The sequence below is a fragment of the Magnolia sinica genome, chromosome 19, assembly GCF_029962835.1.
Source record: "Magnolia sinica isolate HGM2019 chromosome 19, MsV1, whole genome shotgun sequence".
NCBI classification, from domain to species: domain Eukaryota; kingdom Viridiplantae; phylum Streptophyta; class Magnoliopsida; order Magnoliales; family Magnoliaceae; genus Magnolia; species Magnolia sinica.
The window spans coordinates 5,766,491-5,838,579 of record NC_080591.1 but is presented as its reverse complement, the minus strand read 5'-3'; the positions used below and the strand labels follow the sequence as shown (position 1 = coordinate 5,838,579).

Genomic DNA, 72,089 nt, shown 5'->3' with positions numbered 1-72,089 from the left:
CACAGATGGGACAATCTACAATCTGAGCATGAGGGCAATATAAGACTAATGATAAAGGACAAGGCTGGGGTAATAGTTCACCACCAGTTCCTAAAATCTGTCATCTCATCCACCATAAGGGTCCATCAAGAGCATCCACATCATAGATGGAACATAGCCCGACAGTCAGGCTAATCTAACTATCCTATCCAGCCATTCTACAGTGGCTATCAAATGAAGGGCACAAATAGATTAGTCAGTATCCAAATTCAGTGCGAGAAATCAGATGGTTAATATTGTCAAATTGGTGAGAAATTTGGGCTGTGTGCTCCAGTCCACCCACAGTGGGGCCCATGATTTATGACGTTGCAATTGCCGTCTATGCATTCCACATGTACAATGGATGAGACACCACAACTTGTAAATAAAAAAAAAAAAGTCAGTAACATCCGTCCCAATGGTGTAAATAGTCGAATGCAAGTGAGAAAATCTGAGCAAGGGTGTTTAGAGAATAGATGGTACAATTACAAATAAAAGGTAACACATTTAAGGTTGTGTTTGGATGCACAACTTAATTGAATTGCAAACGTAGTTCAATCAAGAAGAAACAAATAAATTGAATTGGCCTTCATAGTATTCATAGTGCGGAAGTAACCCATAAATTTCATTTGCATCAATTGAGATTCAGAGCTTCGTCTTACAAAAGCGACTACAATTTGGTCAGTTCCACTTTATTGAATTGGTTTGCAGTTCAATTCAATTGTGCATCCAAACGCAGCCTAAACAGATGGTCTCAAACTTGCATGTAATCCATTGGAATAGGGTATTTTGGGAATAAATAGTTTAAATTCTTAAGCAATAACCCAAGCATGCAACATGACTAGGGTCACTATATATATATATATATATATATATATATATATATATATATATAGAGAGAGAGAGAGAGAGAGAGAGAGAGAGAGAGAGAGAGAGAGAGAACAAGCTCGCGGGTCTCGAAATCTAACAGGTTTTAGATTTCTTGTTTGTAAAACATACCTGAGCACCAAACAAGGAGACGCAGATCAATCCCATCCATGAATGCAAGCTGTAGAAGTTGCCCACAATCCCTTTCTTTCCATGAAACTTTGTCCATACACCGAAAATGCCAAATGCAAGTGCCATCCCTTGCAGGCACAGATGCACTGATTTCTTCATACTCCTTGATCCCGGAAGCCATCTATGCACTAGAATAGCTGACACATAAAACCAACAAAATCATTGTCAAAACAGCAAAAAGAGAACAAAAGCTCTTATCTTCCTACTCAAGTAGGGTTAGGAATGGCTGTGTTTGAGTCAGGTCAAGGACAGCCCGAGCGAGACCCTACCGAGGACACATTATGCCCCAAACCCCACAGATGACCCATTACGCTGTGCCTAGACCTAACCCATTTAAAATTCATCAAGCCCAAGCCTGACCAGACCCAACCCAATTAATTGTAATTTAGTTGGGTTCAACCAACCCAACCCAACCTGGAACTACCCAACTCAAGTTAAGAGCAGAATATGGGGCTAAAAGTATGCCCAACCCATAAGAACTATCAACAAGCAGGCCTTGGGTTGGCTCACACCCGGAATTTGAACTGGTCGGGCTGGGTCTACCAGGCTGGGCCCATTCAAAATAATAATTTTGCCTCACCTAGGCCCAACTCATTGCCAGACTTAGCAACCCATCCCAATTAGCGGATACAAACAAACATGCATGCATACATACATATGTACATGCATATGTACAACATATGTATATAAACACTTATACTGGGTTTTGGGCCAGGTACAGTCATCTAACCTACATGGGCAGATTGATTGGTAGTGTTCCACTCATTTACTTGAATGAGCCACATGTTCTAGCCAAAGTCCAACCCTCTACCCATTTAGGTTAGACCAAAATCACCTCAAAATTGGGTTGGACCCGCTGTATTCAATAATCTTAAATCATTACCGTTACTTGCAATACGAACCATAATGGTCGTTACAGCCTCTTTTTTTTAAAACTATAATGGCCTTGTAACAAGCCATTACGACCCTGTCTAAGGCCTCCTTTTTCCAAAACGGCTGCTACAACCACATAATGTCTAACAGTACCCACCTTTACCATTATGTAACGGCCTTTACCAAGGCATTTTGTAACGTGACCGTGACTGTAGCAGCCACCTTTGTTACCATTACTATATGGGCCGCAACTATCGTTACAATCTTCTTTTTATTTTTCTTTAGAAAATAAAAATAAAAAACTTGTATCCCTGTAACAGACCATTATGAGGCCATTCTGGGTCAGTTTTTTTTTCCGTAACAGCCATTATGACCCCATAACACGTAACAGATGCCACCGTTACTGTTACATAACGATTGTTACAGCACACCATGGTAACCATTTTTGAATGCCATGGTTGGACCAGTTCAACCGCAAGCCAACCCAACCCACTGCCACCCCTATACTCAACCATACAAGTAAAACGGAAACATGGGTTATCTCCGATTTATCATGTAGAATCATCCTATAAAAGCATTCCTCCTTTTGAGAAATAAGAACACAACCTAGGTCTCCTCTTTTCATCACATACAATACAAGCAACCATTCATATCAAAAACCACTTTTCCCTTCCTAATCAACAGAATATGACGGAAAGAGAACAGGGGTCTTCTCTATTTATCAGATACAAGCTGCTATTAGCATAAAATCGATCCTTTGCTTCCTATTGGAAGAAACAAGAAGAAAAAGAACAGAATCTCCTCCTCTCAAATCACAAAATACACAAGCAACCACACCCATATCACTCAACACAATAGGCGAAAAAAGATTGCTGGTTTCTCAATTCTTATTTTTTATTTTTTTATTTTATTTTTTTATTTTTTTACACACACTCACGCCACACGCGCACACACCCCACACACGCACACCGTGGGATTTCACCACCATGGGTACTCGAACCCTTGACCCGGTGTTGAAACTCCAAGGTGTCGATAACATACAAGCAGTCATTTGTACAATCATCATTCCCTTTCCCCTCCTAGCTAGATGAAACCGGGAAAATTGGAGAGCATAAATCTTCTCCTTTCCACACATGAAAGCAGCCATCTATATCATCTCACTCATTATTCTTCCTTGGGGGGTGTTTGGCTTTCCAATTACAATGGTAATTAGCTGGAAATGGGTAATGATTACTTACCACTGTAATTGTGTGATGACATTTCTTACATTTGACGGCAATGGTTACATTCTATAATGGTAATTTTATAATGTAAAAATTATAGGGGAACTACTACAAAAATGGTAATTTTATAATGTAAAAATTATAGGGACCACACGATAGGTTTCCATATCTAGCTTAATAACCGTGTATAGGGACCACAGTTCAAACGTCCCGCCCCGTACCTATTTGCAATGATCACAACTATAGTGAGGCCCACTGAATCACTTTATCTGAATAATCCAACGGTCAGATCTAAACCGGTGATCACATGTGGCCCGCCTAATAAGAGTCTTACATTCTCCCACTTGGGCTACACTAGTCTCCAAAAGAAAACAAAACATTTTATTTTATTTGTGAAAAATAATTTTGTAAAATGCATTTGCTTTTGAAAGTTCCTAATGGGCGTCCTACTGAATTTCAAAACAACACTATTGGATAATTATGAGCAACTATTGTTAGATCCGGTCCATCGAGACCACTAATACTGGATTATGATAGTCAACACAACATTTATACTTTTAGAAGTGTGACAAATCACGATCACGAATACCAATAGCCTTAACGACATGAATCAATGATATAGGGTGTGGTATGCAGATTACGCATCTAACGCGATCACACGTGCCTATCTTCAACTGGTCCTACTGTACGTCTCCAAGACACAAAACAAAATCTTGATTACTCAAAATTGAATGTGCACACTAAAGGAGAAGCAAGATATAAACTGAGTAATAGAATCATCAATGCATATAAAAGAAATCTCTAAAATGTATGTACATAATCGAATCAAAACTGAAAACTCCAACTACTCAAATACAACCTTGGGATTTGCAACTCCCATAGAAGTCACATGTTCCTTAAAGATGTCACAGCCATGGATAGAGGTCGGTTCCGACAGATTAGGTACGCCTTTAAGATTTAAATATTCATTATTGATGCATAGACGATCCGTTAATTTTGCAATATAGAAATAACAACTTTTAGCCATGGTTGCCAGCAGTGACCAAGGTACGAATATTCTCCTTTATCCATCTCTTTCACTGGAACTGAATGGAGTGCCACCGCCATTAGCTGTTGCCTCGAAACTTCTCTACCTTCTCTCTTCATCCGAACTAGCAGCGATGAGATTTTTTTTGTGACTATCGTTGCCGAAGATGAGGCTGGAAAACCGACCTCCATGCTTCCTTGTCCCTCAAGACGAAATCCAGCCACACAAGTATAGTGTGGGTCCCACCCTGATGGTCATGTGATCAATCCAAACCGATCATTGCATTGCCAGATGGAATTATGCCATACATAGCCCACAATTCCAACAAACCAAACATGCCCTTTAGGAATTAACTCACACACTAGCGTGGATCATGTCACGCCCCAAACTCGAAAACCGGGCTCACAAATATGAAATCAAGATGGGAATGGTATCCCCACCACAAACTCAATGTCTAGATGACCTCTAACATGAAGGATATCAAATAAACATCATGGTAGGTCTATGGAGAATGGCCCCATCATGGAATTCATATATGTATCATGGTGGGCCATTAGCCGCACCTTAGGTCCAAAATGGGATCCCTACCATTAACCGATAGGCCCCACTTGTCCCATGCATCAAAACCAACAATCTAACCCTATAAACACCCACCTTCAGCTCTCCTTCTTGGCTCCCTGGAATCCTTAGCTCCTGGGCTTTCTTTTTAATGGTGGATGATGAAAGTTGGACAGTTGGATGGTGAGATTTGGGGTAGGAAAATGGGTCTAGCTTGGTTCTTCTTTTTTCTCCTTAGAGTTTCTTCTCTAGGGGATGGAGTGAGAAATGAGAGAGAATGGGATGACATGGAATGAAATGAGAGAGGAGGGACGAGTTGTGTAAGAGGAATGACATGGAAGGTATGGCTTAAGTTGACTTTTGGGATGAGAGAGGCATGGGTTGCTTGTCTTGGTGGGAAGAATGGCATGGGTTATCATGGGTATGATTAACTATTTGATGGGAGAGGCATGGGTAGATACTCTCCCAAACTGGAATCTTTCGGGATTCGCAACGAGCGGTGTTTGTCGGGATTATACGCAGGCCCACAACTCTTAGCCTAGGCATCGCATTGGTGCGCAAGACGGGCGTTGGAACCGCGGTGACGGTACGGTCGTAAGGGTACAAGTTTCGAGTTGAGTTAACTCAGATCTTCGGGATGCGATGCGACTTAAGGTAGCACACATTTGCTATCTACAAGTCATAAGTCGCCGGAATTCGACGGGGAGAATTGCGGGAGTTTGTGTAACAGTATAATACTATGATACGGGTCTTACAGCTCTCCCTTCCTAATAAAAATTGTTCTCGAAATTTACACTATAAAATAACTAGACAAAACTCATAAAAGAAGAGAAATCATAGCATCATATATAATCAGAGACAATAAAAAATACAATCAAACATTAAAAAGATGGAGATAGCACTTGCGAATCTTAGCCTCTCGATCCCAAGACGCCTCATCTACACTATAATAACCCCACTGAACCTTCACAAGGGAATGACTTTAGTCCAAAAACCTACTCCTTCGATTTAAGGATACGAACCGGCTACTCAATATAAAAAGCATCCTCACGACCCTCTAAAGGCTGTGAATCTATCACAGGAACGATGTCTTACCCACACTTTCACAACATAGAAACATGGAAAACGTTGTGGACGCCAGACAACTGAGGTGGCAAGGCAAGCCGATAGGCCACAGCGCCAATGCGCCTAATGATCTCGAAAGGTCCAATGAATCTCGAAGCAAGTTTACCCTTCACTCCAAACGAACCACACCCTTCATGAGTGAGACCTTGAGATACGCATGGTCCCCTATGGCAAACTCTAAGGGACACCATGAGGAGACAGTATTTTTGGGCCGGGACGAAGCACCAGATTGTCAGTTTTATGGCCGAGTGTGACACATGTCAGCGTGTCAAGGCCGATCATCAGAGACCTCCAGGTCCATTGCAGCCATTGAGCATCCCATTGTGGAAGTGGGAGCACGTATCCACAGATTTTATCATGGATTTGTCGATGACTCAGTGCAGTCATGACGCCGTCTGGGTTGTCGTTGATCGTCTGACGAAGTTGGCGCATTTTCTCGCGATTCGTGCGACCTGGCCATTGGACTGTCTGGCTATATTATTCATTGATGAGATTGTGAGACTGCACGGTGTTCCAGTTTCGATCGTTTCTGACCGAGACCCGAGGTTCATGTTTCAGTTTTGGAAGAGCTTTTAGAAGGCGATGGGGTCTGCCTTGCAGTTCAGCATTGCGTATCATCCGCAGACCGAGATGGTCAACCAGATCCTTGAGGATATACTTCGGGCTTGCGTGATTGACTTCTCGGGTAGCTGAAATGGGCATCTATATTTAGTTGAGTTCGCGTATAATAACAGCCATCAGGCGACCAATGGCATGGCTCCCTTCGACGCATTGTATGGCAGACCGTGTAGATCTCCGAGTTGTTGGACCGAGGTTGGAGAACATTGTCTCCTAGGTCCCAAGCTTGTGCAGCGGACATCAGAGTCTATCGATATCATTAGGCAGAGGATGCGCACAGCTCAGAGTCGGAAGAAGAGTTTTGCAGATCGTCAGCGTCGTCCCTTGAAGTTTGTCGTTGGGGATCATATATATCTCAAAGTCCCACCCATGAAGGGTGTGGTTCGTTTTGGAGGGAAAGGTAAGCTTGCCCTAAGATTCATTGTATCTTTCGAGATCACTGGGCACGTTGGCGCCGTGACCTATCGGCTTGCCTTGCCACCTCAGTTGTCTAACGTTCACAACATTTTCCATGTTTCTATGTTGCGAAAGTGTGAGTCAAACATCGTTCTTGTGATAGATTAGCAGCCTTTTGAGGTTCGTAAGGACGCTTCTTATATTGAGCAGACAGTTCGTATCCTTGATCGGAAGGAGCAAGTCCTCCGGACCAAGGTCATTCCTTTGGTGAAGGTTCAATGGGGTCATCATAGTGTAGATGAGGCGTTTTGGGAGCGAGAGGCTGAGATTCGCGAGCATTATCCTCATCTCTTTAATGTTTGATTGTATTTTGTATTATCTCTAATTATATATGATGCTATGATTTCTCTTCCTTTATAAGTTTTGTCTAGTTGCATGATAGTGTAAATTTCAAGGACGAATTTATTAGGAGGAGAGAGCTGTAAGACCCGTATCCTAGTACCATACCATTCCACCAACTCACGCGATCCTCCCCGTCGAATCTTGGCGACCCATGACCTGTAAATAGCAAATGCGCGCGACCTTAAGTCGCATCTCGAAAATCTGAGTCGACTCAACTCAAAACTTATATCCTTGCGACCGCTGTCGCCACAATTCCAACGCCGCGTCTTGAGCACCAATGCGATGCCTAGGCTAGGAGTTGTGGGCCTGCGTATAATCCCGACAAAGACCGCGCGTTACGAATCCTGAAATATTTTAGTTTTTACACAACCCATCCCTCCTCTCTCATTTCATTCCATCCCATCACATTCTCTCTCATTTCTCACTCCATCCCCTAGCAACCAAGAGAAGAAACTCTAAGGAGAGAAAAGAACCCAAGCTAGACCCATTTTCCTACCCCAAATCTCACCATCCAACCTTCCAACTTTCATCATCCACCATTAAAAAGAAAGCCTATGAGCTAAGGATTCCAAGGAGCCAAGAAGGAGAGCTAAAGTGGGTGTTTATAGGGTTAGATCGTTAGTTTTGATGCATGGGACAAGTGGGGCCTACCGGTTAATGATAGGGATCCCATTTTGGACCCAAGGTGCAGCCAATGGCCCACCATGATACATATATGAATTTCATGATGGGGTCATTCTTCATGAACCCCACCATGATGTTTATTTGATATCATTCATGTTAGAGGTCATCTAGACTTTGAGTTTGTGATGGGGATGTTATCCCCACCTTGATTTCATATTTGTGAGCCCGGTTTCCGACTTTGGGGCGTGACAGATCATCCACCATACACCCCGTCCAAAACATCAAAACTGTAAATCCCACTTTCCCATTCACTATGAGGCATGACCTAAATGGACTCTCAAAGGGAAAGGGTCGTGAAATAAATTCAACAAGCTAATGGCCATGATTGGATAATTCAAAGCCTCTATCAGTGTATTTTTGGGTTGTCCCATCAAAAGTGGGGCCCACAATAGGATGGAGCATGTATACAGTATATACCACATGTACAATCGATGCATGCATGAGAACGATCCACCACAATCTGCCGGCATATCACACAATGCCTCTATGGACCCAAGTAAATTTAAAAGGTCAAAAAAAAAAAAAAAAACAAAACAAAACAAAACCAAAGAGGTGCGTAGAGATGGAACCTAGGTACTTCTCCTTTAGTAACAAATCCCATCAAAATCACTCATTTTTGTTCCTACTCAACAAAACAGGAAGAAAGAGGAGATGAATTCTTCTCCTTCCATCATTTGCCAGTTGCAGCAAACCATTCACATAAAAATCACTCATTTTCGTTCCCACTCAACAAAAAAGGAAAAAGCAGAACATGGGTTTTTCACCCCCACCCTTTTTTTCTTCCAACCAAACTAAAACAACCAAAAACAGAACATGGGTTTTCCTCCTTTCACCATATACAGACATGAACTCCATCCATTCACATCAAAACTACACCTTCTCTAGAAAACCCAGAAATGGACATGTATTTCCTCCCTTCTCATCAAATGCAAACATGAGCTTTGGTAGTTCAAATCAAAACCAGTAACTTCTGCAAAATGTTTTTAAAAAAATTGGGATTTGGGCTTTGCTCCTACCTTCCCCACTGACTAGTATGAACCCAATCACCATCAAAAGAGGATGCAAAACCTGCAAAATAAAAATAAATAAATAAACAGATGAAAAATGCATGGGTCTTTTTTTTTTTTTTAATGTGGGTAGAAAGATGGATAGAAAGATGGAATTTTTCAGGAAGAGAAACAAAGCTTACAGAGTAGATGAGATCTTCATGTGAAGAGGAATGAGGCAGGAAGCTTGTTTGGAAGGCAAGGGCCCAAATGAGGACTAGGATTGCTACTATAAGAGCTGAGATTCTTGCAAATACAAGAAGTGGAGATGATGAAGAGACAGAGGCCATGGATTTGAAATGCTTGAAATGCAAACCAGTAGCAGCCAGTAGATCTGCTACTGCTACTGATTTTTGAAGGCTCCTTTTCCCTTTCCTTTGTTGTCTTCTCTTTCATTTTTATGTATCTTTTTTTTCTCTCTTTTTCTTTTCTTTTTTTTTTTTTTACGTTGGAATCAACGGTTGTTTTTATTGCAGCGTGTGATGAATGATATTCAGAACTTATAAGTTACCCAGAAATTACATTACATGGCATACAAATAATTCAAATTAACTGTCCAATTTATTTATTCAGTTTCAGATGTATCATAAACCAATAAATTACTCTTATTTGATTAACTTACTATCAGATTTTTTAACATTTATTGGACGGTTAAAAATGACAAACATCTACTGGTTTATTTCCACAAACAAGTGGCCACAAATCAGAAAATAGGATCGTGAAACCAAACTTATTTTTGGAATGTAACTCGGGTACAGTGATATCGACAGTTTATTGGGTTTAATTCGAGTTAATATAATTCATATCTACGTATTAAAATGCCTGATTATCAAGTTCTATGTAGCCGGAGTATTATCCAAGAAGATGAAAGTTTCATACTCCAGTATAGTGTGATGGATGATACACAGGCACTGAGACATTGTATATTTGACACATAATTAATTTAAATTGAATTGGTAAATTTATGGGTCCTATTTTAGATTTATCACAGACCAAAAATTACACCTCTTTTATTATATATCCATCTGATTTTTAGATATTTTATTGGACGGTTCAAATTCAAAATATCTGACCGTTTCATATTTCGGCAAACAACTGTCGCTATTCATATGTTGGAATTTGGATCTTTTTTTCAACCAATCTGGTTTTGTGTTATTATTTATTTACAACGGTTTATGCAATGTAGGTTATAAATTTGAGTTACTTTATTCGAGATGTAGAATTTAGGAGTGACTGCGTGTCAAGCATCATACACTGCCAGAGTATCAAATAACTCCCCTTGAAAAGTGGAAACGGATTGGCTACTCCCCCTGACACCAGCCCCGGAGCTGGTGGTCGGTGCTCTGTGGGCCCCATCATGATGTATATGTTTCATCCATTCAGTTCATCCATTTTTAAATATCATTTTATGTTTTTACCTCAAAAATGAGAGGGATATAAGTCTCAAGTGGATCACACCACAGAAAAACAATAGTGATTGGATATCCATCATTTAAATCCTCCTAAGGCCCTCTGTACTGTTTATTTGACATCCAATCCGTTGATTAGGTCATAAAGATCCAGATGAAGGGATAAAACAAAGATCAACTTGATCCAATACTTTTATGGCTACCAAAAAGTTTTTAACCGTCGAAGTTCATTTAACACAGTTTCCTGTAATGTGTTCCACTTGAGACTGGGATATACCTCATTTTTTGTGTATTAGCATAAATTGGTCTAGAAAAATAGATGGACGGAATGGATGAGGGCCCACAGAGCACCGACCACCAGCTCCGGGGCTGGTGTCAGTGGGAGTAGCCAATCCGTTTCCAAAGTGGAAAAGTACTTTCTTTTGTATTTAGGAGGGGGAGCGGTTGCCTGGTGTACCACACACCAACTATATTACTGGTGTATTGACGTCAGCAAGTTCTGTGGGTCCCATAATGAGGTATGTGTTCTATCCAAACCGTCCATCCATTTTTCGAGCTCATATTAATCTTGATACAAAAAATTAGACAGATATAAATATCAAATGGAACACACTGTAAAAAGCAGCGGGGTATTGAACGTCTACCATTGAAACCCTTCTGGGGGTCACAGAAGTTTCGGATCAATATGAAAAAAAATTTCCTATTCATCCATGTATTTCTTACCTTATTAACAGATTGGATGGAAAATAAACCTTATGCTGGGCCCTACGAATTTTTTAACGGTGAAAATCATTATTCTATCTGATTTTTTGGTGTGGTCCATTTGAGCTTTGGATATAATTAATTTTTTGTCTAATGCTCTAAAATGATCTCAAAAAATGTATGAACAGTGTGGATATAATAAATACATCATTTTGGGGCCCATGTAACTTTGATCTCCTTTGAACCGTTCGTACAACTCGAAACTCGAGGAGCGTCGGCGCTCCTCTTCGCACAACACGTATCTAAACCAGCTACGAGGGATTCGATGCGCTTTGCAAAATGTACACGTACTTCTACAGCCAGGTCCACGTGTGGGATATCCATCCGTCACTATCGGTGGGGCCCACGTAAATATATAGGAAAGGTGCCACCATGTGCACGTTTGCACACACATGCCACGTGGATAGGTAGTGCTCAAAGATGCGTGTGGGCTTCGCGATAAATTCTATTTTAAATAAAGTGACGGTGAATCATTCTCCCAGCAATAGAAATGGGACGGCGTGCTGGATAACTCAGTACGCTATAAGTGCACTCTGTGGGGCCCATCATGAGTTATGTGTCTTATCCAACCCGTCCATCCGTTCTAACAGCTTATTTTAGCGTAGGAGCCCAAAATTGAAGCATATCCTTGCAATAGATTCTCATGTACGGATATAGAGAAGGAACATCGATGGATCATATATCTACCAAATCAAAGCGATCAAGCAATCCTAGCCATCCATCGATAGCTATCCAATTGACGGTTACAAGTATAATAATTAGTAGTCCAAATTCCTTGGACAGAATAAAATGAGTGTAACTTTTGTGCCATTCACAATTAGGTCAGAGATTTTGACGGTCTGGATTGCCTTCCCAAACATACGAGAACCGCTCCGCTACAATCAACGACACCGCAAGTTATGGTACCGTACCGTATTTTAAGGCAAATGCCACCTCACCTGTGTAGGAAATCCACGTGGCTCAGTGGTAGACTCACGTATGAATCATTTTATCTTAATTTAGTCCGCTTATATTCCACGTGTGAATCTTAAGTAATTTCTAAGTACCAGCGTATCATCCAATACGCTCCGCCAGAGTATCAAAGTTTGTCTTGTATGCAGAAAGAGAAAAGTTCTGGTACTCAAGCCACGAAACGGATTGGCTACGCCCCCTGCACCAGCCAATGGCTGGTTGACGGTGCTCTGTAGGCCAACATCATGTATGTGTTTCATCCATAACGTCCACCTATTCTTACGGATCATTTTACGGTATAAAACAAAAAACGAGGTACATCTCAATCTCAATTGGATCACATTACAATAAACATTGTTGAATGAGCGTCAACCATTAAAAACATTTAGGGAGCCATAAAAGTTTTGGATCAAGCTGATTTTTGTTTTTTCCCTTCATCTGGGTCTGTATGACCTAATCAATAAATTAGATGTCAAATAAATAGTACAGTGGGCCTTAGGAGTATTTTAATGGTGGATATCCAATCACTATTGTTTTCATGTGGTGTGGTCCACCTGAGATTTATATACCTCTAATTTTTTGTATCAAGCCCTAAAATGATCTTTAAAAATGGATGAACGGAATGGATGAAACACATACATCATGGTAGGGCCCACAGAGCATCGACCATCAGCCACGGGGCTGGTGTCAGGGGGAGTAGCCAATCCGTTTCCTTTCAAAGCAGAGTGTGATGATTCGCACGCATCCAATTCTTTTTATATGTGGCATACGTGTGCCTTGAATCAAACCATCCATAACGTTTAACGTACTTTGGATGGATCATAATCGATGGCACGGGTGATCATAACTAGACCATTAGTAGACATCTAGTGGACAGAAAATACCCAACGGTCCGAATTTCACAAACAAGTACTATGCATAAAGGAACAGGATTTTCTCTTCAATCTGATTTTTAGAGCTCTGGCCCATATATATAGTGCTGACCTCACTATTTATATAGCTTGGATTCAGGTACCATTTGTGCTGAGTATACTACGATGAAGTGCAGTTGTACGGATCCCATACTCCACCAGAACACAAATGGGAAATGATATTTCTGCCCTCCAGAAGCGGATTGCGTGGTGTGCCACACACCACCCACCTCGGTGATGTGTTGACGTCACGGAGTTCTGTGGGCCCCACCATGATGTATCTATTATATCCACACCGTTCATCCATTTTCGGAGATCATTTGAAGTCATGGGCCCAAAATGAGGCAGATCCAAAGCTCCAGTGGATCACACCATACAAAGCAGTTTTGGCAATAATATCCACAGTCGAAACCTTCCTAGGGCCCGCCATAATGTTTATTTTCCATCCAACCTGTTCAAAAGGTCACAAAGCCCTCGATGAAGACAAAACACAAATATCAGCTTGATCCAAAACTTCTGTGGCTCCAAGAAGTTTTCAATGGTAGACGTTCAATCCCCACTTATTTCTGTGGTGTGGTCCACTTGAGTTTTGGGTCTGCCTAATTTTTGGACCCATACCATAAAATGATCTCCAAAAATGGATGGACGGTGTCGATATAACATATACATCATGGTGGGGGGCCACATAACTTGGTGACGTCAACACACCACCAAGGTCGGCGGCGTGTGGCGCACCAGGCAATCCGCTTCCGATATTTCCTGTCCTCCAGGGGCTGAAAATAACCACTTCAGGGGTGAAATTTTCATTTTCCCAACCCAAATTGGTTTGGGTAGGCCCACCAAGTACTAAGCAATTACTCTCTGTTTTCACTTCCCAGATTTCTTTTAGCCTGATATCACTTAACTTTGTCTTTTTATTCTTGAAAACCTATGGCTATCATTGCCTATCAGAGCTATGCTTTGGTGGGCCATCCCTTGTTCCCACACCAGCAACATTTTATATACACCACCCCCAATAATTCAGATTAGAATATAACAAGTGAAGGTGACCCATGAAAGGTATTATTGTAACAATAGGAATAAGACATTGTAATCATTCACATCCAATTTCGGAGTTGCAGCCGACAGTTCCACAGAATTATACCCAATTCCAACCATGAATTGAATAATGAAAGAGCATGAAAATACAAATCTACGTAGAACTAACATGCGTTTGGATGCAATGCATATTTGAGGCCAAAATTGCATTTAGCGGTACATCCGAACAGGCCGAACTTAACTTGTAAACAACAAGGAAATAAGGAATGGGGTCATCTGATACCATGAAAGAAGGCTTTTTCCACTGTAAATATCCTAACTCAAAAATCAGGCCACACATATATCAAATGGATACCTTTGGAAAAGCTCGCTTTTCGTTTCCTTGCTGTTAACCTTCTCTTTTCACTGTGTTGTTTCTGCTCATCAGAGCCGTAGTCTTGAAAGGATATAGGCTCATTGCTGTAAGCATAGAAAGGAAAAAAGGAGAGCAAATAAAAAGAGAATGCAGGAAGGAAAAAAAACAAGCCCAAGAGAAGAATATACTACACTCTCTCTCTCTCTCTCTCTCTCTCTCAATGAGAAAATTATATTCAGATTAGAATCTGTGAGATCAGATACGAACTCGATACAGCCTAATTAACTTATGTAATCAACAACAGAATTACACAGATTCTGGCCTGGTCAGCTCCTCAAGTGGGCCCACCAACATTGTAATTCTAATAATATTACATGTTTTCTACAATCTACATAGACTGTGCATGCTATTTTCTCCCTCATTTCTGCTTCCGGTCGAATGCAGAGGTAGCATTATCGAATGCAGGCATAGTGGAGTCAATCAACCTATCAAAATCAATCTCTTTAGATCGGAACTTGAACTTGTAGCCACTTTGGGCCCACGCCCGGATGCACAGGATGGGCTGTGCACAGCCATGAGGGAGACAGATCCGTCGCTTGTCTATGTCATCACCTTTGGCAGAGAACAGCTCGTCCGGGGCCACCGATGTCGCCTGGACAGCCAAGTAATCCCGTGCCATAAGAGAGAGCTTTGGGTAACGAGTGCTGTTGGCTTTCCACCAATCTAGAACGTCCGTGGCTATGGGCACTGGGGGCTCCGATAGGTACTGTGTCAGCTCGTCAGTGGAGGAGGCGGTCATGCTCATCCGGCGCCGCTTCCGAGCAATCTCCTCAGCAAAAGAGACGCTGCTTCCTTCTTCGGTGTCCTGAGAACTATAGCCATTAGGAATGCCTGGGAACGAGTACCACCTCATGAAATGGTGCCGAGCACCCTCGAGATACCTCTCTGCGTTGAGATCCTCTGGGAGGAGCTCCCCTTTGATCCTTGGATCAAGGATTGCGGCCATGTAAGAGGAGAGATTATAGACCTGGCTGCTGTAAGTCTGGGCTTTCTCCGCCATGTCATTGGCCGCGACCTTGAGCGCTTCAGGATTGGCGCGAGAACTGCTGCAGTTACCGATCATTTCATTGATATGGTCCATGAAGAAAAGTGCCAGGCCAAGCGTGGGAGATTTGCTTGTGCAGAGGTTGGTTGTGGTCTTGTGGAACGACTCCAAAAATGAATGCAAGCTAATCAAATAATTTTTCTCTGGAGCAGTCAGGAATGTGCTCCGATTTGCTGGGTTCCCCTCGTGCTTCTTGAAGGCAGTATCTAACGCAGCATAGGCCTGCATGATAGATGCCATCGCAGGAAGTTCATGATCAGACAATTGCAAACGACACAAACTTCACTTGACTGGGCATCACGAAAACATATTGAGTAGCTCCATCTCATGGATCATGACATGAGTATGATAGTTTAAGGATGTAGGCGGAAAAGGAAAGAGAATAAAAAAAATGTTTTGGTTTTGTACCACCATGAATGTATAGCAGCTGCAAATGATAGTATAAGGATGCCAAACAAACACACGCTATGCAAACCTGGCGAGTGTGTGGGACATCTGACTCCATGCATAAGATGGACACAGATATGCAGTTGTCCTGAAGCAAAAATCAGGCCAGGCCACTCATCAGGTGGACCACTCCTTTAAGAAAATGGCTTAACAGAACATGATAATGGTCCACATTCAAATTACATGTGCCACCTACCTGATGAGGAGACCAGCCTGATTCATGCACCAGGTCAACTGCAAGGTGGTGCCTATGTTATGCACAGCTCAGATACCTAACATATGCCAGGTTGGCCCTTGTGTCATCTGTAAAGGTGTGTGGGTCTAGAAAACCCAGACATAGGATACAGTGGGTCTTAGGTTGTTCTAGTATAAAGTTCCCAATGGCAATAAGAACTCTTTACATCAAATAGAAGAATCACGTAAGTAATACCTTCCGAACTACGTCGAGCATCGTGTATTTTCCACTCCAGCGCATTGATGCATCAAGAGGAATCTTCCAAGAACCCTCTTGATAAGCAGCTGCCATTTGCCTGAAATCCTGTGCAATCTCCAATGATGCATTCATCTCGAGCACAAATTCCTGGACCTTCGATATGATCTGTTTTGCTGTTCCCAAGCCATCCTCAATTATCAGATTCAGTGTGCGAGCGGCACAAGGGATGTAAAAGAAGTGTGACTCATGGGAGCCGGGCAGCTTCCGACCATCCAAATCCTTTTTCAACATGCGGCAGGCATTGATGGTGCTCTGACTATTATCATGAGTACATGAGAGGATTCTACTATCGTCGAAATTAAACATCTTGAGGACCTTCAACAGGGCGTGATGGATCTCATGGTCCCCGTAGTGGTAAGGTATGTGAGATATATCAAGGAGAAGCTTGTGTAAGGTCCAGTTCTCATCAATCCAGTGGACTGTAATGCTCATATAGCAGATTTGCTCGTAGTTGCTCCAGAAATCAAGGGTGATAGAGATTTTGGACGATTTCACCTGGAGCACGGATGCCCTTGTATCCTCTCGCATGCTTCTGTAGACCTCGAGAATGACAGCCTGGACCCTTTCTCTTGACCACAGCTTGACCGAGGGATTGAGAAACTTGAAGGAGTTTGTGAGGCCCTCATCCTCAAAGGTGGAGAGGGGAAGAGAACCTTCAATGAGCCCCTTTAGTAGAAACCAGTTTAGATGGTCGAAATCAACTGGGACTGGTTTTACTTGCGGTTGAGGCTTCTTGGCTACAGAGATGGGCTGTTGTTGTGGGACTTGAATGACTCCATCACCTTGCTGCTGATCATATCCGGGATGGCGGTTGTTGAGGTGCCTTCCTAGATTGCCTACATGAAATGTGGAACAACAAATGCAAGATTACAAAACATCACATCCTTTTGACTGACACCAAAGTTTTAAAGAAGAAAAATATTAGAGCTGAACTTGTCAAGAGTGTTATATAATGCTCAGGCCCAACATTTGCACTTTTCATTTTGCAAAGTGAACCCTGTTCAGTGATCCAAAGTGTAGATATGATGGGTCTCACTGTCGATGACCCATGCACTAAAAATCCCCCAGATTTGAAAATCCCAACTCTTCAATAGGCGGCCAAGAAATAGATCGTTAGGAAGACATGGCAACGGTTCACATGCAACCGAAAAACTAAAAATAAAAAAAGGCTCAACATCCGACAGTAAGGACTGTCCAATCATGGAAGTTCGGTGCACGGACCATCCTAGGCGACATCATATCAATGGTTTGGACCACTGACCCATAACTACACCTGTACAAACTGAAAGCCAGAACAGTACCATACACACATTTGGCTCTTTCATTTTTACAATATCAAATATAACTCTATGACTGTTTATAACTTCCTTTGGTATTCTGCAGTGGCAAATTTTCTCACGTTTTTCCTTCTTTTCTGAGAGAACACAATTTCTTTCACTTTTCTGAACATACAAGCAAAACAGGCGGTCCTTTAAAGACAATTTACCATCAGAAGGGGAAAAAAAAACCTACTAACTGAAGGGTGAAGAAAGCATTTCAGTGAGGAAAATTGGTGAACCTTCTTGCTTTTGAGTTGGAAAAGCTAGGCAAGGTGTGTTATTTAAGTAGTTATTTTGGTCATGCTTAACATTGAGTAGGGTTGAAGGACCTGAAAAGAAGATGAAGTGAAGACCTAAAAGGATTTCAATTGAGGTGGTGAGAATGGCTATGAATAAGGCCTTAGGATTGCTTGGCAAAACAAGATTTGTAAAGCCAACCCAATATAGATGGGACATGGCTTTTGATGATGATAGTTTCTGGTCATTTCTTGAAGCAAATAAAAACACGTTGCGGACTGTACAGGATGTAGACCACTACCTATGGCAATTGGTGAGATCAGGGTCCGCTGCCCATTAGTTTATTGGGCCTAGTTTTAGGCCCGGAATGTGCATTAATGATGACTCAAGTTCAAGCTCAGACCTTGATAATAAAAGTTGAATAGCCTCATATGCCGGGCCCAAACACAGACCAACCCAACAGATGGTACAAAAATTAGGCCCAGGCCCAGAACCCGACAGACCAGCTAAGCCCAATTTTCAGCACTACGTACCATGATAACAAACCTGAGCATGCACTGAACTCACACTCTTCAACATCTGTATACAGGACGATCACTGGGACGGGCCTGGGTGGTTTGGGTCCGGCTTTGAATTCTCCATAAAAGCACATGTACAGGTCAATGAAGGAATGGTTCTCAGCCATAAATTAGCGGCAATGGATGAGATTACCAGTGGCAGTAGAGATAGAATAGTTCTGCTTGCAAAATTTGCATCTTCGACTCTTCCCATCTGGATCTGTTTCAAAGAATTTGAGATATAATGACGTCATAGACTTCTTTCTGGGCTTCGCCATAGGAACAGCATTTCCTTTTTCCGAAGAACACAGTCCAATATCTATTGGATCAATGCTAGGTAAGAGTGCCATGTCCATCAAAGTTTTGCTTTCCAACTCTGCTCAGAGAAATAAGTAAAATCATATGAAATCTCTTGCTTGAGGTTCATAAAGCAGATACGTATCAAAAGAAGAGAAGTTCTATAAAGCAAACAAGAATAAAATGAGTCATCCATCCAGGGAATATAAAGCCAACATCCTAACTTTATGGAAAGACCTCAACTCTTTTGTTCTTAATCATGAGTGAACTGTCAAGTTTTTTTTTTTTTTTTTCTATTTTTAGCTTTCAAAAAAAAAAGTCTTCTTTACAAGAGATACATGACCTTTTCTTTTCCAATAACCAATACAGCTGTATATCCTAGTCTTACGGACAGAGAAACAAAAAGGGTGTATCTGTGGTTATATAGTTCAAGTTCAACAATGTCCTAGAAGTCGGCATAAAACTCAAATTCAAAATGGTGTCAAGGGAAGTCTACGCAGCAGATCCAGTGCAGAAGTCACCCAAGTTGAACGGTCAAAAAATTGGGAACTATGGTGAAAAAAATAAATAAACGATTGACAGATTAAAAAATGAACAAGGCACATAAAGATTAGATTATTGACTCCCCAAAGCATCATTCGTGTCATGTGCAAAGCCAATCAGAAAAAGACATTCAGGTTCCTTCACGTGTTCCTTTTCTTAAGAGACAATCTGAGTTTTTTACTGGCTTCTTTTAATTTGCTTTTTAATTCTCAGTGAAATCGGTGGCTCTCCTCTTGATGAATAATCCTACCATCTATACCTTTCAAGTGGGTAATTTACGGTCAGCAAAGGTTCCTCCGAAAGTCAAGGCTTTTACTTGTCATATTGACATCTGATCAGCTTTAGCATAAAGGATGGCTGTTTCCTAACAGATGCATTATGTGTTGCAAGGCTGAAGAAACAGCAAGTCATCTTCTTATTCACTGCCGCGTAGATAAGGAAATCTGGGAAGCCATTCTAGGCCAGATTGGGATGATCTGGCTATTCCCAGGAATTAGTTTCTCAGCCATTTGAAAGCTGATCATCAATGGCTTAGGGCTCAATAGGGAGGTGACTAGGGCACAGAATTTTCTTTGCAGTAATATGGCAAATCTGACTGGAGATAAACAGGAGTATTCGAAGGTTTTTAGAAAAAGGGCCTTTCCTGGTAACACCGGGCAAAATAAGCAGGTTGCCAGTGGATTGGGCAAGGGCAAACCAAAAATATATAAGTTTTTCAAGGGCTATAATCATTCAAAACTGGGAGTGTATTCTACTATGTAATTGAGTAGGGCATTTTCTCAGGAGGCTTCTCTCATGTTCTCTAGTTTTACATTGGTTTTATTTTTGGCTAGGAGGGTTGCTGCTGGGCAGTTTGGGATTATCTGTGGCCAGTCCTCCCTGTTTTAGCCCCTTGGGTAGCTTCTGCATGGTAGTAGGTGCATCTAGTTGTGTCAATGCATGTGTATTTTGTACTTTCCATTTTCTTCTTTGAATAAAATTTTATCATTCACCAAAGGACTTGATTCACTTCTTCAAATGGTTCATGATGAATAATGTTTTGAGTTGTTCTCAAGGTAAAATCATCATTTAATTGAAAACGGATTTCTGCTGTTGAGGAATGGTCATATTAAATTATTAAAGTCAAAACATGCCAAGTCAATGATTGACTCGCCCATGCAGCTAAATCGATTCAATTGTTGACTCGATGATTATCTTGTATTTTACACAGTGCTCAGCAAAAATGATTTATGAGTCCATATCAAGTTCTTGGACATTGCTAACCATATAAGCATGTTGTGAAAGCTCAAAATGATCATATCTAAACAAACTGGAAAGGAAGCTGCCAGATACCTTTCATGCTTTTAAATGAATTGCTAACATTCCACTCCATAAGGCTCCCACTTCTGTCACCAATGGTGACTGCCTGACAATCCAATGGAGTTTATCAGAAATAATCTCAATAATTATCTGAAACCTAAAAGGAAAATATGCATGGGATTCCATTGTTGAAAAAGAACTTGGAGCATTTTGACAATAAGATTGACGAATTCATTATATGGCACACAAAAAATCAGTCATTAGTGTCACAGAGATGCTAGTAGCCAACCCCAAATAGCTAGTATATGTATATGGTGTCGAAGAAAGCATCATCATCATAGCCTTCTCCAACAATTCAGGATTCTGATATTTTCCTCTTTTTTTCTTCTTCTTTTTTTCTTTTTCTTTTTATTGGCAATTCAGGATCTGATGTTAAAAGGTAGTTTAGCAAGAGTTTCACTATTTTCTGCCCACCATTAAAGGTAAATTAACGATTCATGCATCAGTAGCAATTTTACAAAGTAGACCTCATTCTTGAACAACAAGATATTTTGGTTACTGGATCCTCAATACCTAGATAGGAAGCAACCTGGTGTTCCAGCTTCTAATTGTATAGTACCTCTATTATTATATAAAGCTAATCCAAACCCTCCCAGCTTGGACAATTAACTCCATGGATACAAGGTTGTAATATTTTTGTGAAACAACTTTTGCTTGGGTAGTCTACAACAACCAAGGGCTCCAGCTGACCATGTCAGCGTTAATGAGATAATTCACGATATATGGCATCGCATTCTTGAGGTATGTTGTCTCATTGAACTTCAAGGGTAGTGAGGTGATCAAGGGAAGGTTAGGGCTATAGCCAAGCGGCTAGACCAAATACAATGATGAATATTATTATGGCCAATGAAGAAAAAGAGAAAGCAAGACAGGAAATAACAACAAGAAAAGAAAGGGAAAGGAAAACATCACAAACAGCGACTACAAAGAGCCCAAGGGGCACCCAAACTCAAGAAAAATACAACCCTTAAGGTTTCCAATCCCTAACACACACCGGTTAAGGGACCCTTCAGCTGAGACACTTTTGTTACAGAAGCACTGATTATTTCTTTCACCCCAAAGAGACCAAATCACCACCAAAAGGACCAACCTCCATTTGAAACAGCCCAGCAAACCAGACCAAATACTACTGCAGAAGTTCATTCTTTTTCAGTTTACTGGCTGTTTATGGATCTTTGGTCAGAACTTTTTCCATGTATATAGAATGCATAATTTTGTAATATGTACTTCCGTTCATAGGATGAGCACAGTGGAGATGAGGATGTCAAGATGGATGAGTGGCAAGACAATGATAGAATCAGGAATGAACGCATTCTGGGGAACTTTTAGGAGTAGCAGCAATAGGTAATAAGATGAGGGAAAGTAGACTAAGATGGTTTCACCCATGTGCAACAGAGGAGTGAGTAGGCTCAAGATTGTTGTTGTGAACGTAGGCCATAGAGTTATACAGCCCACCTGGATTACTATAATCTGGACCGTACAAGTGTACGGTCCATCTTATCTCTATATATTTGAGTGCCCCAGGGGCATGGATCATTTTGTAATAATTAAGAGACATTTTGGGCATTTTTAGTTTTTTAACTTAAAGTGAATAAAAGCAAGGGAGGCTCGTATTTTCACAAACTAGACGGTATCAGAGAGGGTTCTGATCAAGCTAGTGTTCTCCCCTCCTTCCTTCTTCACTTAAAATTCTTTTCCCCTCATTCTTCTTCTCTTCTCATTCTCTTGTTTCTCTTGTGCTAATTGTTCTTGGAGGAATCTCGAATTTTCTTCTCTTAAAATTCTTTTCCCCTCATTCTTCTTCTCTTCTTGCTCTCTCTTGTTTATCTTGTGCTAAGAATTCTTTAAAGAATCTAGGGTTCTCTTTTATTTGTGAGCCAGGCTTGTTGATGGCTCGTGCGTGAAGATGTGAGTGATGAAGGTTGTCATCCTCATAGTGTGAAGATGCATGAAATAGTGTGTATTTTATTTTTATTTTATTTTTACACACGCACACACCCCACACACTCACGCTGGTGGAATTTCACCACCTATGGGTACTCGAACCCTTGACCGGGAGTTGAAACTCCTAAGAGTCTACCACCCTTGACCGTGTGTGATTGACCTATGGTAATGTGTTGGGCTGATTGGTGCATCTCACGAAATGTGTTGTTCATGCCGACTTGAGTGATTAAAGCTTTCAAGTGAACAAGCAATGCAGCCCGCTTTCAGTGAGTGTAGTGCATTCTATCCTTCTGATTTTGTGTTTTGAAGGAGACAAAATTTGAGAAGAAATCTGATTTTATTAGTCCAAACTTTCTAGGGGCTCATATAACCTCTACAAGGTTACGTGGAACAAATGATTCGGTGTTCGAAATTTGTACGAGGCTTCCTGATGGCTAAAGGGAAGTTAAAATACTTGACCCCAAAGAAGCCTAATGAGAAAAATGGTAAATATGATGGGTGGGTTTAGGAAAAAGCTCAAATCTTGATGCATTTCCTTTGGCAGGGAGGGGTGTTCTAAGGTTTCTTCTTCTCCTTTGGCAGGGAGGGGAGTTCTGAGGTTCCTCCTCCTCCTCCTCCACTAGTCCATCCCACAAGACCATGTTACCTGGGCACGCCATATGAGCATGTCATTTCATTCAAAATTGAGGTGTTGAACACAGGCTTGGTTTCCATTTTGAAGTGTCAACATATAATTTGACTAATGACATCCAAATTCAAAGTCAGTACAAGGAAATGCTTGTTCACAAATAATCCTTCAAAGCCAAACACTCATCCCCATCAAAATCTACTCACCATAATGTATGAAAGAACGGAAAACTAAACCTAGGGTACGTTTGTTGTCCCTTGGGTACTTGAACCAGCAGGGGATGCCATTTCTACCCAAATTAGTATTCGATGCATTGAGACTACAAACTCAACTTTTGGTGTGTTGTTCTGAAAGGTGTTTCCCTGAGAGTTTGTCCCACAACAGGTATTTGTGAGGACATTGGTTGTCACTCCTATGTAAAGCATGGTTTAAAAATCATCCCGAAACAAACTGATACAGAGCAAGCCATGCCAGTTTCAATCCTGTGGCAAGTCACACTCTAACACTGCCACATACATCCATGATATAAATGGGCTCACGTCATGTAGTCATGGTGAAAAGTGTGTAAGCAATGTGGCACCTTGTGCACACGGGAGCTCTAATCCACTAAGAGTGCCCCAACCCTTCTTTTAATACAAATCTCTTTCCTTTTCTGACGCAGGACAGCCCTAATTATGATGCATGCTCATGGAGATAATTAAACAGCGGAAATAAAAGGAATAAATGATCTAAAATTCTAACAGTAATCATCATAACTGAGAAAATCATAAAGGAAACATGCAATGGAGCGGGCCATCACTACAACCATGGAGTATGGAATTCAATTACTACTTAGGTTGGATCCGGCGAGGGATGAGACCTCCCGATCTTGCATGGTCACACCCAATCGATCAATGAAGATCACTAGTCCGAAAAACCAAGAAGTTTCTCGGATTAGGGATTTGAGAATTTGGGGATTTAGGGTTTAGATCGGTTCTCAAGATTTTGATCGAAGAGGAATTAGCCAAAACTGAAAAATAGAAGAAAGAAAGTTATTACCTTGAGGAAGTTGGAGGGGCACAAGAAGAAATTAGAAGAAGAAGATCAAGGGGAGAGAAGAAGCACCATTAGAGAGAAGAGAGGAAGGAGGCAACCAAAGGGTTTGCTTTTCATTAATCAATAGTTGAAATTCGTGTTTAGGGCTTTACCCCACTTAAATAAGCAAATAAAGACATAAAATTACTAAAATACCCCTAGGATAAGCAAATAAAGATATAAGATTACTAAAAGACCCCTAACTAAGTCAAAAAACGTGCAAATAACATAAATATGGGAAAGTTTGGGCGTTCGGTCTTCTTTCTCCAATCTTCCTTCACATGTGTCTTCCCTAAGTGGGGTCTTTTATATGTCCAATCACATGTGAAAAGTCTTCAGCTCCTCAATATTCGTCTATCCACAAGGACGGCACTTGTGGTTGGCGCTTTCTTCGTTGGTACACCTTGAATGCACCTGTGTCCGCATCAATTCCCCTCGGGTGAGAAAAACTCGACCCCGACGAGTTGAAACTTTTGTAGCGCTCAAGTAGATCTGAATCAATACCCTACAATGCGTCGCCCGACAGCCACGTAGATTCAGACGATGGTTTGTTTTTCCACCTGACAAGATACCTTTGGAAACCCCCATCTCTCGTGGATACTATCTCGTCATCCAAGATTTCCTCAATTGCTTCTTTATGGGTAATGGGTGGAGGAGGGGGTGGAAGGGGTTGGGTAGCAAAATCAGAAAAAGGCCATGAAAGGGACGATGTATCAACAATGGGAGTATAGGCACGGACTAGATCTTCCACATTAAAAGTTGGATTAATGCTCATTTCAGATGGAAGGTCAACCCGATACGCGTTGGACCCAACCTTTTGTAATATCTTGAATGGTCCAGCACTACGCGCTTGTAATTTCTTTGCTGATCCTTGAGAGAATCGCTCTGGCCTTATTCGCACCATTACATAGTCTCCTTCTTGAAATTCTTGCACTCTACGATGAGAATCAGCTGAAACTTTATAATCATCATTGCTCTTATTTAACCGCTGTCTAATATGTGTATGCAAATCATGAATATGGCGTGCGAATGCATCGGCTGACTCAGAAGACCTTTGGGTAACAGACATAGGTAAGAGATCTATGGGCATTCTAGGTTTATAACCACTTACAATTTCAAAAGGACTCAAACCTGTAAATCTATTAACTGACCCATTATAAGCAAGTTCAGCAGTTGGTAAAATTAGGTCCCAAGTCTTAACATGTTCACCCACTAGACAACGTAGAAGATTTCCAAGGCTACGGTTTACCACTTCAGTTTGACCATCTGTTTGTGGGTGGTAAGCAGTAGAAAATTGCAAACGAGTTCCCATAATGTGCCACAGTGTCTTCCAAAAATAGCTAGTAAATCGAACATCACGATCAGACACCATGGTTTTAGGTAACCCATAGAGACGCACCACACCATCAAAAAAGATACGAGCAACATGAGACGCATCTGACGTCTTCGAACATGGGAGGAAATGCGTCATTTTAGAAAAACGGTCCACAATGACAAAAACGGAATCGTGCTTTTTTATAGTCTTGGGAAGCCCGAGCACGAAGTCCATACTAATGTCCTGCCACGGAGCATGTGGCACTGGCAATGGCGTGTACAGCCCGGTATTTTGCTTTCTTTGCTTTGCCAGCTGACATGTTCGACACTGCCCTAAAACTTTGGCTACGTCTCGCTTGAGGCTTGGCCAATAGAAACGATCTTCCACGAGGGCAATGGTCTTATCACGACCAAAATGGCCAGCTATCCCTCCTGAATGAAGCTCCCAGATGAGGAATTCACGAAGGGACATACGGGGAATATAAACTCTGTCTCCCTTGAAAAGAAAGCCATCTTTAAGAATATATTCACCCATAATATGCTGGTCACTAGAGAGCGACGCGTAAGTACCCCCAAAATCAGGACATATGGGGTATTCATCTTTCAGTTGCTCAAATCCGACTACCTCTACACTCAAGGAGTTGAGCAACGCCACTCTCCTACTAAGGGCATCCGCTGGTTTGTTTTCAACCCCGGTCTTGTGTTTCAAAACAAACGAATATTCCTGAAGAAACGCTACCCACTTGGCATGCCTTGGGTTGAGTTTCTTCTGAGAATGCAAATATCTCAAAGCCTCATGGTCAGAAAACAAAACGAATTCTTGCGGTAGGAGGTAGTGTCGCCAATGTCTCAGGGATTGCACTACCACATAAAATTCTTTGTCGTAAGTGGAGTATTTTTGTTTTGCCTCATTCAGTTTCTCACTGAAATAGGCCACTGGGTGTCCTTCTTGACTCAACACTCCACCTATACCGACACCAGACGCATCGCACGCTACTACAAAGACTGTAGAAAAGTCAGGTAGACGCATGACAGGAGCTTCCACCATCTTGCCCTTAATTTCTTTAAAAGCCTTGACGGCGGCTTTAGACCACACGAACTCTCCCTTTTTCATGCACTCGGTAATGGGAGCCATGATCGTGCTAAAACCCCTAATGAACCGACGATAAAAAGTTGCTAGGCCATGAAAACTTCGCACCTCATGAATGTTCCTTGGTTCTGGCCACTCAACTATGGCCCTGACTTTTTCAGGGTCTGCTTGCATCCCTTCAGATGACACTATAAATCCTAAGAACACAACTTGGCTAGACATGAATACACATTTCTTAAGATTAGCGTACAACTTTTCCTTCCTAAGGACACTACAGACCTTCTTTAAATGTTCAAGGTGTGATTCCTTAGTGGTACTATAAATAAGAATATCGTCAAAGTACACCACTAGGAATTTTTCCATGAACGGCCTCAAAGCTTGTGTCATCACCCGCATGAAAGTACTGGGTGCGTTAGTCAAGCCGAAGGGCATGACCAACCACTCATACAACCCATCTTTCGTCTTAAACGCCGTCTTCCACTCATCTCCTGGGCATATACGAATTTGGTGATATCCACTCTTGAGGTCTATCTTAAAGAATATAGTGGACCTGGCCATCATGTCAAGCATATCATCAAGTCTAGGTATAGGGAACCTATACCTGACAGTAATGTTTTACTGTCCACACACATGCGCCACGTGCCGTCTTTCTTTAGGCGTCAACAATGCAGGCACGGACACGGGCTCATACTCTCTTGGATGAAACCCTTTGGGAAGCTCATCAATTTGCTTCTTCAACTCTGCATGCGCTGGGGGTTCATTCTGTAGTGAGGAAGGTTCGGTAAAGTAGACCCTGGGACAAGATCAATGGCATCGTATGTCCCTCATAGGTGGCAACTCATTCGGTAAGTCTTCGGAAATACATCACCGTATTCCTTCAGACCGAGGTCACCTCACAGGGCAACTCTGAGGAACCTCATGTGTAATTTCTCTAGCCACAAGGGCATACACCAAAGAATCCTACTTAGCCTCTTTTACAAACTCAATTGCGCTTATTATATGTAAAGACGTAGGTTAGGATTTTCCCATTTCTCTAGGCTCACATGCCTTCTCATCCTTATTCTTCCCTACTGAATTCTCAGGTGGCATTTGATTAATTTTGATCATTTTACCATTATACATAAAACTACACGCATTCGAACACACAAATATCGTGACATCATTATCGAATAGCCACGGTCTACCTAGGATAACATGTCCCACATCCATAGGTAAAACATCACATCACAGGGACTCTTTGTATGACCCAAACTCGATGGGGACTAGACATTACTGGGTGACAGGTAGGGATGTCTTGTCAACCCAAGAAACATTATACGGGTCTGGATGAGGTGTGGATTTCAGTTTTAAGCGATCTAAGGTGCTAGTGGAAATCACATTCTGACAACTTCCACTGTCCACTATCACCTTACAATTCTTTTCACCACACTTGGCAATAGTGTAGAAGATAGTGCTTCGACGCCAGTCAGCACTACTTCTAGACTGAGCTAACACACGCCTGACTACTGCAAGCGTTGCTTCTCCATCCACTTCTTCATCAGTAAGTCCTCCTTCAGGGTGATACTCTTCAACTTCATAATCACCCTGGTCATCTCCACCCTCGTGGGACTCGCCTATAACTAAGGCTCTCCCACGGCTCTTCGTAGGACACTGATTAGACATGTGGCCAAGGTTGCCACACTCATAGCACTTCACTTGGCTCATGTTACTAGGACCGGCACCAAGAACCCCTTTGCCCTTGTCCTCCCTAGGCCTAGGCGGAATGGTCGCCTGTGCCCTAGGTTGATTACCAATATTAGGTCTAGTTCCTTGGGAACTAGATCTAGCATTGGAGTCTCGGGACTCGAAACGACGAAAGACAGGAGCCTTCAGATACTGCTCTAACTCCTGCACGACTTGATATGCTTCATCTAAGTCCGTTAAGGGCCGAGTAATAAGCTCGCGCTGAAGATCCGCACAAAGGCCCGTCTTAAAACGCGAGAGCGTTACTAGAGGGTCTTCTCGGATATCACATCGCATCACATACTCTTCAAATTTAGCGATGTAGTCAGCGGCAGGCATTGACCCTTGACGTAAGGATTGACATTGGTCAAGGAGCTTCTGACGGTATGAGAGAGGAAGGTACTTCTCCTTCAACTTCTCTTTCATCTCATACCAATGTGTGATAGGGGCTCTACCAACTCTTTCTATCCTACGCTCGGTGTTGGTCCAGAAGAGCTTGGCTTGACCCACAAGCTTCATCTTAGCAAACCGCATTTGACGGTTTTCTGACATGCCATACCACTCAAAGTAGTGGTCCATGTCAGCAACCCAGTCAAGGAATGCCTTGGGATCCAAGCGTCCATCAAAACTCGGGGCCTCAACTCTCACACTCTTCATCGCACGCTCATCTGGATCATAACGGTCTTGATGACCACATGTGGCTCGTGCCTCTCGCACCACACCACGACCGTTACCACGATCTCTATCCTCACTACCACCACGTGTGACAGCACGTTCTTCCATAATTCCTTCCACTTGGGAGTGCGCATCTTCCCCTACAGCGGGGTTTTCCTTTTGGGACGCCTCTAGTTGCTCCAACTTAGTCATGGTGGTGGTAATTTGGTTCTCAAGGCGGGCAAACTCACGCCTTTGACCCGCTTCTAGGGCGGTTATCTTTTGTATCAATTGAGCAAGTTGCTCAGATAACTGCTCGTTATTCATGGTAGGTTGAAGTCCGAAACCTCTACCTCTTCTCGTGGGCATACAATGAAGACTTGAACCAAACTCTACCTAACTAGACTACTAGGTGTTATGACTTTCAAGATGAATGCGATGAATGCAAAACTACTATGAACTGACACAATTAAGTTGAAACAGGAAACAACTCAAATCTATGGAAATTTTCCAGATTAGGAACTTTCTAAAATTGGAAAGTTTCTAAAATTGAAAACTTTCTAAACCTGAAACTTTCCTAAGTTAAACCTAAAAATCAAAACCCTAATTTGATAACTCGATCTAGACAAAAACCATGCAAGCCTAGGCTCTGATACCAAATTTGACGCAGGACAACCCTAATTATGATGCATGCTCATGGAGATAATTAAACAGCGGAAATAAAAGGAATAAATGATCTAAAATTCTAACAGTAATCATCATAACTGAGAAAATCATAAAGGAAACATGCAATGGAGCGGGCCATCACTACAACCATGGAGTATGGAATTCAATTACTACTTAGGTTGGATCCGGCGAGGGATGAGACCTCCCGATCTTGCATGGTCACACCCAATCGATCAATGAAGATCACTAGTCCGAAAAACCAAGAAGTTTCTCGGATTAGAGATTTGAGAATTTGGGGATTTAGGGTTTAGATCGGTTCTCAAGATTTTGATCGAAGAGGAATTAGCCAAAACTGAAAAATAGAAGAAAGAAAGTTATTACCTTGAGGAAGTTGGAGGGGCACAAGAAGAAATTAGAAGAAGAAGATCACGGGGAGAGAAGAAGCACCATTAGAGAGAAGAGAGGAAGGAGGCAACCAAAGGGTTTGCTTTTCATTAATCAATAGTTGAAATTCGTGTTTAGGGCTTTACCCCACTTAAATAAGCAAATAAAGACATAAAATTACTAAAATACCCCTAGGATAAGCAAATAAAGATATAAGATTACTAAAAGACCCCTAACTAAGTCAAAAAACGTGCAAATAACATAAATATGGGAAAGTTTGGGCGCTCGGTCTTCTTTCTCCAATCTTCCTTCACATGTGTCTTCCCTAAGTGGGGTCTTTTATATGTCCAATCACATGTGAAAAGTCTTCAGCTCCTCAATATTCGTCTATCCACAAGGACGGCACTTGTGGTTGGCGCTTTCTTCGTTGGTACACCTTGAATGCACCTGTGTCCGCATCATTTTCTCTTTTACTTTTAGTTGCCGAACATGGTAGCAAAGCGAGTTACATCACATTGACTTTCTCTATTTGGTCTACTTTTCTTCTTCTTAGTTTTCATCAATCCATTATCTTCACGATCAACCACTTCTTCAACGTTCTCACTTTCACCTTTTCCACACCCTCAAAGCTCATCTCAAACAGCATCCAAGTTGCTATCACTGGCGGGAAGCCCATCGTAATTGTAAACATTGTCACCATCATCACAAGAAGTCCATCTTTGTGGTGAATAGCAGTCCAAGTGGGAGCTACGTCCACAACAACTTGGCACCATTTTCGCCATGCCTCGCTTCTCACCATCACCATTTGTGGGCAATGCGATCGGCGTAGTAGTGTTCCCAACAAGGAATCTGGGTGATCCACATTCTGTTCATTGAAATGGCAAGGGTCACCTTCATTACTCGTATCCCAATAGAATTGTTAAGTTGCAAAAAAAAAAAAAATGCCGAAGGAGAACAACGTTTGTTGTCCACAACAATTTATTTGAGGAAATGCTTGCAAAAGAGAATGTGGTGGCTTCACTGGCTTGGAGTATGTTGGTTAATGGGTGATTGTTATCATTCATTTTATGTTATTTATTCCAATCAGCTCCTACAATGTTCCTTTTACTTATATGCAATGGAATGTTGGCAATAGGGCCCAATGCATACAAATCGTTCAAGGTATTCCTCGAGCAATCTGCGATGGAGGATTTCAATCTACACAGAAGTTTTTCCTTTCATTGATCTTCTCTTCATTTGTTAGACCTCTACTATGTTTTGTGGGTGTAGCTCACTCACCAGTTGTGTAGTATTGCAATATATCTTCACATGCAGTTGCCACCTCCTGACCAGTGTGTGTAGTTCACTCACCTATTGCCCAGAATTACACGTCTTGCTGCAAGGATTTTGCATGTGAATGATGTGTTGATGGCTCAAAGGTTGTCAAGTTTGGTTATGGTCTACAATTTTAAGAGCATAATTGTTGAACGTAGGAAGCCCAATCTAATGACATGCAGCAACAGAAGATCTTTGATCCCACTATGTTGAGTTTGAGGGTGGACTGTTAAGATTACAGACTCAATTTTTGAATGTTGTGTCTTATGATATTGCCTTGAGAGTTTTCCCTGTATGGGGTATTTGTGGGAATGCTAGTTGTCGCTTCTTTGTAAAGGGGCTCATGTCAATGTAGACTCGGTGAGGAGTGTGTAAACAATGTAGCACCTTGTGAACATGGGATCTCTAATCTAGTAAGAGTGCCCAAGCCATTCTTTTAGCATACATCTCTTGCCTTTTCTCATACTTTTAGTTTTGCTAACATAATAAAATACAAGTAGTACTTGAAAGACATTGATATCAATACAAGGTAGACAGGCAAGAATACCATATCCAGAATAACAAGCTTCTGGTTTTTGCCGATGTCAATATCGATACAAGATAGATGGGCAAGAAAACTATATCCAGAATAACAAGCTTCTGGTTTTCGCCAATGCCCCAAAAACTTGCAAGACAAATAAGCATCCGCCATGCCATTAAGTGCCCAAGTCACTAGCAATTCAGGGTACATCCAATCAAAACCCTAGGGCGTACACTCGACTTTATAATAACAACAAGCTATGATTGATCAAGTTCAGTAAAATGATTAAAACACATTGAAAAAGAGCAGTTCCAACTAGCAATCAATGCAAATTTTGAGGGAAAAGGAATGCGAATTTAAATAGTAAATGTTGCATTCCAAGAATCATAATTAACTACAAAAATCACTTTCAAAACCCCAATAGAGATAAATAAAGGGCATTTAGATGCACCATCAAATTAGATTGCAAATAAGCACATTGTAGTTTTCTTCCTCATAAGACCAGCCATGCTTTATGGGACATAATGTTGGGTAGTCGAGGAACAACATGTTCATAGGATGAGCATAGTTGAAATGAGGAATGAGGATGTTAAGGTGGATGAGTGGCAAGACGAGGAAGGGTAGAACTAGAAACAAATACTTTCAAGGGTACTCAGGAGTAGCACCCAATAGCTAATGAGATGACAGAAAAAGTAGATTTAGCTGGTTCGGCCATGTCTAGTAGAGAGTCTAGAGACCAAGAACTGCACATGTTAGAACTGAGCTGGTTAAAGTGAAGGCTCTAGAACCCAAAGGGATGTGACTGGAAGTAGTCAGAAAAGATTTGATGACCAATGGTTTAACTGAAGATATAATCTTTGAAAGAGTGGAATGGTAGAATAAGAATCGGGTAGCCAACCCCAGTTAGTTGGGATAAGGCTTAGAGGCAATGATGATGATGATTTCTTCCTTAAGATTCGTATTAAGGGTCTATAGTCTAAATTGCAATTACGTTAGTTTTAAGCCGGAGTTGAAAGGAATGGAACCGCCATTTGAGCATACAACCTCACCTTGAATGCTAGAAGGGGAATTCTATGATACTCAGGCCGTGTATGACACTTGAAACACAGGCACGCAGAAATTGTACAAGTCGCGCAGACCAACTAAGTTGCAGATCCCACTGGTATTAGGTCACAGTTGCAAAATCAGACTAGTTGAACAATCCTAACCTCTGATTTGTAGACACTTGTTTGTTGAAATGGGACCATTGGAAATCTTTCATTTTTATCCTTTCATTTTTATCCATCCAATAAATATCAAAACCATTCAGATGGTCAGGTAATCAAAAAAGATGGAAATTTTTTGTTCATGATACATCTAAACTGGGACTTATAACTTGAGCATTCTAATTTAATTTCCACACCGCTTATGCAATTTCTAAGTAATTTTTAGGTGCCTGCTTATCATCCATCACACTCTGCCTAAGTATAAAGTTTTTATCTGACGACAAACATGGTTAACCTTTGCAATTTCCTCCAGATTAAAGGGAATGTTCGCAATCCAATTCGTTTTAGCAACCAAACACAGCCAAAAGAAAAGAGCAGAAGCTATTTTATTACCTCGAAACGCATGAGAGAGGCTCCAGCCAGGATGGTGTTTGATCTCAAATTCTCCAACACGTTATCTGAAGAGAGAGAGAGAGAGAGAGAGAGAGAGAGAGAGGGAGTTTAGAAGGGAGCGCAAGAAAGGAAGTTAGGGTTTTGTAGAGAATGAAGGAGAGAGAGAGAGAGAGAGAGAGAGAGAGAGGGACAGGAACCTCACCGTAAGATGCTGCCTTCTCCGCCTTCTCCTCATTGCCAAAGAAGCTCGATCGAATCAAACCATGAGAACACCAATGAATTCAAGAGGCAAAGACGAAGAAGGCGACAGAGAGAGAGATCGCAGAATCTGTACAGAAAATGGAGCAGAAACGAGCAAAGAGAGTAAGAAAAGGAAAGGAGCGAGGGAGAAATAAAAGAAAGAAGGAAACAACATACAGAGAGAGAGAGAGAGAGAATTGTAGAGGGGAAGAGATGGAGAGAGAATTGCAGAGAGAGAGAGAGAGAGTTGCAGGCGAGCGAGAGAGAGAGAGAGAGAGAGAGAGAGAGAGAGAGAGAGAACGGAGCTGGGTCGGAGCTGGATCGGGGCTGGGTCGGAGCCGGATCGGAGCCGAGCGAGGAAGGAGAGGAGAGAGAGAAGATGCGTTTGTTTTGAGGGTTGCTAGGAGCCGACGCTCAGAAGCGTGATTTTGACGCCTTTTTGACGGCTTTGCTTTCTTAGTTGCCTTTGTCTGTTTCACCGTCCAGCATGTGTCGCCTCCCACTGGGGGCCATGTTCTGAATGATCCGATGATCGAACCGTCTATATTTCGGAAAATATGCTATACAAGCAATAATTGAATTTATAAAAATTAAAAGAAAGATTTCAATGGTTCGCATTCAACAATGAAAATCAAAGGTTAGGATGATCGAAAATGCGTGATTATGGGATTCTAAATTCTTTATCGTAGTAGCGACACTATGTACGGTTGAAATCATCGGATTATCTGAAATTGTGGACCCTAAAGGCAGCGCAAACGCTAAAACCTAAGTCGCGACGGAGGCAAAATGAGCACCTGCTTTCTTCCCTCTTACCGCGAAGCAATGCTGTGTGCTCGCTCGCGTGAGAAGGGCGATATGCTTGGCAGAACACGTGACAACTCGCAATACTTATGATAAATCCAGTATATTAATTAGATTAAAAATAATGTTTTAATTACTTTATTACAAAATATTTTTGTAGTATATTCGTTACTTTGGACACGATTATATGCCAAAAATGGACGTATGGAGAGAAGATCAGTTGTCCATATTCGAACTAGATATTTGGCCTATCTAATTCAATTACGAACGATGCATTACAGCCACAGTGCATTTATCTGATGAATGGCTAGGATCGTGCAACACAGATGCCGCGAAGTATCAATGCCTATCTCGCGAGGTAGTCGCATTACTTCAGAAAATCTCGTATTCTCAGGGGAAATCCGATTGCGTACTGAGTTACGCTCTTATCGTACCAGGTAAATGGACTTCCCCCTTAATGCATGTGGTCTATCTACGCCGCCCATGCCCTTATCCATCTAATATAAGGGGTTAAGCTCAAAATTGAAGCATATCCCAAGATCAAGTGGATAACGCCACAGGAAACGGTGGGGATAATGACTTCCACTATTGAAACTTTTCTACACCCTACAGTGATGTTTATTTGTCATCTTACCTTTTTATAAGATTACACAGACACGGATGAACTGAAAACAAAAATATATGTTTGATCCAAAACTTATATAGTCCTAAAGAAATTTTCAACAATAAGAGTTCAATTCAACTATTTCCTATAGTATGGTCGATTTCAACATTGTATTTACTTTATTTTTGAGCTCAAGCCTTAAAATTAGTTGAAAAAATGGATGAAGAGAGTGGATAAAATTAATAAATTACAGTAAGTCACTCACTGGACAATCTGCTTCCTTTTTTAGGCTTGGCTGATCGGCTATTAAAGACAATGCAATCTGCTTCCTTTGTTTGGCTTGGCTGATCGGCTATTAAAGACAATATCAAGTCACGTACTGAGCTATTCACTTATTCCTTGGAAAAAACTGAGTTGCCCACCTTGAATGCACATGGTCTATTCATGCCATCAATCTCCTTTTCTATCTAATTTAAGGAGTTGAGATAAAAAAATGAAGCATATCTAAAGATCAAGTAGCTCATGCCACATAAACTATACCAATAATAATTTCCACCGGTGAAATCTTTTTATTCCCCCCATTGATGTTTATTTGTCATCCAACATGTTTATAAGATCATACAAAAATGGATGAACAAACAACCCGTGGCCTCTAAGAAATTTTGGACAATAGAAGTTCAATTCAACTATTGCAAGGTGTGATTTATTTGAACATTGTATGTATTTCATTTTTGGGCTTAAGCTTTAAAATTATTTGAAAAATTGGATGGACTAAATAAATTAGAGTAGACCTAGCAGGGTTTACTTAGTAAGCTGAGTCGTAGGGAGTTACTACCCAATCCGCTTCCTTCCCAAGGCTGGGCTGATCGGCTCCTAGAGACCGCGGGTGTAGGTCAACACGAGCTTTTTTCATGTAGAGGAATGTCAGATGGCCCACCTGATCAGTCTGACATGTTTCAGGTAGAGTCCATCAAATCAACGGTCTGGATCTTAAGACCATGGGCTCTAAGTTGTAAAAACTCAAGACAAGAGGATGGAATCAGATAATTCACATCCCTCGGGAACCATGTGATCATCATCAATCAATCGATGTCCTCGGGTCTCCAGTTTGTACAGAAAGGGTCCATGGTTTGGTGATCCATGCCAGTTGATATCGTGGGCCTGGCACTGATGGACCATCATTCGAAAATCTCTCCGATTGGGTGATCTTAGCCACACAATATTTTGATAATTTCCAGATGGTCGTATTTCTTTTCTGAGCCGTTTGTTTGCAGATCGCCGATCAGAGTGTCAATAATAACATTCATTGAGGATTGTTGAGAAATGGTTCATCAACTTGGGGCCCATGATTCGACGGTACAAAATGAGGACTCGCGGACGCGAGTTGCGTACGCACCCTTGAACAGGAAGTTCCTGCAGGCAGAAGCTACGCGGGGCCCATCGAGATGATTCTTATAAATCCATACCGTCCATCAGTTTCTACAGCTAATATCAGGACATGAGCCCAAAATTGAGATAGATCCAACACTCAAATGGTAGCAGGGAAGGAAAGAGTGATTATTGAACGCCTACCATTGAAACATTCGTGGGGCCATAAAAGTTTTAGGTCAGGATAATATTTGTGTTTTCAGTTCATCCAAGTGGGAATGATCTTATGAACGGTTTCGATGGAATATAAACAATATGGTGGGCCTCGGAAAGGTTTCAACGGTGGACATTTCCATCCCATCGTTTCCTATTGTGTGGCCCAATTGATACCTGGAATTACCACTTTTTTAAGTTAACTATAAAATCATATCTAGAAAAACTGATGGACGGATTGGATTTCTCACGGGAATCTCTGTGGGCCCCCATGTAGCTTCCGCCACTGGAACTAGCAGTGGCCAGTGGGCATTCGCAACTCGCGGGCCGGAATCGCCGCTACGAGCCTACGATATAATCTACATGTCCTCGGCTTAAGTAGAAGTAGAATGCCTAATCGTGAAAAACTGTGATACTCTGTCAGAGTGTGATGGATGATGCGCAGGCACGTATAAATTACGTAAAAATTGCTTACGTGGAATATAATAATTCAAAATACACTGTTCAAATTATAGGTACCAGTTTAGGCCTATCGAAAACCAAAAATTACTCTCATTTGATTACCTAACAATATAAGGAACTCTTTCACTTGAATATGAACGGGTATGGAATTTATCTTTTTAATAGTCTCTTTGAGCCATAAATTGAAATGGATTTTTGAGGCATAGTCCATCAACAGTAGGATAAAAATTTTAAACGGTCCGGATCACAAAAATTTGACCCCAGTTGATGGAACTGAAAATCCGGTGTGCACTGTTGAAAAATGAAGTATGCATTTCATCCACTCCGTCCATCCGTTTTACCAGACAATTTTATAGCTTGATGCCAAAAATGAAGTGTATCCTACGCTCAAGTAGACCACACCAAAGACTTTTTGTATTAAGCTGATATTTGCATCTTACCTTGCTGTGTTACGAAGAGATGGGATAACAAATACACATCACTGTGGGCCCTAGGGGGGTTTTAACGGTGGAATTCATCATTCCTTCATTTGGTGTGGCCTACCTGAGCTTGCGATATGCTTCAATTTTGGATTCAACCCCTAAAATTAGCTGGAAAAATAGATGAACGGCGGGGATAAATCACATTCGTTCACGGTGACCCAACAGAGTTACTCACTACACATCCGATTTCCCATCCGACACTACAAACAGTGATCTGTAGTCTAAAATTCTCAACGGTTGAATTATCCTGGTTGATCTATTTAGTGGGCCCCAAATGGATACTTTATAAATCAATGAATTTGGGGTGGGGACCATCCAATGCAAACCACCTGACGAACGAACGCGATTTGGCCGGTGACGCTGCCACTAGCCAGTGGTCGGTGCTATGTGGGAGCCCAGATGAAGTATATGTTTTATCCATGCTGTCCATCCATTTTGTTCTGGATCATTTTAGCACTTGATCCCAAAACTAAGAGGATCTAAATCTCAGGTGGACCACACCACAGACAACAATAGTGATTGAATGTCCACCGTTAAAAACCTACTAGGGCGCAATACTGATTAGGTCATACATAAGGGAAAAAACAAATAACAGCGTGATCCAAAACTTATGCAGCCTAGGAAGCTGTTATTGGCTGGCAATCAACGCTTGACAGTGAAACAATGCTGTTCATCAGAGACGAGTGGTTGGTGATCTGTGGGCCTCAACATCATGTATGTATTTCATCCTCGCAGCCCATCAATTTTTTCAGATAATTTATGAAATTAGAATAAAATAGTTAGATTCAAATATCAGGTGAACCACATCATAGGGAATAGTTTTGATTAAGCGCCCACCGTTAAAAACTTCTTAGGCCACAAATGTTTTGGATCAAGCTGTTATTTATTTTTCCCTTCACTCGGGTCTGGGCCGCGCCGTAGTAGGTTTTTAATGGTGGACATTTAATCCATATTATTTTCTCGTGGTGGGGTTCACCCGGGATTTAGATCTGCCTCTATTGTGGATCAAGCCATGGAATGATCTTTAAAAAAAAAAAAAAAAAATGGATAGACCGGATGGATAAAACACATACATCGTGGTACCTGCAGACAACCGGCCACCGGCCACCTGCTAACTGTCGATGTCAGTGCCACTAGCCAAACCGCGTCCGTGAAGTGACGCATACTCTCCGTCTTTGTCAGCTCATACGGGGATATTTTCGTAATTTGAGCTTACCTGATCAACCTATGCTAACTGCCTCGCGAGTGTGCTTTACTTGCACCCACTTCTCACACGTGCCAAAGTGATATAGAGCCAAAGATCCAAGACCTCATAATGTGGGCCCCACTTTATATATTCTATGGACCAAATATCAGGGTGGTCAACTCAATAGAGTGGGGTACACTTTTGCATAATAAATGGACGGTTAAAATACTGATTCAACTTATTTTACGGTTATCCAGATGAAAAACTGATATTATTATTAAATTAGAAAATTTCTGGGTGTTATTAGAATGATGGACGAATCAGATATCTCATTCCCATAAAAATAATGCATGTGTGAGCTGCTTGCACAGCACACGCGCGAGTTCGCTTTATATTTCCGTATTGACTACCGTGTGACCCGAGGATTTGCCTAGTATACACGGATCTTAAGTAGTGACAAGTGGGTCCATGGTTCACTAATCTAGACCATTGATATGCTTTATCCATCTGGATGGACCATACTAAAACAGTAACTTCCGTTTCAGTATCCTACAAAAATGATAAAGAAGAGAAATACACCAACGATCCACATTCAACAAGTAAAAGGCCAAGAAAGCAACAGAGATCTTCCTATACGTAAGCTTCTCATGGAATTATTCATCGACATATATGAATCCAACGGTCTAGATTACGAAACGAAAGGCCCACTTCTCAAAATTCAGAACCCGAGTATTGTGCATACTCTCAAGTCGAGGATAGCGGAGCTGAGGAGCCGGAGACGCGACGTGTGAATGAGAAAAGGCGTGCCAACGCGAGCCAACCATCCAAGCGTTGCTCGCGCGCGAGCGCGGCTACGTATAACCTCCTGGCACCAACTCCCAACCAACATGGCTCTCCCTCCAGGCTCTCCCTCCTTAACTACGTTTTAAACGAAAAAAACTTTGATACTCTGGCAGACCTTCACGCTCCATACTCATTCACACAAAAATCTTACCCGTGTCATGTTCTTACCTTTGATTAAACTTTAGAATAGTGGGTCCCACTACAGATGGGCGATAACTTAGAAATTTCATCGAACAGTCTTTCGATAACTTAGAAATTTCATCGAACAGTCTTTCTAAATGATCGATTGGTTAAGATCTAATGGATGGTTAGAATGGAAAATAATCAATGGTCAAAATTCAACATACTAATGTGTATTAAACAGATGTCAGGATATTATAACCAAATTCATTTTGGAGATATGCACCATCTACACTGGGCCCCACCATTTGGGTGGTTTAAATTTCCGTGGAGCATGCACTATGGAGCATCAGGATCCGCCCTGGTAGCCAATGAGGCAATAACTTCTCTTTTATATATATATATATATATATTAAAAAGAGAGAGACGTTCCTACAGCCAACGTATGAACTCACACGTACGATCAGATTCCTTTCATATGTTCGAGCTGTGTGGGGACCACTGTGATTTTTGGCTGGTATCCATTCCTATGATTAGATGCGCCCTCTCGTGTCAGACCTATATCCCAAAATCAAGCCTCATCCATTCTCGATGGGCGCCACCCCAACGAACGGTGGGGGATATGGGGAGGGTGGTGCCCGCCATAGACATTTTCAGATGGAATGTGGGGTCAATCTTGTTGTGTTTTTGCCATCCAATCCATTTATACGGTGATCCCCATCACGATTTGTGGGCACCTAAAAAATCAGGCCACTCTAAAACTATATTGAGCATGTCAAGTGAATATATAGATTTTGGGCATCTATGCCTGTGGTGTGTCCCACCTGAGTTTTGAATCAGGATGGATCTCGAGAAGTATGGTGAACATGAGGATTCTGACTATGTGCATGGTTTGGATTGCTAAAACACTTCAGATGTGGTCCCATATAGCTAGCTCAAATGTACAGTAATCCAAATGTAATTGATCATTTGGTACAAAAATAAGAGATTTGCTTAGTTCACTTGCACCTAAATGTATTGGGTTGTGGCTTAGAAAACTAATGTGAGACATGTGAATACAACTAAAATAATTTCAATCATAGATTATGATGGCAAATTATCTTTGGTAGATAGAATTCTATGCTTAACTACATATGATATAACCTTAAACATATATGGATATAAGTTGAGATTAAATATAAAAGTTGTTAATTAAGAAGACTTGTTGTCGGTAGATCTCAATACCTAATTGTACTATTACTATCACATATTTTAAGACTAACTTATGATCATTGTATGATGGCACATATATTCATCTTATGTGGGGGATTAACTTACTAAAAGATTTACAGTTTTAACCATTTAAAGCCAACTTAGTTTCGATTTCCCTTGGCACTTATTTCATGTGGGAGTGTGAGTGTGTCATAGATAAAGGATCTAGTTAGACATTTAAAAAAATAATTATTATATAACTGGTTAGTACACCCCACTATCATTTCACACTTCACTGTTAGCCATCCCCACCAATCGATACCAAGACCTCAGTGTTGAAATGAAGTATCTTTCACTCAGCCTACCACTTGAGCTATGGATCAAGGTGTATCTAGTTAGACATTTGGGCACTTACACTAGTAGAAAAGATAAGTCACTAGTACTGAGAAAGTAATAGTTTAAATAAATTTTGTAATGATGCCCGTTCAGTTAATTAAATGTGTCCCACCTGATGTTGAGTGGTAAAACTTCTTGGGCCAGGTCATCTACACCAATATGCGTTAAATAAATTTTCACATTAATAAATCATGTTTCCATTTTAGTTGTACAAGTAGGGCTTATTGGTCAGTGATCCACATGGTTGATTATTGTCCACCCACTCCATGCGGCAAACAGTTTTTTCATATAAATTTTTTTTTTTTCTAAAAACATAAATTTTAGAAAGAAAATACGGAAATGGTTCCCATAGACAATTGATGTGTGGGGCCACTACAACGCTTTGTGAATTAAGTTTAACCTAGGACACGATGTGCAGATCTACTCTAATGTGTGCACATGTCATCCAATACATGGACATGCCAAGAGATCAGGCCATTCCAAAGCTGGATCCTTACTCTTGCTTGGGTGGTAGACTCTTAGGAGTTTCAACACCCGGTCAAGCGTTCGAGTATCCATACGTGGTGAAATTCCACTAGTGTGAGTGTGTGGAGTGCGTGTGAGTGTGTAAAAATTTTTATTTTTTATTTTTTATTTTTAAAAAAAGGTCATTCTAAAACTCAAATGAGCTACACCAAGTGATTTTAAGCATGTAAATCGATTGTTGCAATAGAATTTCAACCATTCTCTTAAATCTCCGAAAACAAGTAATCAAACTTGTGCAGTAATAGATCCAAGTAAAGCAAGAATAGTCAGTGGCCCACTTGAGTTATTGTACAAATAAATATACTTGTTAGATTAGAGAAGTTCATTAGATAATGTTGCAATAATATCATCATTTGGCATATTTCTTTAATATCGTTGTGAGATTTTCAAAATCTCAACAATATCTCTCCTTAACTAAACTATAGCTTTAAACTAAAATTCAACCCTTAAAATAATTGAATTTTGGGGTTGTTTGATTTTTCATTTCTTTTGTAAATACTATATAAAAAGCTCATTATTAATTTTTAACCTTGTTTGAAATTTGATGAATGTTTCTGCCTTGAAAATTGGCATGAAAGGGATGACTTAAATTTGTAGGCCCCACTATGATATTTGTGACATATCAATGTCGTCCATCTGTTTTACTGCAGCATTTTAGGGTAGGAGCTCAAATTTGAGGCAAATCCAACGCTCAAGTGGCCCATGCCATAGGAAATAGTAGCCTAAAATGTCTATAGTGGAAAGGTATTTCTTTTACCAGGCTCATATTAACGTTTGTTTGTCATTCAACTTATTCATAAGCTCATACAAACATAGATAAGGGGAAAACACAAATATCAGCTTGATCCAAAACTTTTGAAGGCTTAAAAAGGTTTAAAGCCAAGCATTGGATTTCAACTATTTCTTATGGTGTAATCCACTTGAGCTTTGGATCTATATTATTTTTGGACTCATGCCATAGAATCATATGGCATACTGGATTTCGTACATTCCAGTGGGCTCTATATTTATTTTGCACCCTTCCGTGGTCTTAACTTTCAAAAAGCCAGTTGTCAAAGGTATGCAGGGGAATTGCCATGGTAATTACATAGGTAAATAATTATTACCTATTTTAAAAGTATTTACAAAGGAAATAAAAATCCAACGTTTATTTGTAAAATCTTTCAAAATCAATGAAACATGGTTAAATAGCTAGATATAATAAAGCTTTTCAATTGTTTTCTAACGATATCTTACACATATGGTTTAATAAATAGCCGCAAGGTCATCATCATTGAAGCGGCTTAAAGTGGGCATTAGACAATTTTTATCCCTAACCTCATAATTATTTCTTTCGATCTAGGCCTTCCATAAGGTTGCCATTGACCTTTCCCACACTATCTTTGCTATAATAGTCACTAGTATTATGACCAGACCATGCCTAGTTCTATTATAGTAATTCTTTTTCTAGTAAATACATCAATGGTAGAAGGATAAAATCCTAACAAAAGCAACCTCTATCTTCATTATCAGAAAGCTAAAAACCACGGCTATATAAGTGTGTGAAATGACAGTCTTTTTCATTGCAATTTATGGCCCTGGGGCCCTTAAATTTAATGCTTAATGAGCGAAAGTCCAACCATTGGTTTTTTTGGTGGGACCCATCATGGGAGATCATCTGATCTTGACAAGATAGTTGTTAACTGTGGAATCCACTTGAAATAGATCAGGTGTGGGGTCCACTGACCAAGTTGGCAGAGTTATCCACACAAATAATCATCTAAATGCAATACAAATAATTGCATCATTTCTTTCTGGTACATTGTTCTATCGTCTAACCAGAGAGAGCATGGATTGAAGACTCAAGTGACTTCAAACGACTCGATTGGTCCTGAGTCAATTCACCGAGGCAGAAAGAGTCAGATTTTTCCACGTTCAGGGCTGGCTCATGATGCTGAACCAGATTGGACTCAATTGAATCTGAGTCAGCTAAGCCGAGTGAGCTATCCATGACTCGGACAGACATCAAAAAAGGATAGGTGCAGAGACTCAATGGAAGTCGTTCTAACCAATGGAGTTGACTGCATTGGCAGATGAATCAAATATTTTTATCGAAACTACAGAAAAGATGGCGACACGAATCTGTATTTTTTTATATGAAAATTTTAAAAATTATTATGAATCAATTACAAGTTGAAGGAAGAATTGAATATTCAGTGATCAAATCGTTCACTTCCCAGTCTGATAAATCTTTTGAAGAATTGATTAATCAGACGAGAATAGTTGTTGTTAATTTTCATATGCCTCCAATCTTTTCTTGCTAACGATAACATATGAGCGGCTCTAACCTAATTCTGGAAACTCCCATATATGCAAAAGGTGGACCACACATAAGGGTAGCTAATGGCCCAGGTTTAAGACATGGCTGGCCTAGGCTCGGTCCAACCCAACAGTTAAGCTTAAGGCATAGCCCGCCTTGGGCCTAGAACAATAGACCCAAACTCCAACCGAGAAATGGCCTAACCCAACTCATCCCCACCGAAGAAATGATAAAATCTGTATTCCCACTTGAATGTCACTAATCTATCTATCAATCAAGTGGGCCACACTTGCATAAAGAAATAGAATGGATTGCTTAACTGAGGATTGGAATATCATATTTATAAGATATAACACATACATATAAAGTTGGGTTGGGCTAGCTGGTCCGGCCTGAAATGACGAACCCAAGCCTGAGCCGAAAGTTAATTGAACCATGATACAAGACCTAAACCTGGCCCATGCCCAAGCTAGTAGATCAAAGCACGGCCCAAAAATTGGTGTTGCACCCTTAGCTACACCATGGTGATCACCTGTATGAAAATCATGCTGGCCCACTAATTGGGTGGGCCACACCACTAAAATGAATCATACCATCAGCTTTCCAATGGCTCTGAGACTATCATCCGACCATTGGATCATCCTGATTTTCACACCAGTTGATGATCATGGGACCCATGAGACACCCATGAAATCGAATTTCAATCCTCAAGACGGATAAAAGGCTGTTCAAATATCAATCTTCAGAATCCCTTTCAATCCCATTAGGTGGGCCACCCAACATTGAATACAGCAGAAAGTGACATAGGCCATTGTAAAAATTAATGAGCAGTTGGCCGTGGCCGGCCCCTTAAATCATATACTAATCTTAATTATCAAAGAGCATACACCATAATGACATCAATGCCACCTAAATCCACCATAAAATTTTCCTTCTCTGATATCATGATCCAACCATCGATCATGAATCGACACATATATGGTCTGATCACATGGGCCCGCAGCACCCGCAAATCGTCGTAGATTTTTGGTAAACACGTATTACAATATTAGGCATGTAATGTTAGTGAATCGGAGAGGTTGGATGATAAAATGAAATGATCTGACAGTGGACCAACTAAGACCAGACCAATCGACCGGTCGTAAACGGTGGACCGTGGGCCCGGAACCGTTCCAATGAAATCAATTGGAGGTGTATATTTCCTTCATGTGCTCCCCTTTCTCCTCCTTGATCTCCATATCATGCCTAGAGAGCTTGGGAAGCTTTGGCATGGGGTTTTTGGCTGTGAAGCACTGGAAATTGAAGAACTTCGTTAGAGATCAATGAACACAAGTATGCAAGTTCAGGCCATTGGTCAGGTGGGCCCCACCAGTACCCGTAATGGCCCAAAATTAGAAAGGCCAAGTTATATGTAGGCCATGGATATACATTTCGTGTGGACCATTTAACATCCATTTTTCACATGTGGGCCATCACTTGGAGGGCGATGTATACATGGTAGGGCCCACCAAACACAACTCGGATTTGTACGCGAAAGCAACATTGGCGCGTTTGGCAACCATTACATGAGAAATGAGAGTGGAACTTGTTTACCCACCATAGACTCACTGTCTCAATCTGTGAGAATTCTGCATTTGGAGTGCCATCGAACGCCGCTGATGTCGGCTTCACAGCAAGTAGTCGGCAATTGAGGTCATTGATGCAGCTGTGGGCCGCCGCTGATCTGAAAAAATTCAATGGTTAGCAGTTTTCAGATAATTCAATATCAGAACTCTTTGTAATTCACAAAAGAGAATACAATGAAGAATGCTTGTGTATAAACTATACACCGTTCTTCAGTGTATATTTGTTCATCTAGATCTTAAGCCATAGTACACAAGAAATGCAGTTAGGTACTGATCTAGTGGTGAAATGGTTTGCCCAATCCCCATAGTGGGCCCCACTATAAATGGGACAACATTAAAAAAAGAATAACACCAGTGATCAATCTTGCAAATCCCATTGGTGGCCCACCAACAGGTATTCAAGGATCATCCTATTAGAGCCATTTTGATGAGGATCTGTGCTTGCAACGATTGCAATCAGCAATTACGATCAACGGTTGAAATTTGTGTGGGCCCAATTCAAGATGTTTGAGCTGGACACCATACAATTGGCCAATTCCATTGGTCCCAAAAGGAGGAACTAGACCTATCGAGGAAAGATGAATATCATACCTGTAAATGAAACTCTTCTCATGGAGTCCAACAACCAGTGTCGAAGCTCCGGTTTCTTTTACTAGGGATGCGATCGTGGCCCCTTGATCGCCCTCGGTGACGATGATCTCCACCTTCACCTGCAACTCAAAAACACAACCCTTGAGGGATCATGTTAAGATCAAAAAGAATCTTACAAGAACATCCATGAAACAAGTATTAGTAAACTGGAAATGATATTACACCGAAACTCGGTATATAAACAATTTCGCATTTCCAATTGGCGCCTATCCTAATCAAATTGGACCGTCTGATGGAAGGGACATCTCTTGGGTGGACCATAGCCCAACCCAATTAAACATCCTACCTACAATCCATACATTCTTGATTCATTTCTCCACACCACCCCAACACTAGAAAATTCAACACAAAGTCACCTCAATCAAGATATTCAACCAAACGGCGATTCGGGTGCACATCAAACACTCTCCAAATCAACATATTCAACCAAAAATCAATTTTGGACCACACCCAAACACTACCAAAATCGATTATCGAACAATTCGAATCATTCCACTGATACAGTCAGCGTGCTAAGCGCTCACACCTGATCAATAGACATATGCGCCAAGCTTCACACCGAGTTTCTGTGTATCATCTTAATTGTGACACCATGACCCAAATCAAATGTACCAAAAACTATATAAAATAATAATAATAATAATAACACACCTCAGGGAATCCTATGCAAAGTTCCTTAAACGATAAAGCCAATTGGAAGCCATTCAATCTTTGTGTCCTCAACTTCTGTTTATTTCTCGATCGCGAAGACGGGTACACATGAAGTAGAGTGATCAGATCGCCGTTGCGGAAGAGATTTCGAATGGCCCACCGGAGAGCGGACCGAGCTGCGTCGACATCCTCAACGACTACAATTACCTTCTGTGCTACCATTCAAATTTAAGTAATGATTCTACAGAAGAGTGTTTAAACTTTTATCATTTGGAAGATTGAAAAGCTTGCGAAAGAAGGCCAAAACCAGTAGTTGTCTAATAAAGACTAGTCTTTTTCACTTCTTTTGTCTATCTTTCCGTGTTTCTTTGAATATTGTTTTGAGTGTGAAGGCTTTAACTGCTACCATCCCTTGTAGTTGGGCTCGGCAAGCTTTTTCTTGGGGGGTAGTTATTTTATACTCTGGCTACTTGTGATGCTTGATATGCGAGCGCTTTGAAAATAGTACAAGTACTATAGATTAATTCAAATTAAACTAAATTGTGAAAACCATTATCATTGAGTGAGGGTCCAAAATTAAGATTGGTTGATCAATCCTAATATCTGATTGTGGATGCTTATTTGTTGAGGTAAGACCATTGGAAATTTTTATTATTAACCGTCCAATAAACGTCGACCAATCTAATTTCTAGTCGTGACGTATCTAATAATTTGGATTTTTTAATTTGAATTAACTGTATGATGTGTGTACAATTTTTAAGTAATTTCTAAATGCCTGTTTATCATCCATCATACTCTGCCAGAGTATTATAGTCTCTGGCCCCCACTGCCACTTAAGACTCAAGGCCCGAACTTGGCTAGAGATCAGGCCCAAGCCCGCGCCCAACAAATCCTCATTTTAGGCTTGAAAATTTATAATATATCTATTGATAAGTGGACCCAACATGCATAAAGAAATAGATATTTTAGATGAATGAAACCAACGGTCTATATTCAAGATAGAGAGGTGGCCTAACCAGCAATTGAAATGACGTATTTATATGAAAAATCAGATCGGGCTAGCCGGGCTAAAAGGATATGAACCCAAGCACGGCCCGAAAATTGATAGGACCATCATGCAAGGGCCAAGGGTTAGGTCGGGCTCTTCAAGGTAGATGGGCCACCGGGCCCATGCCACCCTCATTTCTCTATCTTGAAGGGGAATTATTTGATACTCTGATAGAGTACGGTTAGTGATATACAGGCATATAGTAATCGTGCTCGTGCCATGATTTAACTCGAATTAAAGTTAGTGTATTTGTGGAATACCCTGACGTTAAAGTCACGATCCGGAGATCAGATTGATTGAGCAATCCAAGCCTGTAATTTATTGGACACTTGTTTCCAACCGTCCAATAAATGTCCACCAATCTGATAGTCAGATTATTAAAAAATCCTAATTTTTTTGTTCATCATGCATCTAATCTAGGACCCATAATTTGGATAGTTTAATTAGAGCTACTTGTGCCCAACGTATTCAATTTCTAAGTGCCGCGTATCATCCATCAGGCTCCGCCAGAGTATAAAGGTTTTTCTCATTTTTTATAGAAATCCAACTCTACCCCACGCGCCATTTTGTTATGTCCGTGAGATCCATACCGTTTATTAGGTGGAGCCCACTGAAAGTTGTATCATGAACCGTACATTAGAATTTGGATATGGAATGTTGGTTGGTCGATAGCTATTCAATGGGCTGTTTGGCAGATATGTGGCCCACCTGATGAGAGGAGTACCAGATTTTTGGAATGAAAAGTGTGGCCCACTTAATGAACGATGTGGATTTTGCACGAGCGTGACGTATGGAGGGCTATGGAGCTTTCATTACCAAAATGCCATTTGTCTTTCTTACATGTCATGTGGACCATGTCCAGTCCATCGCGGGGGGGCGGTGCAGATTTGAATAGATGTGTGTCACGTGTACGGTGGGGCAGTGCGTTTTATTTTCCATGGGAATGAAAGGACCGAAATACCCTTGAGAAAACGACGCCAGTTTCCGACAAAATGCCTATGCGACAGAAAGCTCAGTGGGGCCCACCGTCATGTATGTGCGGCATCCAGTCCGTTCATTTGAGCCAGCTCATGTTAGGATTTGAGATACAAAAAAATAAGGCAGACCCATAACTCAAGTGGACCACACCTCAGGAAACATTGCTGATGGTGCCGCCCACCACTGAAACCTTCCTGGAGCGCACCTTTGAAGTAATGTAGTGAGTGGCTCACATTTGAAGAGAAAAATCAGAAGGTTAATATTTCCTCCACCGTGAAATTTCTTGCCTACAGTCCATCTAAGGTCGATTCAGTGACCTGGACGGTCTAGATTTACCTGCAACTATGCCATGTGTACGGTTAGAGAGTCACCGCCATCTTTTACATGGGGGCAAAACTAACATTGGAGTCTACGCGTAAAAGCAGTAAGCAGAAGAAAGGGCCAAAAGTCGGGGGCGGATTAGGTGCGACCCCGGCCCTTACCGTTGGGCCCACCTTGATTGTGTATTCTATATCCATGCCGTCCATCAGTTCTTCCAGATCATTTTAGGATCCATGCCGTCCATCAGTTCTTCCAGATCATTTTAGGATCCATGCCGTCCATCAGTTCTTCCAGATCATTTTAGGTCATGAACCAAAAAATAATGAAGCAAATCCAATCTCAAGTGGACCATTCTGATGATTGAACGTTCCACCATTGAAAATTTCCTAGGGCCCACCGTATTGTTTATTTTCCATCCAACCTGTTGATAAGGTCACACAAAATTGGATTAAGGAAAAAAAATAAAAAATAAAAAATCAGCTTCATCCATAACTTTTGTGGCCCACAAAGAGTTTTTAATGGTCAATCACCACTGTTTCTCATGGTATAGTCCACCTGAGATTTAGACGGCAAGGATATATAATAAATACATCAAGGTGGGCCCCACGGTAAGGACCCTGGCCGCACCCAATCCGCTCCCCCAAAAGTCTCACTCTCACCCCCTGCTAATCATATCTGATACATTGATAGAGTATAAGATCCATGCACATGCACTCCATCCGTACGCGTGTGGGATGGACGTGCCTATTCCAAATCGTCAAAACCGTCGGATCCACAGATTATTGTGCATAGCCCCAAAATCAGATCGAATCGACGATAATATCCTCTGATTTAATGGACACTTGTTCCTTTAATTCAAGCCTATGATTTTATTTTATTTTAGTCCTAAATGTACATTAGATGCCCTCCAATCAGGCATCAGAACCATCTGGGCCCCACAACTAGACAGTTGAAAGATGCGAGCCAAGTAACATTTAATTTTTCTTAAAGAGATGCCCACTAAAATAATTACAAGTTAAAGTGTCTTAATCAATCACTGAGAGTGCGAAAGTTACGTCACATTCGCAATAATTTCACCTTAACAGTGACAAATTAAAATTTAAATAAATTAATTTAAAGTGTAGACACGACAGCATACGCGTGGACCAGTCCAGACCCTTCATCTGTCAGGTCCTGCCGCAGATGACGTGGTCCCAACATGTTGGTCAGCTGATCTAAGGTACTGACTGTAGGAATCTTGAGGTTTACAAATGGACGGTCAGGAAACAGTGCAACCAAACCATACTAAGTTTGGTTGTTTGGCTAGCTTTATAAAATCTACTTAAAAGCACGTATCACCATCTCATATCCATTTTGAATCACATCAACCATCCAATCAGTAGCCATCAAAACCAACGTTCCAAATCAATTTTTGGATACATTTGGATCGTTCGTTTTGCTTCAATTATTTATTCCCCAAAGTAATTTATCTCAGTTTGCAACAACCCTTTAAAAATATATATATATTAAAATAAAATATAATCCCCTATTATTCCCTCTCCTCTCAACTTCACTTTCTCCATCTCCCCGTCTCTTTCTCCTCTCTTTCCTCCAGCCGGCGGAGCTGCCCCCTCATTGCATGATAAGGTGAAAATAATTGTAACTTCCTCATTAAATTCATTGGAAAAATAATTCAAAAAACTTTTAAATAAAACTAAAAATAATCTTATTTAAATATTATTTGACTTTTTAAAAGTATATTCGAAGTACAGCGTTTCACAGAGAACCCATTTAAGCCTAATTTAAAATAATAATAATAACCCATTTTTTAAAAGTGAAATATTTTATAGACTTCTTATGTCAGTTTCTTACTAAACATACCCATCCAAGCAAAATCTTAAAAGAAAGAAAAGAATCAATCTTCTAAAAATTGAATTTTTTACTATCTCTTTTCTTTTCTCCCATCTCTTTTTTTTGGCAAAAGACCCAATTATACAGAATTTTTTAAAGAAATAAAAAAGAAAATCCATTTTTTAAAAGTGAAATATTTGTAATATTTTTTTTCAATCTCATTTCCTATCATTTTCTTTCCAAACAAGCCCATTTCAATATAACACATTAAACAAAAATCATTTTCTAAGGCGAAATTTTTTGTCCAAAAGATTAAGTCTGCGATAAAATTACCAAAAAGTAATTAAAAAGCACGGAAGGATTGTCGGATTGGTGGCAAAAGAAGAGAGTTATTTTAGTGGCAAAAGAATAGTCACCTGAAGAATAGTGATAAGAGATGGTCGAGGTATAAAAACAGTCAAGAGGCATTTTCATCCCAAATAATAGTCATTGAAAAAAAAAAAAAAATTTGAATCCTTGAGTGTACTAAAGGAGGCCCTGCACCCCAAATGCGGCCTTCAGGAGATCAATGACCAGCAACACAAAAGGTCCAGATTGATTCTAGAAGTGATTCTAGTACCCAACCTGGATTGTGTATCACATCCCATCCCAACCATCTATCAAGGAATGTCTGAATTGATTGTAAAAAGAGGTCACAGTGATTAATATGAACCAGACACTGCAGGGGACCGCCTTGGTTTGCCTGCATCCTCTAAGAATTACAACGATCTAACAGCCAACAACCCTGATAATTTGATTGCCGGCCCACAAAATGAATGATCCATAATTATAATAAACAGGTGCCACCATTATGGCCCACCTGATGAATGGAATGGCCTGATTTTCCCACTAAGTGGTCATGATGAAGAGGGCAGCCCGCTCCATAGCTCGGACAAGTCAGCCCAAAAAGGGGTATAACAGAGGCACAAACCACCACCACACCACACCAACCCCCCCCAACCCCCCAAAAAAACCCTCAAAAAAAGAAATTAGCAGTGCGAACAGGCTGCGCCAGGGCACAAACAGGCACCAGATGATGCCTCCTAATCAATGGTGGTCCACCAAGCATCTAGACTGGCATTAGATCATGGCCACTCGACCTTGCAGGTAAAACATTTCAGATTAGGTTGTATTAGTGTCTTCAATGTGAACGAGCAGATGGGCACGCTGCAAATGGCCCCCTACACCAAAAATTCCCAAATGAATGAATAAAAAGAATACAATAGGTGGGTAACAGTAGATAGTTAAGAAATCCCTTCACATGATTTTCCAAGGCTAGGTTTTGTAAGTACTGATTGTATTGGAACCATTTGAGAACAAGTCTGATAAAAGGGGTCTCCTCTTGTAGTCTTTTTTTTCCGAGTTTTTTTTTTTTAAATTTATTAGAACCCGACTTGCCTCTAACCCAACAAGGTTAGATGAATCACCTGCAACCCCAAGCCCGTTGGGCCCACCATGATGTTTGTATTATATACACTCTGGCAATCCATTTTGCAGCTCATTTTAGGACATGAATTCAAATATGAGAGGGAGATTCAAAACTCAAGTGGGGCACACCACAGGAAACAGCACGGACACTGTTGAAACCTTCCTGGGGCCCACCATGATGTACGTATGCTATACAACACAACGTGATTCCCACCTGGATGAAGGGAAAACACAAATATCAGCATCCAAAACTTTTGTCGCACCCAAGATCTTGAGGGTGGGTATTCAATACCCACCGTTTTCTTGTGGTGTGGCCCATTTAAGTTTCAGATCTCCTCATGTTTTGACTCATCCTAGAATAAGCTGGCAAAGCAGATGGATGGACTGGATATAACACAAACATCAAAGTCGGCCGCACAGCTTTGGGTTACAAGGGGATTCCTGTAACTCAGGATACATGCAAGTCACATCCTTCTTTTCTAGTAGTAACATCCTTCTTTTCTAGTAGTAGAGGTCATCCAGGCTCCAAACTCGGGGGTTACAGCATCAAAGTATCCATCACTACAAACATGGTTTGAGCATACTTCCAAAGGCAATTTCTCATACCGACCTAAGATCCACTCAGAACAGCTTATCCAACTGTAAACAAATTAGCAACTCTCGACCGAGATTATCTTGAGAGACAACGAAGGTTAAAATGCTAATCGCTAAGAGCACAACCCTAAAATTTCTATGGCACAAAATTCCGCATTCATGTTCACACAACAACATTCTAATTAGCCCATGTGTATTAGTGCTTATTTTGAGGTTCTAAAACGGAGGAGAAAGAAAAAAAAAAAAAACCCCGCTTAGTCCTGAAACTATGCTTATTTTCTCACTAGTCACAAAAGACAAGCAGTGATATTACAAGCCAAGCCCTCTCCCCATCAGTTTCTCTTCTTAGGTGGGGAGGTGTGGCCTTGGATTAGCTTTTATAGTCCAAAAGATGACACAAACCAGCATACTAACATTCGTACCTTGACTAGCTAGTTGGGTCGGTACATGGTCTGACCCCGGCCCCTCCCAACGTAGCCGTATCCCCTTCCATAAAAGGGACCCCTTGACCGGCCACCACCACGACCTGGACCGCGGCCACCCCGACCACGATGCCTCGGGAAATCACCAAATGTCTGCATAGATGAAATACATATCAAGTGAACCATTCAAGGGATTGAGATGACCATGAGGCAGAAGTGGGAAACAGCGTACCTCTGTGTCGATTTTCATCTGCTCGGAGAACTTGGTCCTCCCGTTCATTGATCCTCGGTCGAGTGCATTGCAGGAAAGAGAATCAAAGAAGTCATCCTTAACATAAACAGGCTGTAGAACAAGAGAAGGATCATAATCATAAAAATAGCATGGAGAGAGAGAGAGAGAGAGAGAGAGAGAGAGAGAGAGAGAGATGTAAAGGCTACTTGCTTGACTAGTCCCATGTGCCAATGTTTGTGTGAGATTCAGGCTACTCATCAGGTGGGGCCCACTGGGTACGTGTCATGTGACTGGAGCTGCCAGATTTTCGGATCCTCAGCACACATGGTGGCACCAAAAGAACATCACCCAGATCTCACATTCACATGCTACATTGGCAGGTGTGTCAGACCAGGACTAGAATCCTACTCCAGAAGGTAATCATTGTTGGGTTTGGACATTGGAGAGATTGGTGCAGCTTGCAAGGATAGCTATATTACCTTCGTTTCAAATCTTGAAGACTGAGCATCATCTTCCTCCAGAGTATCATATGCATCATCATCTCCTGCTTCCCCTTCTTTGTCCCTAACCTTGCTTTTACCAAGATGACCCCACACTTCATCCTTCTTGAATTTTTCATTCATCGCGATGAAATCAAAATCTTCTGTGAATTTGGTCACTCCGCGCGACATCTGCAAGGCCCGTCTCAACAAATTCACAATAAATTCAAACAGGTATCATGGTGTGGTGGGAAGAATTCATGGGGACAAAAATACACCAATGGCCATAAGTGCATCCAGATGTGCAAGCATCAGCACCTGCTTGTGTGTGCGTGCAGGTGAGACTGCAAGAGCAAGCGTATACTGGTTTTCGACAATCACTGCCATGATTAAGATCCACCGTGCTTTTTTGCCTCTTATGGACATGTGCAACATAAACTGATAACGAACCAAAAGGGAGAGATCATAAACTAGGTATTAATCTTCACACAGCTTGGATGGATTCCTTTTTGTTGCTTCAACAAAAGCAGTCCAGTGGCATCCCATATTCTATTCATTGTCATCAGCAATGTATCAAGGATCTGACACTTTTTTATATTGTGCCATGGCTGTCAATGGTCAGATTCAGGTCGGGTCCTATAGTATCCATACCCAGGCTAACTGGGTCTGGGTCTCATTCTTCAAGACCTACCTGGAACCAATCAGGTTCAGGTACCTGTCAGATACCCCATCTAGTTTTTGGATCCAGCTTTCAATTGGGTTTGGATCAAATAAGAGCACATATGTGCCATTTTGACACACGTCTGGTGTGTAAACAGACTGTCTCACATGTGTGTGGCTTAGGAAACCTCACTCCATTGTTAAAAATATCAATATATTTAATGTATATAACAGTACCATTAAAACCAACTGGACCTGACTGGACCCAACCTGACCGATTTTAACTGGGTCCAATTTGACCCAACTCAAATGTGGCAACACCCGATTTCTAACCAGGCCTAAAAAATGACCTGGCCCATTGACAGCCCCGAGCACCAATGGAGCATACAAGTAATTATTTGTAAGGGAAACCCAATGGCATTGCAATTATTTGTAAGGGAACATGGCACTTATAGTTGCAGTGGCCCAGGAGTCCCTTACAAACAACTGCAACATACCAGTTTTTGAAAAAAAGTAAAATATAATTGTCCATTTTACTTTAAATATTTGTATAGATGTGTCTTGGAAAAATCTGACTTTCAAAACCCACCATGTCCAATGCCCCATATCTGTGTCGAACACCAACACAGATGTCCATGTCCCATATTACATAGGTCAAAGACATGCCCAACTCACAATTCTGGCAGTGCTATGCTCATGTGCAGGCACAGCCGAACTTGAGAACAGGGGTCGACTTGTTAACTGATCGGTTGATCCTGCAACCCCATGGCAACCCCCTTTTAGGAAGTACCAAATATTTGCAGTAAATAAACAAGAAAACTTTATTATCCCAATGTCCTATGATCTTCTTCTGTTCAATTAGCACAAGATAATATATATATTAGAAGCTTTTTATGATCACTAAAATAGAAAGTTTAAGAGCAGCCTTTTGGACCATGCAAGCACTAGGAATAGATTCTTGTACATTGTGAATTTCATTTCAGATTTCATGCTTTGCAGTTCAGTCGTAATGAGTGATATTAGGAGTATAAGATAGACACTTTCTAATTATATATTGGGTTCACATGAGCAATATTTCATATCATTAGGGGCTCTGGTAATTAGAGAGCAGAAAGGAAAGAAATGCATTACCCCATTCCCTCTTCCTCTTTCACGACCCCTATTACTGTAACGGTTTTGTAAGGCAGCTCCATTCATCTGGAAAAGAGAAATCCATCTTTAAAATCCTCATAGTATTAAAAAATAAAATAAAAAATAAAAACACACATTTCACCCAAATTTCTTACTAGAATACAGCAGAATATCCAGTAATAATGCCATTTAGTGAACTGTCTCTAAATTAGAAGGTATATTACGAATGTACTAATGAGTTACAGAAAAGGTTCAGAAAATTGGAACTAGAAAATGTATTAGACAGCTGAAAAGCCAACGTGTATCTGTATGCATCAGCAACATATCTGAATTTTAACCAATTTAGTCCTGCATCAGCTACGCATATGAGAATTGTGCCATGAACTAGACAATGGCTTAGGGTGCATTTGGTTGCACCAAATATCATGATTTTTTATTTTTGTTTTGAAAGACACCAAATATCATGAAATTCTGCACAGATTAACATGAAATGCCGTGAAATTTCATCATATGCAACCAAAGGTAACTTAAAGAAACAAAGACATCTATTTTACTAGATTATGGCTTAAAGTGACAATAGAAATTTATGCCACTAGAATATACCTCTAGAAATTTTAAATTAAACTGATCTGACGTATAATAAAAGGTGATCCCAATTAATGGCAGAACAGGCTTCATGTAGCCGACCCAATTACTTGGGATAAGGCTTAGATGATGATGATGATGATGATCACTTATAATAAAAGAAAAAACAGGTCTCAACTTTTTTGTGGACACAGAGAAGTCTATATGAGCAGCAAGCTGCATTTCAAGCTAATGTAGCCACTGGCTAGTTCGACGACGTTGTAACTCACAAGTAAAATTGTAAGTTGGCTTTTGGAAATAATTTTGTTCAGGGCATCACCAATCACATCAGACAGGATAGCCCCATCTGTAGATTTTCTAAGCACACATGCGCATACTAACAATAACATATACATGCCACCACATGTGCCAACATGGCAGACAGGTGCAATATCCAAGCCGTCCACCAGGTGGATCCAACATTATAGATGTTCTTGCCCAAAAACTACATTGGTCCACTCATTTTATTTTTTTTTCTTTTTTTGATAGGTAATGCAAATTTATTAAAAACGCTAAAAAAGCAAAAAAGAATACAGAACAACACAAAGAAAAGGAAAGACTACAGCCCCATAAGGGCTGCAATGATACAAGGGTCCAAATCCTTCAAACCCAAAGCCCACTCGATGACCCAAGATATAGGCTAGCCTTGCGAATGATACATTGGTCCACTCATCAGGTGGGCCATGATATTACAAAAGGATTAATGCTTAGAGAATTTCAGTCAAGTTTTCTTTAGATCTAAGTCCAGTGTTCAAGTATCAGTATCACTACAAGTTCCGTTGCTTGGGAGAGTGGAAACAATATCGATATTGCCGATAATATCATTGATAACTGGAAATGCGGGAAAACATTGAGAAAACATGGGGGAAGCAGTGGAATTTTCCAGTGAAATTTCAGGAGATGCTAAAATAAACATTTGCATATTTAGGAAAAAAAAATTGTAAAAAGAATGCATAAAAGCATGTGATGTTATAAGAAATCAATCCAACCATCCCATCTATCCATCCAACCTTCCATCCAAACATCTATCGATATTTCAGGATATCAACAACACATGATATTTCGCTGAGAAATCATCAACACCAAAAAGAAAACAAAAGATTGTTGTCTTGATGTCACCCGTGTTGCGATAAATATTATCACGATATTATCAGCGACAAATTGAACAATACATACAACCGTGCACCCATAAAAACATTTGAAATGGATTTTTTCTAATAAACAATTTTTTGGCAATATCGATACATTGGCAATATTATCGAAATATCGTCCATACACTAGCGATACAAGTGACATCTGGAACTTACACAATCGAAAACAATGTTTTAAATATCGGTATCGTGTTACATATCATATCCTTAGGATACAGATAAGTATCAGTTATCGCACGGGATACAGATACAGACCCAGCAAGACCCGAACCCAGTTAGCCCAGGGACGGGTACCATAGGACCTGACCTGAACCAGACCAGTTGATAGCCCTACATATATCTCCATTGGCCATGCATGTGATACTGATAGAAGGAGAACGTTTAGCAGGTTTTGTTCAAATATTGCATAGGTTGTTTTATATTGAACAAAATATGATGATGGGTAGATTTATATTGATGGAAAATGGATTGAGCAAGGGAGACACCATAGGAACTTTCTGGAGTTTAATTTAGAAACAAGCAACGACATACCTTATTATCCGGTACTCTAGGTAATGGCAATATCGGTGCCTGAGCTTCAGCCGGAGCCAAAGCTGATGGTTCTGATGAGGTGGATTGCACAACCTCTACATCTTTCCCAGTTTGTAATGGTTGGGATGAAGAAAGCGTGGTGGGCCCAGGCTGCAATAGCTGGCCTGGAGTTACCAAAGGAGGCACCAATGTTTCAGTATGACTTGATGTGGACGGCCCAACAATGCCGGACACAGATTGAGACATACTTTGATAGGGCAGGGATGGGCCGGGAACCGTTCGAGGCTTGCCAGAGACTGGTGCCACCATTGCATTGATATCAAGACTAGTAGTGGTTAAAGGAGGCACCAATGGCAAGCTTGTGCTCTGAGTTGTTGAGGGAACAGAGGTAATAGGAGCCTTATTTGGCATCAGGCTCGGCAATGTTTCAGAAGCTAAGGCGGCAGCTTGGATGGGAGCTAGAGTCGATGGCAAAGTAGTCGAGGTTAGATTTGGGGTACCAGTAACTGGTGGCAACAAAGGAGAAGGAAATTCCATCAGATTTGGAGCACCAGTCGGCAACGATGCATTCATGCCAGGATATTGCATTGGCTGTTGCTGCATGGATTGGGGCATTGGCAAGCCTGGCGGAGGACGAATCAAAGGCTGCTGTTGCTGTTGTAGGTGAGGCAGCCCACTTGAGGGCCCATAAAATCCTTGCCAGTACATTGGCATGGGAAGCCCAGAACCATTTTGAGGTGCAGGTGATGATCCCCATGACCCCAAACTTCCCCCAGGTTGATATAAAGGCAAACCACCTTGGAATGGTGACCTAGGCAGCCCTAGCTGGGCAGCATGTGAGCTAGGATCTGCCATGGTCACGCTCCCAGCAGAAGGCAAACTTGAGGTTGCAGACGATGGCCGAGGATAGTGTGACTGCACAAAGAGGAGCTCGAGATTGTTATGCTCGCAATTGCAAGCAAGATATCAAGACAGTTTGAAACTTCACATATGTAAGGCAGTCTTCTTACCTGTATGATAGCAGGATCGCTGTGAATAGGCGGCGGTGGCGGCGGTGGTGTAGCTTGAACGGGTGGGGAGGACTTAACCTGTAAATCCTGGAATCACAAGCAAGTCATATGATCAGCAATCTAATCATCCGAAGTACAATGCTGAAGCGGGCAAGTATAAACGAAACCTTCACGAATGAATATCATCCAAATGTATGCCTAGAAGTTTTCATGCCCAAAAAATAATAATAATAAATAAAAACGAAAATAACTATCTATATTAAACTGTACGTGTAAAGGTAAAATTAACAAAGGGGCAGGCTCCAGTGGTACTGGACAGAAGTGGGGTTCACGTGATCTATTCAGGACATCCAGCCATATCCATCAGATGCGCAACCACAATTTACCCCCAGTACCAAAAAATAAACCAGATCCAAAACTCAGGTGGGCCACACCAGAGGGAACAAGTTGAGAGCCATTCATGTCCTTAATCTGGCCTGGAGGAATGGTCAGACCCATGCATCTCCTTCCATCTTGTGTCCCTGCTCTGTGACCCACCTGAGTGTTGGATCGGGCTGATTTTTTATATTTGAGGGTGACACAAGCTCTTGCATCTAATGGATGGGTTAGATGTCCTTCATAAATCAAGTGGGCCCCACACCTGCCTGGTATCACTGTAATCTTAGGGTGGTACTGGTACCACTAGAGTGCACCTCATTAACAAAAGGTAAACCGCAACAACTTGTAAAGCAAACTGGGAAATTTTTATGGACTTGTATGATTCACATGCCAAGGATATGCTTAGCATCTTCTGGTCTTGAGTCTGTATGCATGGGAGCCATGGTCCGGTGACCCAGATGTTGATCCGATGGGCACCACCATGGATAGACTTTGCCATAAAAATCTTCTTGGTGGGACAATCCTTACCCTTCAATGATTAGACAAACATCAGCCTAGCATAGGCTTGGCCCATTGACACCCCTAGGCCCTAATGATATAATGGCAACAACAACAATGAGCACGGTGATGATCATAATGATGATGTTTGATGGATCTATTATGATTACGATAATGTTTGCAAATGTTAATTAATGCAGGGGCATTTTCACACCGGGCTCAAGTGGGGCGACCTGTGGGATGCGGGAGCACACTCAAGGTGGGCGGCCTGCGGAACCCATGTGATTTGGGGCCCGTGTGAGACGGGTGGCTCATGTGAGGCGGAACCCATGTGATTTGAGGCTCACAAGGGAGCGGCCATGGATTTGGGGCCCACGAGGAGGGTTTGGCCGAGGACCTAACCCATGGATGTGAAACCTAGGCAATAAGATAAAGGGATTAATTCGTCATGCTTTATCGGTTCGAGCTTTTAGAGCAAGTGGTTAATTGTCCTACATCATTGATTGTCGACAAACAACATGTGGTAAAAGTCGTTGTCGTTGTCATCTAAGCCTTATCCCAACAAATAGGGGTCAGCTACACATCCTATTCTGCCATTCTACTCTATCGACAACCATAACCTCAATTAAACCATAGGTAATCAAGGCTTTTCATAATACCTCTACACATTTCCTTATGGACCTTCCCCTTGCCCTTCTAGAGCCTTCAAGCTTGGATAGACAATAACCAACAAACAAAGTGAAATTATATCTTAAATGGTCAATTCATGGACATGTGATGGATGGTGCTTTATTTTCCAAACATGCTTCAAAATTGTTCTAGATTAGCAAATTGTGCTCAACAAAATGAGTTTATATTCTTGACCTTGGTTCAAATTATTGTGTAATGCATACATATTAGTGACTCTCAATACACGGTATGATACATATCGGCCGATATGACTTATACATTGGGCGTGTCGGGTGAATCTCTCTCTCTCTCTCTCTCTCTCTCTCTCTCTCTCTCTCTCTCTCTCTCTCTCTCTCTCTGCTTTATTTTCCAAACATGCTTCAAAATTGTTCTAGATTAGCAAATTGTGTTCAACAAAATGAGTTTATATTCTTGACCTTGGTTCAAATTATTGTGTAATGCATACATATTAGTGACTCTCAATACACAGTATGATACATATCGGCCGATATGACTTATATATTGGGCATGTCGGGTGAATCTCTCTCTCTCTCTCTCTCTCTCTCTCTCTCTCTCTCTCTCTCTCTCTCGTGCAGAGCCATACACCTCCACACAAGTGCCGTGACCGATTGGTCCAACCATGCTGGTCCAACAAAAGATAGGCCCCAATATTGGAAACAGGTAAATGAGTAAGAAAACTTCAGCCAAGTGTTTTAGAGCCATACATTTGTTTTGCGAATTGTTGCCCACCTGACTAGTGGATCAGCCTAATAATTCTTGGGCTAGGGCATGAATATTGCAGTGCCTTATGGATGGATTAGAGTGGCGTGTACATTAGCTGTATAGCACACGTGTTGGCTTAACAAATCTCATCTCTCAAGAAGCCGGACAGATGCAACTTTCCTATAACCCCCGGCTGCAGCTCTGTGGGGCCCACCACAATGACCGTGTGACATCCACTCTGTACATCCATTTTGCCATATCATGTGTGGGCATGACTCCAAAAATTAGGTAGATCCAATACTTAAGTAGGCCATGCCACAAGAAATGTTTCAGATTCAACGTTCACCATTAAACCTTCATGGGGAGATTGTTTTTCTTATGCATGCTTACAAACATGCAATTTCGTAAGCAATTCCCAAGAAACAATTACAAAGAATTGTTTCTTGAGAATAAATTCTGCAGTTGACACCGAACAGGCCCTTAACTGTAATTTTTTTCAGATCTTATTTTTAACCATTTCCAAAATTGTTGGTGTATCCAAACAGCCAAGAGTTCATCTGAAATGCCCCTTCAGATTTGGGGCCGCACTCATATAGAAACTGGGGGCAACTGAAACACCATCCTATTTGCTTGTAATACTTTTCAAAGGAAAAACAAAACTCAGTGACAGCAGTTACCAGACAACCTAATATATCCTCCTTTTTTATTCATCATTTCCCCACAGAGGAACTTGACAATGGATGCATCTCACAATCGAGAAAAGAGAGACAAAACCAATTAAGCACATGATAAGTTAGTGAAACAATGAAGCACATTACCAAACTTCTAGGGTTTACAAGATAAACTTTCTAACCATGGCCCTTTTTGCATATAATTCCACCAAGCAAAATATCTAAGACGCTATAGTGCCTGGCATGCAACAGCTAGCAATGCAATGGTGCTGTAAACCAAATAGATTCAAAATAAAAATAAATTTTAAAAAAATCTATGGAGACATCAAATGAAAGAAAGAATTCATGCGTGCTTTTATCCATCCCCTTGTGATAAACAAAGACCGCATTTATTTTTATAGACATGATGGATTGTCATGATATCTCATCTATCTATTAACTCACTAGGGTAGACATGCATATCTCATCTATCTATTAACTCACTAGGGTAGACATGCATATCTCATCCATCTATTAACTCACTAGGGTAGACATGCATATCTCATCCATCTATTAACTCACTAGGGTAGACATGCTAATACACCAGTTGTTAATTGACTCACTATGGTGAGATATGCAATGTTCCAGGTGTTAATATCTTTCCACGTACCTTGATGTCACTACCACGAAAGAGTATGTACTCATAAACTTTGTCACTTGGAGGAATTTGGGCACCATCCTTTTTTCGTCCTTCAGTTCCAAATGATCTTACTGCCAAGACAGAAGATGCGAATCAGAATCAACAATCAATAGGTTGTTCATAGCTTTTAAAACTAAATCATAGAAGATCATCATCATCTAAGCCTAATCCAAACTATTGGAGTCAGCTAAATGGATCCTGTCCCACCATTGAAATGTCAGATTGCTAGGATTCATGATAAAAGTCGTGGCATAAGTTTCACACCGGCTCACAACCTAAATCCAACTCTCCTTTATCTAGGCTTGGGACCAGCAATGAGAGAGAAAAATTCCCACATGCATTACTAAATTAACAGATATTAAGATCAGCAAATATTTAAAATAGTCATGGTTAAGTAAAATATATATAATAGCTAGAAAAAACAGTTTACAACACATGGTATGTTGGTTATAAACATGTGCTTCACTAATTACATCATGAGCTCAAAACTTGTTGGCTACTTTTGACTGTTGTTAAATGTAAAAAAGAAAACGGTTGCCAGACAAGTAACTCAGTCATGACGAAGGCTGAGTCAAACTGACTCGACAAATCTTGTCAATTTGAGAATTGAGTCACGCCCACAAGCAAGTTTCCAAATGACTCAGCTCGAAATCTCGTCGAGTTGACTCAGCCAAGTTTCAACTCGAACCATGATTGAAACCAACACAATGCAATCCCCATAACCATTAGATGAATTCCTACTAAATGAGTTCCACAGCTTTAGCCAAACCCAGCAGTCATAACTAAATTTTGATGGAACACCTGAAAGTAACCCAAGTGATGAATATCCAAGCACCTTTCTCTAGACTGTAATGGAAGATTCCTAGTGGCTTTCTCCACTCGTATTTCGCATTATACAAGTCATGTCAGTAAAAGTTTCGCACTTTTTGCTTAGCACCCAGCTCACAAAAGACATTCACAATAGTTCCATCCATATCGAAGGAGACTCCCAAAGACTCATCCGGCACTTCCTCCATAAGCAGAAGACAACTTTGACCACTGATACCATTACCACCATACTTTTAGTATCGACTCAGCGCCTTCATTTTTTGTAAGGCCGCATCCATCAGAAAGGTAGTGAAGGCACAGAGCATAAATCTGTGATTTAACTTAGTTCTACAAGGGAATGTCCTGGAAAAGGTTTACAAACAGCCAGCCCTTAGTTTATTAAACATGCCAATTAGCCTCCTCTTATCAACAATCAGACCTTAGAAGATAGCAGTAAGGTTTTTTGCCTGTCTTCAGTGTCCTGCGCTTATGAGACAATACTGTTTTTCATACTTAACTAGAATATGTTAAAGAAAGGCAAAAGGGATTCCAAGAGCATTGGTACACGGCAGCTCATGCACACACCAGTATGTGCCAGCATGGCACATAACTATAAGATCCAATCCATCTATTAGGGGGGCCACACTCTGGATTCCCTGGTACAAGAATTAGGCTGGGCCCACCAATCAGGTGAGCTACACTCTATGAAACAAATAGACAGCTAGAGAAAACTTGGCTGAAATTTTCTGAGCCCTCTGTTTCAAACAGTGGCCCACCTGATGAGTTGACCAGCCTGGTTTTTGGGCAAGAAATCTTAAAAGTCAGACCCACCTCGTAAATGGTTCAGACATACCATCTGTCTACCACACTGGCACAAGTGGCAGCATGTAATGCCAAGCCATATACATGCATGTGAGACTTAGAAAGGCCCAGGATTACGAAACCTTAGTAGCATCAGAGGAGAGTAATTGAATTACCAACACATATGCAGGCTTCAATCTAATTTTGACTCCTTCGGAATAGAGGTAAAAGCCTAACCATCGACCACCTTCGGAATAGAGATAAAAGCCTAACCATTGACCACCTTTGGAATAGAGGAATGGCAATTGGAAATGGTTGCCTGTTGTGCCTCAAAGACACAGAGTCCGTAAGCCACCTCATGATTCATTGCAAGTTCAGTCAGGAGATATGGAGCAGAGTCATAGCGCTGATCAGCACGGACTGGGTTCCACCAGTTTCGATTGACGCCTTTGTTTGTGCTTCGAACAGAGAGGCTTGTAGCAAAAAGAAAAAAAGTTTGTCATATGGCGTCTCTCTTCAGACAGTGGGTTGATCATTTTCGGAGAGAGTGCAACAACAGTCTTCAACAAAAATGTTGGAATTGACAGAGTCAGTTTTCCAGCGGGTTAAAAGTTTGGGTGATTGATTGGGCCTTGGGTTTGCCCCAAATGAAGGGTTGTAAAAGGATTTTTCTGGGTATTGAGGCCTTTGGATATGATCACTTGATTGCTTTTTGGATGATCTCTCATCATTTCTGTCAGGCATCTGTTCTTTCCGTTTACCCTCTTTTGAGTAGTGCTGATAAATTTTTCGGTACCATTCACGAAAAATAAAATAAATAAATAAATAGTACAAAAACCGTTATGAGAGAATGCATGGATGCGGGGAGAGTCAAAGAGAAGAATCAGTCCAACTATCAGAATGATGGAGTTCTGGAAATGAACTGTCCACCCTTAGAGAAGCATCATATCAAATAAAGATGGTGAGCAAGAGTTCCTGGATTATTGAAAGGCAACAGTCAATGATTTATCAGGGATGAGCAGAATTGGAGACAAAAACAGAAGGCACTGACAAAAAATATTTGAATGCTAGAGTTGGAAGCAAGGAAAGAATTAGATTAGGAAGACGTGTAACTAGGGGATAAACCCTAGTGTATAATTCCCAAGGCTGTAGAACAAGACTAAAGAATAGAATGTTCAATTAAGTAGTCTTATGGAATCCTTGGGGCCAATGTGATGAAGGCATATACAGACTATGAAATTCCTATATTTGAAGAACTTATGGACAGATAGTAGAATTGGTTTGTTGAGAAATGAGAACAGCGATATCCTCTTTTCCTTAGTGGTCCTATCAGCGAAGGGAACATAGCTAGAGCAGAGGATTTGGCTCACCGTGAAGGGCTGTGCATCTTTGTAGACAACTTTGTCAGTAAGCTTTTAGTAGAAGAGGATTCCTTCAGAGAGATTAACTAGGCTTCTAGAGACCAGGGGCAAGTTTGAGCCTTGGAAACTCTCTTTCATCTTCAACAAAATTCATCACTTTGCATTGAGCTTAAAGACTTCAATCGCCCAAGTTGATAGAGTGGCTTCAACAAAACTCATCAATTTGCATTGAGGTTAAAGGCTTCAATTGTCTATGTTGGTAGAGTGGCTAATGAGTTGGCCAATGTGTTGGCAAAGAACGGTGTCTCTAGAACTTCTCTTTGTTTACAGAATCCATTCCCTCTCCTCTATTATTCTCTTTAGAAGAAAAATAATAAAAAATAAAAATAAAAAATCATCACATGCACTCGCACCTCTATGCCTTTCTTTTGAATAAAAGTTCTCTATTTCTCACACGCAAGCCTACACATACCTCTGTTTTTTTTCTTCTGAATAAAAATTCATTATTTGCCCTTCAAAAAAATCACCATTTCTCCACATACGCGCATGTGCACGCTTTCCAGTCCCCCAGTTGACAAAGACATTAGAATATGGATCATAGGCCCCAATCATATGTTGTCCACAAAAGAATTTTCAAGATATTGATTACCAAAGGAGGTGAGGATCCCACCTTTTGGAAAAGTGTGGCAGTATCAGAGCTTCGAAGAGTTAAGGCCTTAGGATTTTTGTTGGATAGAGGTGGCAGACAAAAACCTAACCTTGGCCCACCTCCAGAATAGGAATGTCTCTTCCTAACATCAGTTCAATGTGTTGAAAGAGGACGAGAGCATGGACTGCCTTTCACTTCATTGCATGGTGGCCTCAAAATCTTCTTGAAGACATACAGAATGCCACGGGCATTTTAAAACAAGTGTCAAAGTTGGCAGTTGCATGGACAGCCGAGCTGTTTAATGTCGCAGGCAGTCCTATGAGGTTAAAGCCGGGGACTTAATGCGGCTCCACTGTCGAAATTAATGGACAGACAATGGTCTGACTTGACATAAGGGTTGCCAACTAATGAGGGGATCTGGCATGACCCATCTTTTCCACGGTTGGGATGTCCTGCACATATGACACGGTGGTGGGAATGATGGGGATGTAAGTGAAAGCTCACACTTACTGCCTGTATGATCATTTGGCATAGAAACTAAGAGAAGAAAGCACATATGCCATAAGTGATCAACATATCTCAGAATCTCACCCCAACCATAATTGGAAAAGGGACACTTTTGCATTGGTTCCATCTTCTACACATAATTAAACCACAAACTCTTCAACAGCATTCCTATGAACAAATATCGTTCAGTTCGAGAATTCTACGATAACAGCATAGGCGCAGGGTGAACTACAAATGCATTATATTTTTCTCAACTAATATTAGATACATAAGTAAAAAGGAAAAACGATAACAATCCAAACTTGGGACTTGTACATCCATCCACAAATCACAGAACGCAAAAGGCTCCAAACCTCTATATAAAAAAGGACAGCCCAATGTGACAATATATCAAACATCTGGCCCTTTCAAAAATAAAAAATAAAAAAATCAAACATTTAAAGAACATATTCAAGGTGATTCGACATGTCATCAAATCAAAGCTTTCAAAATCTTCTAAGCAACCCAACGAAACAATGGAAATTACAAGAATCCCAAAAACAAATTCAGTAGCTAATTAAGTTGCATGCCAAAATGCATGCAATAATTGGTGTTTTCTGTGGGTCATGCACACATAGGGATATCAAAGCAACTAATATTCCTCGAAAAGAACATCTAAAGACAAATATGACAGAAGACTTAAATATCCCACGCAATAAAACCAAGTTAGAAAATCCCCACAAAAACAAAATCCAAATTTTAAAAAAATAATAATAATCAACAAAAACAAAAGCCCGAAAGCCAAAATCACAGAAAAAACAGAACCCAGTTACAAAAATCCCAACAATAAAATTTAAAAAAAAAAAAAAAAAAAAAAAAAACCACATCCCAAAATACCACAAAAACAACACTTTAAAAGAAAATCATACATCAAAATCCCACAAAAACAAAAACCCGCATCCCAAAATCGCAGAAAAATCCCTCCAACCCCAAAACCCACTATCAAAGGGAAGGAACAAAGGAGGCAAAAGAAAAGGACCATTTCTCAAGCCGATGCTAGATTCTTCGGTGTTGATGTTGTAAAGAACACCTTCGTATCTGATTTCGCACTTCGATGTCAAGCTAATCAAGCTTCCTATGTATGAATCGGCGGGCCCACCACCAGATCTAGGAGCTTCAACGGCCATGATTCTTGCTTTCAGTGAAGAATGAGAGACAGAACTCCCCTCCTATCAGAAGAAGAAAAAGAGAGAGAAAAGAAACCCTGACGTTTTTGGTTTTTAGACCCTTTACCTTCGATTTTTCTATAAATCTGTTCGGTTTTGGGGGGATTTTATTCAATGCATCCCGGCTTTTTACTCTCGCTGTTGGACGTTTGCTACAGTACGTCCCGACGCATGTTTATATCGGACGCAGATTGGGTTCTGAGGGGTCCACCGTGATGTATGGGTTTTATCCACACAGTCCATCCATTTTTCCATGTTATTTTTTTATATGTTAATAAAATTGACGTAGATCGAAGGCCCAAGTAGACCACTCCAGAGGAAACAGCATTGATAATGACACCCACCGTTGAAACCTTTCTAGGGCCCACCGGAATGTTTATATGCTATCCAATCTGTTCATAAGGTCACGTAGACCGGGATGGAATGTAAACCAAAATATCAGCTTGATCTAAAACTTCAGGGCCCCCGTGAAGGTTTCAACGGCTAGCATTTATTCCCCATTGTGTGGTCCACTTGAGCTTTGTATCTCCCTCGTTTTTGGTCTCATATCCTACAAAGATATGATAACACGATAAAATCTATGGATTGGACCGTGTGGATAACCTATGCATCACAGTGGCCCCTGAGAGCCCCATACTTTACTAAGCTTGACGGGCTGGGGTCTTGTGTCATCTTTGAAACGATCTGAGCCGTTGATCAGTTAGGATATGCCTATTGAGGGGGAGGGGATTAGGTGAGACCCCTGACTTTGGGGCTCACAGTGATGTACGTGCCTTAAATCCACACCGTCCAACCGTTTTAAAAGCCCGTTTTGGGGCATCATCACAAAAATGAAACATATCCAAATCTTACGTGGAACCTGCCACTGGAAACAGTGGTGATTGAATCCCCGCCGTTAAAAACTTCTTGGGGCCGCCCAAATGGTTATTTGCCATCCAACATGTTGATAAGCTCACAAGGATTAGCCATGAAGAGACCTCACAAATATCAGCTTGATCGAAAAGTTTTGTAGCCCATGCGAAATATGTTATGGTGGACTGCCATTGTTTCTTGTATTATAAATCACCTGAGATTTGGATTTACTTCATTTTTTTTATCATTCCAAATGAGCTTTCAATGCAGATGGATGGAGGTAGTCACATACATCATAATGGCCCCCACGGTAAAGGGTTCCACCCGCCTCGTGTTTTGGGAGCCTCACCTAATCAACTCGCTATTGAAGAGTGTATTGATAAAAAGGTCTATTAAAGGAAAATAATTAAATTATCAAGAGTTTAAATATCCCAAGTTTTCTTTTGATAATTACTCATCGATGGGGTCGATGATGATGCCCATCATATAATTAGTTTGGATCATTGGAAAATGGCATCATATCCAAGGGATATAACCCCAACATATCTAATTGTTAAGTGTAGGACATATTATAGCAAACCCATTCATTGTTGGAGTCTATGGTGTAATGCATAAAACACACAAGCTTTATGTGGCTCACCATATCGTATGTGTGACATCTACTCCATTCATCTAGTGATAAGCTTGACATCATGCGCATTGATAGAATAATCAAATGGGACACGCCAATCTAATTGTATTTCCGTCATCCCAGTCCAAACTTATAAATATATATATGTGATTAAAGATCCACACCATGACTATCATAAACACACTGTCCAGTGTCATATCCCTATTTTTCCTTGTGGTGTGGCCTATAAAATTGTCTATCTGGATGTTTTTGGCACCAAGGTGCCAGCTTAAGGAGCGTAACAGATGGATGGAGTGGACGTCTTAAAGACAAAACAATGAGCTCATAGTGGCTAGGTTTTAGGGAACTCAAACTCACAAGTGACCTAGTTGGTGTCATGGGCTCCACCATGATGTATATGTTTTATCCACTCTTGGCCATTCATTTTGCGAGTACATTTTAGGGCATTAGTTGTTATTGTTCAATCATACATGAGGCTACACATATTAAATAGCTTATATTTAATCAAATGTACGATATTATGATTAGTACTAAATATGCTAGTCATACTCGAATCAACCAGACACTTGTGACCCTAAGTGCCAAACTAAACATATTAGGATCAAACTTAGGAAGGTTGATATGACTATTAATTTACCAATGTCACGATCATCAATTGATTTTAAATGGGAGGGATAGTAATTCAAATGGAATCTTTTTGTCTTACCTTAAGGACTTTTTTCTTTTTCAACAATGTTGCGGTTCAGGTTTCTTATTAATATAACAATGGGCAAATAAGATAAAATGAATAAGGTTGATCACCAATTTTATTGATTTGCATATAGGAGCAATCTAATTAACGAATGAAATCAAATAAGTATATAATAATAAAGAAATTTTTCTACAACTACTTATGCGGATAAAACAACCAAGGTGTGCAGTCTTCAGGATGTGTCTAGTATGATTTACCAGGGATTCGATGATCAGTGGGATCCAATGACATAGGTCATGAATATTTAATTTTCTCATAGAGTATATTGCAGCGATGACGTTAAATAATGACATATCTAAGCTAAACTAAATATTTATGATATTTATCATCGTAATTGAATAGAAGTAGAATATCCAATCTAAAACTAGGATACATAGTATTGCGTTATAAAGATTGATTGATTGTGTATGACAACGATCTGGATCTCTTCGTTGAGCATTGCTTTCATATGCTTGGGGAGGTAGTGGCCGCGATAGATTTGGATAGTTGACGGTGTGTGGAAAGTTTAATAGAATTTCCACGTGACTTCACTCTTGCACTTGTAGGTGTTGCTTTTGGTGAAACTGTATCATTTAATGCATGCTTAAAGACTTACTTTGATGTGATTTGCTTGTAAACAATTACTTTTATGTGTGTATCCAACTCGTTGTTTTAAATTTCATTTACATTGCATATGACATAGTTGTCACGTGGTATCTTTTTAGATTGATTGATTTAGACACGATCAGTCTAGTATTAACATGACAAAAATTTGGCAGAAGTAAATGTCAAGTGGACTACTTTCCAACCCATGGCTTGTCGATAGACAAAGTATGCTTCAGTACCGAGGTTATGGGTTCAAGTGCTCATGTGGCATGCGTAAAAGAAAAACACCCTTGAAAACTTCTCAAAGCCCACTATAACGTTTATATGGCATTCAACTAGTTGACTTAGGCACACAAACTCGATCAAAGGGAAAACACAAACATTAGCTTGATCTAAAACTTTTGTAGCTCCGATGCAAAAATTGTAATTACTTTCTTCAGCTTTCGGAACAAGGAAGTGTCCCTCTA

The 72,089-nt window shown here is 40.8% G+C and overlaps 4 protein-coding genes across 7 annotated transcripts in view; all 4 read right to left on the bottom strand.

Moving 5' to 3' along the window:
- LOC131235220 (probable transmembrane ascorbate ferrireductase 4) overlaps window positions 1-9,764 on the bottom strand; it is a 10,452-nt gene extending 688 nt beyond the window's left edge. Inside the window, exons 1-3 of the mRNA XM_058232366.1 lie at window positions 9,173-9,764; window positions 9,000-9,051; window positions 1,018-1,214 (exon numbers count right to left, since the gene is read on the bottom strand). Coding sequence (XP_058088349.1) covers window positions 1,018-1,214; window positions 9,000-9,051; window positions 9,173-9,319 — 396 coding nt within the window. The 5' untranslated portion in view covers window positions 9,320-9,764. The remainder of the gene's footprint in view (window positions 1-1,017; window positions 1,215-8,999; window positions 9,052-9,172) is intronic.
- Window positions 9,765-14,666: 4,902 nt separating this feature from the next.
- On the bottom strand, window positions 14,667-33,928 carry LOC131235595 (putative AC transposase). Of its 4 annotated transcripts, XM_058232827.1 has the most exons (6): window positions 33,923-33,928; window positions 33,721-33,785; window positions 20,786-20,858; window positions 18,768-18,989; window positions 16,438-17,336; window positions 14,667-15,782 (listed from the first exon to the last, which is right to left on the bottom strand). In XM_058232827.1, exons 2-6 carry the CDS (start codon window positions 33,730-33,732, stop codon window positions 14,874-14,876), a joined length of 2,115 nt encoding a protein of 704 aa, XP_058088810.1. In that variant the 5' UTR covers window positions 33,733-33,785; window positions 33,923-33,928; the 3' UTR covers window positions 14,667-14,873. The 4 variants fall into 4 exon arrangements, with proteins under 4 accessions (XP_058088810.1, XP_058088812.1, XP_058088811.1 ...); XM_058232829.1 differs by lacking the exons at window positions 18,768-18,989; window positions 33,923-33,928 and having other exon boundaries at window positions 33,721-33,878; XM_058232828.1 differs by lacking the exons at window positions 18,768-18,989; window positions 20,786-20,858; window positions 33,721-33,785; window positions 33,923-33,928 and adding an exon at window positions 18,603-18,761.
- An 11,220-nt stretch (window positions 33,929-45,148) lies between these two features.
- Window positions 45,149-47,938, bottom strand: LOC131235466 (uncharacterized). Its single transcript, XM_058232649.1, has 4 exons — window positions 47,378-47,938; window positions 46,667-46,785; window positions 46,048-46,173; window positions 45,149-45,742 (listed from the first exon to the last, which is right to left on the bottom strand). Exons 1-4 carry the CDS (start codon window positions 47,597-47,599, stop codon window positions 45,655-45,657), a joined length of 555 nt encoding a protein of 184 aa, XP_058088632.1. The 5' UTR covers window positions 47,600-47,938; the 3' UTR covers window positions 45,149-45,654.
- A 5,931-nt stretch (window positions 47,939-53,869) lies between these two features.
- Window positions 53,870-68,897, bottom strand: LOC131234309 (protein decapping 5-like). The gene is made up of 8 exons (XM_058231093.1): window positions 68,617-68,897; window positions 63,444-63,544; window positions 59,856-59,942; window positions 58,846-59,760; window positions 56,540-56,605; window positions 54,749-54,940; window positions 54,270-54,380; window positions 53,870-54,190 (listed from the first exon to the last, which is right to left on the bottom strand). Exons 1-8 carry the CDS (start codon window positions 68,762-68,764, stop codon window positions 54,047-54,049), a joined length of 1,764 nt encoding a protein of 587 aa, XP_058087076.1. The 5' UTR covers window positions 68,765-68,897; the 3' UTR covers window positions 53,870-54,046.
- Window positions 68,898-72,089: the final 3,192 nt, after the last annotated feature.

Bases quoted from the DNA above. Each gene is read 5' to 3' on its own strand.
- LOC131235595 (XM_058232827.1), bottom strand. The intron at 18,990-20,785 runs GTATCTGGCAGC...TTCTCTGAGCAG, and splicing joins TTCATTTAAAAGCATGAAAG to AGTTGGAAAGCAAAACTTTG. The intron at 15,783-16,437 runs GTATTACTTACG...TCTATCATGCAG, and splicing joins TGCTCGACGTAGTTCGGAAG to GCCTATGCTGCGTTAGATAC.
- LOC131235466 (XM_058232649.1), bottom strand. From the start codon at position 47,599: ATGGTAGCACAGAAGGTAATTGTAGTCGTTGAGGATGTCGACGCAGCT. The intron at 46,174-46,666 runs GTATGATATTCA...GAATTTTTTCAG, and splicing joins GAGAAGAGTTTCATTTACAG to ATCAGCGGCGGCCCACAGCT. The intron at 45,743-46,047 runs GTGGGTAAACAA...TTCAATTTCCAG, and splicing joins ATTGAGACAGTGAGTCTATG to TGCTTCACAGCCAAAAACCC.
- LOC131234309 (XM_058231093.1), bottom strand. From the start codon at position 68,764: ATGGCCGTTGAAGCTCCTAGATCTGGTGGTGGGCCCGCCGATTCATAC. The intron at 59,943-63,443 runs GTACGTGGAAAG...TTGTGATTCCAG, and splicing joins TTCGTGGTAGTGACATCAAG to GATTTACAGGTTAAGTCCTC. The intron at 56,606-58,845 runs GTATGTCGTTGC...TCTCTTTTCCAG, and splicing joins CTAGAGTACCGGATAATAAG to ATGAATGGAGCTGCCTTACA.